The sequence below is a fragment of the Megalobrama amblycephala genome, linkage group LG10 (genome assembly GCF_018812025.1).
Source record: "Megalobrama amblycephala isolate DHTTF-2021 linkage group LG10, ASM1881202v1, whole genome shotgun sequence".
Lineage (NCBI taxonomy): Eukaryota > Metazoa > Chordata > Actinopteri > Cypriniformes > Xenocyprididae > Megalobrama > Megalobrama amblycephala.
The window spans coordinates 127,288-188,235 of NC_063053.1; the positions used below are offsets into that span (position 1 = coordinate 127,288).

Genomic DNA, 60,948 nt, shown 5'->3' on the forward strand with positions numbered 1-60,948 from the left:
CCAGATCTCACTGTGGCAGGAGTGTAAATGCGGCTGTGATTGTGTGTTCAGTGGATTGTTCTCAGCTGATGACGACGACTCTGTGTGTTTGTAGGAATTTCCGTCAGTCGCGTCTCAAAGGTCCATCAGCGTCCCTCGACGAGTGGCAGAAACGAAACCTTCCTGCCTACCGGCGCTTTGTTAACGTGCCGGACATTTTCCACAGAAGCCCAGTGCTGTGATTTATTTATTTGTTTGATTTTATTGTTATATATTTGTTGTGGTTTCATATCTTTGCTCTTTGTCATTGTTATGAAGGTGAGGATCATTGGTTCGTTGCTCACTGAAGTCTGATCTGCTTTTGTGTGTGTGTTTGTGGTTCACAGTGTGTGGTGTGTGTGTTTGTACTGGTGTTGGCCTGAATATCCTTTATATATATATTGGTGTGTGTGTGTGAATTTGCATGATCTGTGCTCTCGGTTGAGTTTAGTCCTCTACAATCAGCGCTTATTCACCTTGTCATTTACAGCTAATATTTTAGTTTCAATATCTAATTTACTTCAGCTGAATATTTGATTGGTTTCCTTTTTTCCCTTGTACAGTACCTTCAGTTATATGGTTGTACATAATTCATTGTTTTGTCGAGCTTTTTTGTAACCAATCCATTTTTTAGCATTAAATGCATATAAAGGACACAGAGATGAAAGATTTTATATTTTGTAAGCAGGAAAATGTCCTTCCTTAGAGAAACAATGATGTTCGACAGAGTTGTGATCTTTCGATTGTTTTTGTTCATTTGTTACATTTGCTTGCTTAAAACGGTTTTATAACCTTTATACATTTAAATTAAAAAAAAATAATACTGTATTTGTCTGTCTCTGATCATCCTGTTTCTTTCTCATATTGCTGCCCATTACAGACATGAAACTCGATCACATTCAACATTGTACATCACGCTGAAAGCACTACGGTTCAGAATCCTTTGACACGACGACCTGGTGTCCATTTTAAACATCTGGTAAAAGTGCAATTAATACTTTGAGTTACAAAAACACTGTAACTTTAAACGACTGACACAAATCTGTCACCACTGGTGACTATAAATATCTAAATGCTTCTGACAGTCATTTGAGCGTTTAAATTTAATGTGATTTATGGTAAAGTTTTTCATAACCAGCAATGACCTCTGGTTTGATATCAAACATTTACTGAATGTTCATTTTTAAAAATTCAAGTAGTCATGCACACTATTAAAGGCACAGGAAGTTATACAAATGAGTTATATTGCTCATTTTTTATAGTGTTCTTTGTTGTGTTTGTTGGTTTGTATTTAGTTTCATAAATAAAAATAACGGTATTCTAAAACAAGAAAAAATGGAAATATATTTCAATTGTTCCCATTTGTTTTCAGTCTCCCTTTATAAACGATGAAAATCTAGATGCCATTAATACAGCATTCATTGGTAAAAAGGCGTGTTTTTTTCCATTGACGGCTGTTCAAACGCAGCCATGCTTTCTATTAAAATACATATTTTTATAAATCATTTACATTACACAACTACTGCTAGACATGATACATTATAGTAGTTTTGTCTAGAGACTGTTGTGAAACAAAATCCAAATAGCTTCTGATATGGAAAACACCAACAATCATTCCAAACACCCAATTTACACACTGAAAAATTTAGAAATTCTTTTAAAATGTTTTTAAAAATTTCACACAAAACGTTGTTCACACACAAGTGATGGAATTATTTGCTCATTAAAGGCAGATTTCCACGTCTCCAACATCTGCTATTGTTGTGCTTTCTACTCTGTGAAAAAATCACTTCTCAAAGATCTTTGATTCCAGAAGTTTTATCACTTTATTGTACAACAAAAGAGACAGCTGCCCGCTCTCTGTTTTTGCACACATATTTATACCATGTGATATGAGCTGAGTCATGTGATCATCATATTTACCTCATTCTTATAGCCTTAAATAGAATTTTCCATACATGTAAACACATTCTTAAAGCTTCACATTTCTCATGTACACAGCAAACTAGCAAGCAAGTATATGTCACAGTCTTCTGTTCTTATATTTGTGGAGTGACACATGCTGTATTATGCTCAATTTATAATAGAATAAAATCTTCCACATTCCCCCCTCTGGAGCTTACTTAAAGGGTTAGTTCACCCAAAAATGAAAATAATGTCATTAATTACTCTCCCTCATGTCGTTCCACACCCGTAAGACCTTCATTCATCTTCAGAACACAAATTAAGATATTTTTGATGAAATCCGATGGCTCAGTGAGGCCTGAGCAATGACATTTCCTCTCTCAAGATCCATTAATGTACTAAAAACATATTTAAATCAGTTCATGTGAGTTCAGTGGTTCAATATTAATATTATAAAGCCATGAGAATGTTTTTGGTGGAGAGGTTTTAGATTACATGTGCTGTGCACCCTCTTTTCATTGGAAAATGAACACACACACACACACACACACACACACACAGTGATTGCTGGAACACATTTCAACTCAAACTCAAATAATTGCTATATTTATTTATCCAATATATTATTCATATGAGGATTATGCTATTAAACATAGATATGAATATTAATACAAACCAGCAGTCTGTGAAGAGTGTCTAGCTGAATCATATTGTGCTCAGAAATGATGCTCTATTTATTGTTGAATTAAGGCCCTCCCAACCAAATGAGTCCAATATCTAGTTATCTAATATCCGAGAAAAAATGCATCCATTGCAAAAGAGTTTACATTTTATGTAGGCTGATATTGAGACAGCCCTAGTTTACTTTCCTTCAGTTTGAACATTCTGGTGTGCAAATTCAGTCACCAACGTGAATAAACATTTGAACAGATGAGTTAATAAAGGCCCAAAGATTTAACAGCGGATGTGAAGGACCTTAATTTGGAAAAGGAGCAACTGTTTATTCGACTACACGAGCAGAATTGGTTTAAAGGTGAAGTATGTAAGTTATGCATAATTAGTAAACCAAAAATAATTGTTTAGTTTCAATCACTTCAGTCATTGAAGGATAGGAGTGTAGCTTCCTTAGAGAAATCTGGCAAGTACAGGTTTAAGTAAATGTAAATTCATTATGTTTATAAGGTAATTAATTATTTTTAACTGCTAAGTTTAACCATCATAGAGTGAAAGTTTATCATTTGGACGTGTTTTGTATTGCCAATTTACACATTCAAATGATTCAAATGAAAATCAGGACGAAAAGCACACAAAGACTATTTTTCATTCAAAGTGTAAAATATTTTGTTGCTCTTTGTCACTCCATTCGAGTTTGAATACTCTGTGCTGATCACAGGTTTTGTTCCTGTGTAAGACCGTTTCAGTAGCTGACCAGACTTGTTTGTGTCTATGTGACTTTCAGTACATCGCTCAACAAACAAACTATAGTCAAAGGGCAATATCCTGGGTTGCAGAGGAAGATCACTGTGTGATTCATCGGACAGCTCGATTTACATACTAGAGCTGTGTTTCTCAACTGCTGGGTCACAAGGCCATTCTGAGTGGGTCAGTGTGAAAGAAACAACATCAACAACAACAAAATGTCATTCTAAGTGTTTTTCTGGAGCCCGTTACAATATGAAGGTTCAACCAACTCTGAGTTACAACTTGAACTACATAGAGCTTTCATCAGAGCATTTTAACATGGAATAGAGGACCAACAATAATCGAGATGGTTTGTAATTTTTGGAACAATACGTGTGTGTATCAACTTAAGGAACTCGTGCGCAGTCGCCAGCACATGGATGCACAAAGAGGATATGTGCAAGCTAAAGCATTGTTAAAGGAACATTTTGGCATTGAGTTTAAAATAGCTGCTGCACATATAAAGTACTTGGATGGCCTTCAGTAAAATCAGAGGATGTTAGTTCACTGCAGAATTATGCTCTGATTTTGTGTGGACAGATTCTTCGTTTCATAGTATTTTTATTCCTCTTAACAGCTGTCTTGATGACAGTGTGCCTTTAAAAAAGCATGGTCAGTCCAACTCAAGGAATTTTGAGAAATTCAGGTTTTATAAATGTGATAAAAAACAACAAAAGTCTTAAAAAAGAGGTGAAGAATGCCTGTTCTGCACCACTAATAGCACCAAATGGCAATCTGTTCATTTAAGCTGTCCAACAACATTGTCTCAGCCAATGGCCTGAGTTTGGGGTGGGGCTGCTTGTTTATCCAAGCAATGACTGAAGTGATTGAAACTAAACAATTATTTTTGGTTTACTAATTATGCATAACTTACATACTTCACCTTTAAACCAATTCTGCTCGTGTAGTCGAATAAACAGTTGCTCCTTTTCCAAATTAAGGTCCTTCACATCCGCTGTTAAATCTTTGGGCCTTTATTAACTCATCTGTTCAAATGTTTATTCACGTTGGTGACTGAATTTGCACACCAGAATGTTCAAACTGAAGGAAAGTAAACTAGGGCTGTCTCAATATCAGCCTACATAAAATGTAAACTCTTTTGCAATGGATGCATTTTTTCTCGGATATTAGATAACTAGATATTGGACTCATTTGGTTGGGAGGGCCTTAATTCAACAATAAATAGAGCATCATTTCTGAGCACAATATGATTCAGCTAGACACTCTTCACAGACTGCTGGTTTGTATTAATATTCATATCTATGTTTAATAGCATAATCCTCATATGAATAATATATTGGATAAATAAATATAGCAATTATTTGTAAAAAAAATATTATTAGTTCTGTTTATTTTTTTACATTATACATTAAAAATGTATTTTGTTTAAAAGCAGAAAACTGCTGAATTGTGAAGGTCTTCGGTGAGGTTAATACATTAATAAATTCCAGGTGAGTTGTTCATGTCTTTCTTCAGTGGAAAAGAAATGAAGGTTTTTGATGAAAACATTCCAGGATTTTTCTCCTTATAGTGGATTTCAATGTCCTCCAAACGGTTGAAGGTCCAAATGTCATTTTCAGTGCAGCTTCAAAGGGCTTTAAACGATACCAGACGAGGAATAAGGGTCTTATCTAGAGAAACCATTGGACATTTTCGAAAAGCATATACGGTTGTATTTTTTAAATAAACAAATGATCACCTTGCATGTGCTTCTGCTTTCCGTATTCTTCAAAAAGCTCCTACGCCTTCCCTATTCAACTTACGGAAAAACAGAACTGGCGCTGCGTTCGTTCCGTGAGTAGAATAGGGAAGGTGTAGGACACACAGCGTAAGCGTTATGAAGAATACAGAAGTGTATTTTCACAGTTGTATTTTTTTCGAAAATGGCCGATGTCAGTCAGACATGTGTTATCCAATTGTGTTGCACGATGATGAATAATTTTCTACATTTGTCTAAACTACCTATTTATCTTGATGAATAATTACCAAGCTTTGATGACAATTAAAATATCAGCTACCCACAAAAAAATGTGCACTTATTTTCAAACAATATTCAAGATAATTTTTAATGAATGTAAATTATATAAAAAGTTATATAAGTAAAACAAGTATGCAGGTTAGTCACATTACACTGACTTTACTGTAAGTACGGCACGGGGTTCTTCTATACTATTTTTTCAATACAATAGCAATATATGTGTTTAAATGCGGATGATAAATTGAAAATGATTCCTTCATATGCTGAGATGAGGTGATGTTGTCATGTCTTATATCAGGATGGCCGTCCGTGTGATTGTGTTTCTGACACTTATTGGGCTGTGCGTCGCTGACTCCAAAGGTACGTTTAGAATAATACAAGTAAAAATGACAGGATTTGAAAATCTGTAGCCATTGTGTATCATTACATATCAATCAGATTAAGTGATTCAAATTATAGGCTGAAATGTGGTAATTGAAAGCTTGTGATTTATTTATTTCTGAAGACTCTGATCAAATTTGTTTAGGCACATCATAGTAAAAAAATGTTATTGTTTAATATTTTATATTAAACAGGGAATCTTGCTCTTGGAGGAACAGCTGTCCAGTCTTCCACATTCGATGGATTAACAGCTGCTCAAAATGCTGTCGATGGCAACAGGAATCCAAATTACATTAGTAGATCATGCAGTCATACTAAAGCGGACAGGGACCCCTGGTGGAGAGTTGACTTATTGAAAGTCCACAAGATAACCAGGGTTAGCATCACTAATCGTGGAGATTGTTGTCCACAGAGACTAAATGGTGCTCAGATCCGTATCGGTAACAGCCTGGAAAATAATGGCAACAATAATCAGCTGTAAGTATCGTCTCTCTCTTGATACTTACACAAATGGTTAGAAAATTAGTAGATAAGATGAAATTACTTTGAATAAATCCTTTTAATACACAACTGCCTTTGACAGAAGTAGATTTAACATGCTTCATGTCGTTTTGATACGCCCCTCTCTATTTCCGTGTTTCTTCACAGGGCTGCGAGTGTTGAGTCCATCCCACCTGGAGACACACAAACATTTGAGTTTAACACTATTAAGGGGCGATTTGTCAACATTTTTATACCTGGGCGCAGTGAATATCTCACTCTGTGTGAAGTTGAGGTGTTTGCAGGTAAGAGAAGAAGAATATATGATAGAATTTACTTGTGTATTTATTAATGTGTGTATAACTGTTATTATTTTATTAACAGAAAACTACACACCTTTACCAGCGTACACTTGTGTTCTACATCAAGGTGAGTGTTTTTAATTACTTTGAATGTTGTTCACACATATATCAAAATCAGAATCAGAATCAGAAAGAAATTTATTGCCAGGTATGTTTACAGACAAGACACATAATGAAAAGAATAAAAGAATAATATACAGATTTACAAGACAGACAAAGTGCAAAAAAAAGCAAAAAACAATATAATATAGACAATTTGTATGTACAGTTATGTGTGCAAATTTGAAATATAAATAAGTGTTTTAAGTAAATAATGTGTAATAGTGTTGTGTGTTCCGTGTTTGTCAAGTATTCATGAGATGGATTGCTTGAGGGAAGAAACTGTTCCTCTGTCTGGTCGTTCTGGTGCTCAGGGCTCTGGAGCGTCGACCAGATGGCAACAGTTCAAAGAGGGAGTGTGCTGGATATGAGGGGTCCAGAGTGATTTTCTTTGCCCTTTTTCTCACTCTGGATAAGTACAGTTCTTGGAGAGTGGGGAGGGTTGTACCAATGATTCGCTCAGCAGACCGGGTTACCCTCTGTAGTCTGCTGAGGTCAGATTTGGTAGCTGAGCTGAAACAGATGGTAATTGAAGTGAAAAGGATGGATTTGATGATGGCAGAGTAGAACTGTTTCAGCAGCTCCTGTGGCAGGTTGAACTTCCTCAGCTGGTGAAGGAAGTACAACCTCTGCTGGGCCTTTTTCACAATGGACTCAATGTGGTTGTCCCACTTCAGGTCCTGTCAGATGGTGGTGCCCAGGAACCTAAATGACTCCACTGCAGTCACAGTGCTGTTCATGATGGTGAGTGGGGGAAGAGCAGGGGGGTTTCTCCTGAAGTCCACGATCATCTCCACTGTCTTGAGCGTGTTGAGCTCCAGATTGTTAAGACTGCACCAGACAGCCTGCTGTTCAACTTCCAGTCTGTAAGCAGACTCGTCACCGTCCTGGATGAGGCCAATCAGTGTGGTGTCATCCGCAAACTTCAGGAGCTTGACAGAGGGGTCTTTAACGGTGCAGTCGTTTGTGTAGAGGGAGAAGAGCAGTGGGGAGAGAACACAGCCCTGAGGGGCGCCCGTGCTGATGGTGAGGGTGCTGGATGAGAATTTTCCCAGCCTCACTAGCTGCTGCCTGTCTGTCAGGAAGCTGGTGATCCACTGACAGACAGAGGTGGGCACGGAGAGCTGAGTTAGTTTGGGCAGGAGGGGTGATAGGATGATGGTGTTAAAAGCAGAGCTGAAGTCCACAAACAGGATCCTCACATAAGTCCCTGGTCTGTCCAGATTCTGGAGAACATAATGCAGTCCCATATTGACTGTATCATCCACAGACCTGTTTGCTCGGTAAGCAAACTGCAGCGGGTCCAGTAAGGGTCCAGTGATGTCCTTCAGATAAGCCAGAACCAGTCTTTCAAATGACTTCATGGCCACAGACTTTAGAGCCACAGGTCTGTAGTCATTAAGACCAGTAATTTTGAGTTTCTTTGGGACAGGGGTGATGGTGGAGCGTTTGAAGCATGAGGGGACTACGCACAGCTCCAGTGATCTGTTGAAGATCTGTGTGAAGATGGGGGCCAGCTGGTCAGAGCAGGTTTTCAGACAGGCTGGTGAAACACTGTCTGGGCCTGGTGCCTTTCTTCTCTTGTTCTTTTTGAAGACCTGGCGCACGTCATCTTCACTGAACTGAAGTGGAGGAGTGGGGGAGAGGGGGGTTGTTGGAGTTGTGAATGGTGATTTTTCAAACCTGCAATAAAACACGTTCAGATCGTCTGCCAGTTGTTGATTCTCCACAGAGCTGGGGGATGGTGTCTTGTAGCTGGTGATGACTTTTAGACCTGTAGTTCTGAATGAATCTTCTATAAAAGTTGGCGAAACCGAGGGATCGTTGGAGTTCCTTTACTGTAGATGGAGTGGGCCAGTTCTTGAAGGCTTCCACCTTCCCCTTGTCCATCCGGATGCCACTGTGGTCGATGTGATATCCAAGGAACTGCACTGAGGACTGATGGAAGGAACATTTCTCTGCTTTGAGGAAGAGCTGGTATTCTCTCAGGCGTTTCAGGACCTCCGCAACGTGGTGGCGATGTTCGGCCATGCTCCTGGAGTAGATCAGAATGTCGTCAATGTATACCAAAACGAACTTGTGGAGAAACTCCCAGAGCACCTCATGGATGAAATCCTGGAATACGGAGGGGCGTTGACCAGGCCATATGGCATAACCAGATATTCATAGTGGCCAGTGGGTGTGACGAAGGCGGTCTTCCGCTCATCCCCCTCGCGTATCCGGATGAGGTTGTACGCGCTGCGGAGGTCCAACTTGGTAAACACAGTCACACCACGGAGATGTTCCAGGGCCGCTGGGACGAGAGGAAGGGGACATTGGAACTTCAGTGTGATGGAGTTGAGTGCTCGATAGTCTATACAAGGCCTCAAGCCTCCGTCCTTTTTAGCCACGAAGAAGAAGCTGGAAGCAGTAGGGGAAGTAGATGGACGTATGTAGCCTTGAGCCAGAGCTTCCTCGATGTACTCCACCATGGCCTTCTCCTCTGGGATGGATAGGGGGTAAATCCTTCCCCTAGGCACTGACTCACCCGGAAGCAGATCTATAGCACAATCCCATGGCTGATGTGGAAGCAGCTTGGAAGCTCTCTTGGGGCAGAATACGTTGCTGAAGGGGGCGTAACATGAAGGAATATCCATTGACCTTTTCTCGATGGGACTTTCAATGGAAGTGGCACAGACAGGGAGATGATTGGAACTTGGAGATCGTGGAACTGGGAGTGCAGAGAACAGGATGGAAAACAGGTGTCACCCCACTTCAGGACTTCTCCAGTTCTCCAAGAGAGGATGGGGTTGTGCTGCTCCAACCACGGACGCCCTAATATCACATCAGCGGTGGATTCCTCCAGAACCAGCAGATGAACCGATGGTCCGACTCACATGTCTTCTGTTCACCGGTTTGCCAGTTATTGAGTGGACCTGTTAAGTTGATGGCGTATTCTGGGTCTTGATGCCGAGCTGACGGCAGAGGGCGCCGGAAATGAAGTTTCCTGCTGACCCAGAGTCGAGGAGAGCGGTAACTGAAATGGAGATATCAGCAGCAGTAAGTTGTACAATAGTGGTGAGTGGTATTGATATTTGGGGATGATGGCACTCACCATGGGACGAGGAGGACGTGTTGGGCATGTGGAGATTACATGCCCAGGAGAACCACAATAAAGACATAATCTCTGGGTCAGCCATCTCTGCCATTCAGCAGGTGTCAGACGAATAGATTCAACCTGTGTGGGTTCGCTGGCTGGTTCTGGAGTGCTGACGGACTCTGGTCGGCAGAGGGAGGTGTTGAGTTGTTGCTGACCCTGGTGCTCATCGAGACACGACTCCATACGGGTGGTGAAACAGATGGAGAGTTGGAGGAAACATTCTAGGCCGATGGTATCCTCGTATGGAGCGAGATGCAACCGCACATGAGGATCCAAACCCTGGCGATACATCGTCAGTAGCGCCTGTTCATTCCATCCGCTTCTGGCAGCCAGTGTTCTGAATTGAATGGCATAATCATTAACAGACATTTTCCCGTGCTTCAAATTATAAAGCTTCTCACAGATAGAAGAGTCCCATGAAGGTTTTCCAAAAACTTCTCTGAAGTGATTGACGAAGCCGGAGCATGACTGAAGCACAGGGTTATTTTGCGACCAAATGGAATTGGCCCATTGAAGCGCCTTGCCAGATAATTGTGAGATTAGAAACGCTACCTTGGTGTAGTCATTGGGGAACAGTTGGGGTTGCATCTCCAGGGTCAGAGAACATTGCAGGAGGAATCCGTTGCATTCCTCCGCCAAACCAGAGTTGGGCGCCGGTTTGGCCATGGGAATGGCGTACAAAGATGGTGAAGAAGAGGTGGCGGTGTCGACGGAAGTGAAGGTGGGTGCTGATGGTGGTGGAGTGGAGAATGTTTGACGCATAGCGTCTACCAACTCCTGGAACTGATCATACTTGTGTTCCGCTGTTTTGGTCCAGTCTTCTGTTATAGTAGGACCAGCCAGGAGACAGAAGATAGGTTAACAGGTAGTTTATTGAACACAAGCAGAGTATTTGGAGACAACAGGTGAGTATGCAGATGCAAAGTTCGTGACTGATGAATGGTATAGAGAATGATACTGTCCTTTGTTGTTGCAGAGTGACGATGGAGAATGATACTTGCTGAATGGAGTCGATGACTGCAGACAACACTTCACACTCAGACTGGATATTAAGGGAGGAACTCGGAGACAAGGGAAACAGGTAAGTAGCGAGGAGAGTCCTTGAGGTAAGCATTCAGGTAAGTTCTTAGATGCGAACGAGACCGGACAATGTGACTGTGTGTGTGAGTGTCTTAAGTAGTGCTAGTGATGAATGAGCTGATGAGGTGCAGGTGGCGGTGATTAGTACTCCGGGGAAGGTGCGCACTGTGATTGGTGGATGTTGGAGCCTTGCGTGTCTGTGACACAAGTATTCCAGAGAGCTGTGTAATAATCATTTGGATTTCATAGCTTAGCGTTATTTTGCCCATTATATTGGGATTATACCATAGCACATTAAAATACAAAAAAGTTATTATTATTTTATGTTAAACAGGGAATCTTGCTCTTGGAGCCAGAGCTGTTCAGTCTTCCACATACCAGAATGCAGTTGCTAAGAATGCTGTGGATGGCAACATGAATTCCATTTTCAATCGTGGGTCATGCAGTGCAACTAATGGGGACATGGACCCCTGGTGGAGAGTTGACTTATTGAAAGTCCACAAGATAACCAGGGTTAGCATCACTAATCGTGGAGATTGTTGTCCACAGAGACTAAATGGTGCTCAGATCCGTATCGGCAACAGCCTGGAAAATAATGGCAACAATAATCAGCTGTAAGTATCGTCTCTCTCTCTTGATACTTACACAAATGGTTAGAAAATTAGTAGATAAGATGAAATTACTTTGAATAAATCCTTTTAATACACAACTGCCTTTGACAGATGTAGATTTAACATGCTTCATACCGTTTTAATACGCCCCTCTCTATTTCCGTGTTTCTTCACAGGGCTGCGAGTGTTGAGTCCATCCCACCTGGGGACACACAAACATTTGAGTTTAACCCTATTAAGGGGCGATTTGTCAACATTTTTATACCTGGGCGCAATGAATATCTCACTCTGTGTGAAGTTGAGGTGTTTGCAGGTGGGTGATAAAAGGAGAGAGACATGATGTGTAGACATTTGTACTATTTATGCTATGTGTACGTTCCCTTAATTCGTTTTTTTCTGTTTTCATTTCCAGGTTAAGTGGAATGAGATGATGTTACACCACAGTCCACTGATCCTATAAGCAGAATGCCAAGAAATACTTTTTTCAATGTTACCTGTGCACCTTTTAATCTTAAGATAAAAGATAAGTTGCACATTCAGTTAAGGAATGAAATGTTTTTTTAAAATGCACCTGATTCTTAACCCCAGTTTGATCCAGGGGGTTGTGTACTTATCATCTTTGTTTAATTTTTGCTTTCTTCACAAATAAATTACTACAGCATGTTGTATTTGATGTTTCTGGATCAAACTTACAATGAGGAGGTGTAGTGTTACATAGCTACCTATCTAGGGTTGAGGAGCTGGTAACAAAGTAAAGAAGAATTACATCTTTCAAAAAAGAGAAAGAAAAAAAGAAACATGGAGAGAACAAGGATGTCCAACCTTCTGTCCCAGAATCAACAACACAACCACCAATTCAAAGAGTAAAAAAATGCACAAAAGTAACAAGAACCATAACAGAAATATCAAAAATAATAATAATGAAAACAGAGCGATAGCTTCAGGGAAGATCCGAGCCAAAATAACAAACAAAACAAAAGACTAATCCTGAAATCTCCCTAAATTACCTGGAGAAAGATAATCCAGAAAAATAATTTACATTCTTCACTCTCTCCGTTTCAGGGAAAAGCAGGATTACAAACAACAATTGCACCCTCCACTTATATTCCCCAAAACAAGAAAAATAAATAAAGATACAGAAGAAACAAGCTATTTACAACATAATTAAAATATCAAAGAGAGTCGAAACATGTTCAACACATTCACAAAATCCTGAGCTCACTTACTCAGAAACAACTCAATATAAATCAAATCATTATTCTGGGAAGGAAGCAGGAGGAAAGAATCATCTTCATGAAAGGAAGTCTCTCTTTCTCTTCACACTTCCTGTGCTGCTTAAATCTCTGCTCCTTCCATACTCCATCCAATCGCCTCTAACATCAACTGACTGAATACAGCTGGTCAGTCAGAGCATGATGGAGGAAGAAAAGAGAGTGCAGAGAACAACAACCTGAATACAGCACACAATATACAGATGTAAATGTACAACAGGACTAAAGGCACACCTTAAAGGGTTAGTTCTGTAAGGAACCCTCCATCAGCCCAAAAACGGAATCCGACGGCCTGGGCAAAGGTTACGCATGTATGCCTTTTCAGCGCCTCTGAATGTTCACTTAATTTCACTCGTTTAATCTGACTCCAATTTCAAATGATTATTACTCTTAGATTGTGTTTCTAATTAGAAATTAATCATTAGTTATGCATTAATTTAAATATTTGATGATTCTGGGTATCCCATATTTCAATTATTCTTTCATCAGGGATCCGATGTCGCACAGAGATACTCGCCCCGGGATTTTGCGGTAAACTCACGGACATAAACTCGCCAGTCTGATCTTCATCAAAGGGTGTAATAAGTTGGCTAATACCTTTAGCCACTTCCATACACCTTGCTAAATCACCGGTAAACAGAAATCAAAAGGTCTTCAGATGAAGTGCCTACTGCTCCTTCATTCATGCGCCTTCAGTTTGTTTTACCCTGGACACAGATTTACGGTAGCATTAGCCTCCCATAATTTACTGGTAATAATGATATCAGGAGAATCCAGAGTAAATCAAATATAATATTTTATTTGTCAGGTAAAAGTGTATCGTGCCAATTACACAAATAACCAATTAAAGCCAATTCAGAAATAATAATTGCATAACATCAGTTACTCAAATAAATACATATACACACAGTGATGTGTGAATGGCTTCAGACATTCACCCATCCCTGTAAGGCGGCCTCTGGCTACAGAAAATCCCCCCTGACTGCTTTGCAATTTACCTTATATACAGACCATAACAAAAGGGTTATAAATATTTATTGCACCAACACCTGTTTTGGGGGGAAGAGGAGTGGGTTTTCACAAAATGCACCACCCAAAGAGAGGACAGAATTTTCCTTAGTTTTCAATCTTCTTCATAATACCAGTGACTGCTGTGAAATTGAGACCATTGTGCTGAGACATTTAAAATGATACCAAACATAAAAAGGGAAAAACAATAGATACACAAGTTACATTATATGTCTTGAAGAACTTTCAGTGACTTGAGTCAGGGGGAAGGGAAGGTGTGTTTGTGTGTGTGTGGTGGGGGAGGCGTTGTCCTTTTGGGGTTAGGGCAAGGCGTTGTCCTTTGCTACTTCTTTGAGATCTTTTCCCAGGTTAGTTTTATTATTTTATTGCAGGATGCTTGATCTCTGTTTTTGTCTAGCAGGAAAATCAAGCCTTACAGTTCACCCAAAAATGAAAATAATGTCATTAATTACTCACCCTCGTGCCGTTCCACACCCGTAAGACCTTCGTTCATCTTCAGAACACAAATTAAGATATTTTTGATGAAATCCAATGGCTCAGTGAGGCCTCCATAGGGAGCAATGACATTTCCTCTCTCAAGATCCATTAATGTACTAAAAACATATTTAAATCAGTTCATGTGAGTACAGTGGTTCAATATTAATATTATAAAGCCACGAGAATATTTTTGGTGTGCCAAAAAAACAAAATAACGACTTATTTAGTGATGGCCGATTTAAAAACACTGCTTCAGGAAGCTTCGGAGCGTTATGAATCTTTTGTGTCGAATCATGATTCGGATCGAGTGTCAAACTGCTGAAATCACGTGACTTTGGCGCTCCGAACTGCTGATTCGACACGCTGATTCATAACGCTCTGAAGCTTCCTGAAGCAGTGTTTTAAATCGGCCATCACTATATAAGTCGTTATTTTGTTTTTTTGGCGCACCAAAAATATTCTCGTGGCTTTATAATATTAATATTGTACCACTCAAAATGGATCTTTACAAAGTGTTCATCATGCATACATCGATTCCTGTGAGTATAGTATTTATTTTGATGTTTACATTTGATTCTGAATGAGTTTGATAGTGCTCCGTGGCTAAAGCTAACATTACACACTGTTGGAGAGATTTATAAAGAATGAAGTTGTGTTTATGAATTATACAGACTGCAAGTGTTTAATAATGAAAATAGCGACGGCTCTTGTCTCCGTGAATACAGTAAGAAACGATGGTAACTTTAACCACATTTAACAGCACATTAGCAACATGCTAACGAAACATTTAGAAAGACAATTTACAAATATCACTAAAAATATGTTATCATGGATCATGTCAGTTATTATTGCTCCATCTGCCATTTTTCGCTGTTGTTCTTGCTTGCTTACCTAGTCTGATGATTCAGCTGTGCACAGATCCAGACTTTAATACTGGCTGCCCTTGTCTAATGCCTTGAACATGGGCTGGCATATGCAAATATTGGGGGCGTACATATTAATGATCCCGACTGTTACGTAACAGTCTGTGTTATGTTGAGATTCGCCTGTTCTTCGGAGGTCTTTTAAACAAATGAGATTTATATAAGAAGGAGGAAACAATGGAGTTTGAGACTCACTGTATGTCATTTCTATATACAGAACTCTAATTATTTAACTATGCCGAGGTAAATTAAATTTTCAATTCTAGGGCACCTTTAAACTTGTGCAAAACGTTTTTATTTCTGACACTGTTTTAGAGTGCTGATTTCACAACACTTCACCAAACTGTGTTCGGCCAGATGTCTCTGTGTCGTGTCTGCCAGTCATAACATCAGCGTTTGCAGAGAGATTCAACTGTTCTTCCTCTTATAAACCACATGCGAACATGCACAAGACTTTTCACCATAAATAAGGTAAGACAGTCTCTTATAGAAGTGATAAAAGGTACCCAGAGAAATTACACTTAAGCACAATGTTTTTTCACCCTTTTCTAAATCTTAAAATGCAGTCTGTGGAAATTTAGTGGCTGCATCCGAAAGCTGTAAAAATGATGCCTTCAGAGGATGCATCCCAGGTAGGAACACATAAAGGCATGTCCGAATACAAAGTTAGCTTTACTTCCTGTCTCCTGAGATACCTTCATCTGATCGATTTTTGAGGGCAGCATAGATGTATCCTTCACTGCCTTTGATATTCCACAATCCTGCGCTTTCCATAACGTGACAGTTGAGGTAAAAAATAAAGATAGCATCAGGCATCGAGGCGAAATCAGGCATCAGGGCAACAAGTCAGCTGCCTAACTTTTTGGATGCCAGTTTTTTCCCAAATGAACATGAATGTGTCTGTGAAGTTTCAGCTCAAAATACCTCACAGATCATTTATTATACCATGTTGTAAAAACCCATTTTTTAATGTCTTAGCAAAAAGTTTATTATCTGCATGTGCTTTAAAGCTATATCAGTTTAAACTTGTAATGTATTGCTTTCTGAGCACACATCTGAAGCACGCGCATAGAAAGCTGGCTGTCAGACTTGTGAGTATTAAAGGGCACCTACAGTATAACGCCTCTTTCACAAGATGTAATATCAGTCTCTGATGTCTCCAGAATGTGTGTGTGAAGTTTCAGCTCAAAATCCCCCACAGATCATTTATTATAACTTGTCAAATTTGCCCCTATTTGGGTGTGAGAAAAAAACACGCCGTTTTTGTGTGTCCCTTTAAATGCAAATTAGCTGCTGCTCCCTGCCCCTTTCCAGAAGAGGGCGGAGCTTTAACAGCTCAACAACAACAAAGCTGGAGAATCTCACGCAGCCAAAATGATGGTTTATGCGAATACAGCAGTGTCCGTCAACAGTCGTGGGCGAACGGATTTCTCTAAGACTGCTTATGATTTATGGGGATTAAAAGAAGAAGAGCAGGTGGATTTTTTTATCATTATAGGGTAGTTGTACACACACTGCCAACACACATTTATGTTCAAAACACATGTAAAAGTGAATTTTGTAAAAGAAAAATGGTAGATAAACGGAAATTAAAAGATTGCAAAGTCACATTCTCCTTTTTGTTTGTGGAGATTGCTAGTACTCCATTACTTGCTTTTTTTCAATGTCTGTCTGTTTCTGCTATAGTTTATTTCCAATCAGATTGCCCCTAAGTGACAGATGTAAAAATACAATGTCTAAGTGGGCTGTTCTTGGTCAGATTAACCTGCTATGTAGTCCAGCCTTTATGCCACGAGTCAAAATGTTAGGCTACATGACATTCTTGCATTTATATTTACATTCATCATGTTAATTTTATATATGAAAGATTTCTCTGCTTCATAAAATTGTACAGGACTCTGGATTATTAGATCTGAAGCTACATATTTGCAGAAACAGTAGCTCACATCTGCTTTTACTTCTGTATTTTACAGTGGACACCAAGTGGCGACCCAGCACAATTCCAAACTGTTTATCATACAAAACTAAACAAGAATCTCCTTAAACTCAAACGTTGAATGGACCCAATCAGAACAAACTTGATGACCCGTCTGCAATATAAGATGCACAAATGAAGGAACACTGTACACATCCAAGCAGAACATCTGAACCTGAACTACCTGAATCAAATTCCAGTAAACAGATTAATAAAACTAATGATATATATATATTTTTTGTTTTATGTTTTTTTTTTTGCTTTTTTGCTTCTCTTGCCTGACATCAACTATGAGGTTAAAATGGTCACTTTATGCTTCTCCATGTTTATAATATGCCTTCCATGCGGTGTTGAGTGTGTCTATTTGTGTCTATCTGTTTACAGACTGCATTAGTCGAGACACCTTGATCTGAAGCCAGAATTCTGTTTTGTGGTCTTGCTGACGGACAGGAAATGTCCACAGATACAGGTACTGTCTGGAACGGGCCATGATGGGATCAATTCATCTGCTTTTATTAACGATGCACTCAGCAAAAGCTATCAAATGAGTTCAGAAGACTTGAGATAGAGCACACAATCATTTGGACTACTTTAATGGTATTAAAATGCACAACTTTTGTTAATCATTTTAGAGCTTATTCCATTACAAAAACAACCAGGTACATTCGGTGAAATTCGGTGAAATGGTGAAATTATTTTCATTTTTGGTGAACTATTCCTTTAGCATTGTTAAATTTAATTAATGAATAGCTTAAGGAAGCAGCAAACACAAAGCTGTAAACATCTGCAATAATCTAAGCGTTGAATGCAAACACATTGCATTCAAGCTTTTCGATGGTGAAGATAAACAAATGATGAATCTATCATGCATGTGTGAGTCTGTATATACATGTCTTGAAAGGCATCTTCTCCTAAAATGGAAATCATGGTGTTGAGGAGTGGCTTGATAAGTTTCTATGAACGGTTTCAGATTTTTAGTTTCTCATTCAGAGTCTCCGGGTTGGACTCGTCCCTTCGGTGCCTGGGTTCTGTGTAAGTTCACCTCTTTACTCTCTTCCTTTATTATACTTTATTATACAGGGCTGTTTGCACTGAGGTAGTCTGAGTATAATCCATGCATTATGATGATGCTATGATTGAGTATTTTAGCTTGTAGAGATGCCTGAAATGTTTATAAGAAATACTTAACAGAAAAGTCGACTGGATTTTTCTTGTTTGTTTTTATAAACAAAAAGTTCAAATAGCATCTCGTGTATTGATTTTATTTGGGTTTTATTCAAGCCTCTCTTAGTGGGTTCAGATCTCTCATGACTGTCATGTCCACTAGCCAGTGTTTTCATAGACTTATAGGCCTGATCCTAAACATATATTAGGAAAGTAGCACAGAGCTGGCACACACAATCCTTGCTAAAACTGGAAACAGATTTGCTGCTTCTATTATTGGCTTGGATTGAATATGAATTTGAAATATTAGAAATGTTTTTGTATGTATTCAGATGTCTGTATTTGTGATACTTGCCTGTTGAATAGCACTTCAAAATGTTTGGTTATTTCAAGAAAAGATGGTTTCACTTTATTTTGATGGTCCCTTTTACACATTCTGTTGACTATAAGTAATGTTGCACCTACATGTCTACTAACTCTCATTTGAGTGTTAGTAGAGTATTAGTAGACTGGTTGGGTTAGGGTTAGGGTTAGATTAAGTTGACATGTAGTTGCAAAGTTACTTATTGTCAGTAGAATGTCTGTTGGGGAGCATCACAATAAAGAGTTAGCAGATATTAAGCAGACAGTCTACTAATCCTCTAATAAGAGTTAGTTGACATGCGGTTGCAAAGTTACTTATACTCAACAGAATGTTCAAAAGGGACCATCAAAATAAAGTAATACCGAAAAGATGAGATCAATCAAGACAAGGTTTATGTTTTCATATAAATATTGATGCTGTTTATAATGCTTTGCAGTATACCAAGTATGCACTTCTAAAATGTAATATTGAATTGAATAATTCCTGTAATTTCTAATAATTATTAAATATGATTGTCATGGTATTTAGCTGTCAGATGTTCAGGCTTCACATCGAGGTCCTTGTATAATTAATAGAGCAAAAGTACATATACATATATATATATATATATACACACAATATATATACACACATATATATATATATATATACACACATATATATATATATATATATATATATACACACACACACACAATTACTGAACAATTGTATATATTTTGTATATTCATATGTGTATAAATACAACACTTGCAATATAAACCGATCAGGCATAACATTATGACCACCTTCCTAATATTGAGTTGGTCCCCCTTTTGCTGCCAAAACAGCCCTGACCCGTCGAGGCATGGACTCCTCTAGACCCCTGGAGGTGTGCTGTGGTATCTGACACCAAGATGTTAGCAGCAGATCCTTTAAGTCCTGTAAGTTGTGAGGTGGATCCTCCATGGATCGGACTTGTTTGTTCAGCACATCCCACAGATGCTCGATTGGATTGAGATCTGGGGAATTTGGAGCCCAAATCAACACCTCAAACTCGTTGTTGTGCTCCTCAAATCATTCCTGAACCATTTCTGCTTTGTGGCAGGAGTATTATCCTGCTGAAAGAGGCCACAGCCACAAGGGAATACCGTTTCCAAGGGTGTACATGGTCTGAACAATGCTTAGGTTGGTGGTACGTGTCAAAGTAACATCCACATGGATGGCAGGACCCAAGGTTTCCCAGCAGAACATTGCCCAAAGCATCACACTGCCTTCGCCGGCTTTCCTTCTTCCCATAGTGCATCCTGGTGCCATGTGTTCCCCAGGTAAGAGACGCACACGCACCCGGCCATCCACGTGATGTAAAAGAAAACGTGATTCATCAGACCAGACCACCTTCTTCCATTGCTCCGTGGTCCAGTTCTCATCAACTTTGAGGACAAAATGTTCACTTGCTGCCTAATATATCCACCCACTAACAGGTGCCGTGATGAAGAGATAATCAGTGTTATTCACTTCACCTGTCAGTGCTCATAATGTTATTCCTGATCGGTGTATGAGCTGGAAGTCAGCAGTAATAGCATAGTAAAATCCTACTAATGTAACCAATTATAGACCAGTGGTTTCCAAAGTAATAAAAAAGGTAGTTTGTATTCAGCTAGTAGAGTTTTTAAGTTTGGATTTAGGGCATATCATTCTACCAAGGCAACATGTGTACTTTGTTGAACAAATTAAATTCAGTCTTGACAGAGGAGGTGTTGTTGGTGCTGTCTTCCTTGGTTTTAAGAAGGCTTTTGATGTTGTCAGTCATAATGTACTTTTATTTAAATTGTCAAAGTATAATTTTTCTATTAATAGAATAACATGTATGGAATCATAAATCATGTAAATTTAAGGAAACAATGTTCAAGAATTAATGACATATGCTCATCCTTTCTTGACTGCACTATTGGGACTCCAATCAATTCTCACTATGTCCAACTGCATTCAGCATTCGGTTAATGAGGTCTGATTGTGCTCTGACAACGGCAGTAAAGTCTAGCACTCATTGAAGTATATGCGCGAGACATCACTGCCGTTGTCAGAGCACAATCAGACCTCACTAAGCGAATGCTGAACGCAGTTGGACATAGTGGTGTATTAGAGGTAAAAAATGATATAAATACTGTTCATTTTCTCTCACAAACCGATAGTTTCGTGTCTTTTAGGACATCAATCTGTCGTCACGAGCCACAGGGTTTAATTTGGATTTGTCTGTGCATGTTTTTTGACTCTTATAAATTGTTACCATTGACATGCATTATAAGACTGACAGACAGCAACGGTTGGAGTTAAAAATAATCTTTTGTGTTCTACTGAATAAACAAAGTCATCTACATCTTGGATGCGCTGGGGGTAAGCAGATAAACATCAAATTTTCATTTTTGGGTGAACTATCCCTTTAAGCAGGCTAGGATTACCCCACTGCTTAAGAAACCCACTCTGAATCCAGCACTTTTAGAAAACTTCAGACCAGTATCCCTTCTTCCTTTCGTTGCAAAGACACTTGAGAGAGTTCTGTTCAACCAACTGTCTACTAATCTCACACAGAACAACCTCCTTGATGACCACCAGTCTGGTTTCAAGAGTGGCACTCAACTGAGACTGCCCTGCTCTCAGTCACTGAAGCCCTGAGACTGGCATGAGCAGCTACAAAATCATCAGTACTCATCTTGCTGGATCTGTCTGCTGCTTTTGACACCATTAACCACCAGATCCGCCTGTCAACCCTCATGTCGAAGGGCATCTCGGGAACTGCACTCCAATGGTTCAAGTCTTACCTCTCAGGTAGGTCCTTCAGGGTATCTTGGAGAGGTGAGGTAGGTGTCCAAGTCACATCATCTTGCTACTGGGGTACCTCAGGGCTCCATGCTTGGACCACTTCTCTTCTCCATCTACATGTCATCACTAGGATCTGTCATTCAGGATCATGGTTTCTCCTATCACTGTTACACTGATGACACACATCTCTACCTCTCATTCCAAACAGATGATCCAACGGTTGCTGGTCACATCGCAGCCTGCCTGACAGCCATTTCTGCCTGGATGAAGGACCACCACCTTCAACTCAACTTTGCAAAGACGGAACTGCTTGTGGTCGGTGCCAACCCAACACTTCATCATAACTTTTCAATTGAACTTGGGTCGTCAGCCATTACTGCTTCCAGGACAGCCAGGAACCTTGGAGTGGTGATGGATGATTGTTTAAGCTTCACAGATCATGTTGCGACAACGGCCCGGTCCTGCAGATTTGCCTTGTACAACATCAGGAAGATTAGACCCTTCCTATTGGAGCATTCCACACAAATTCTTGTCCAAGCTCTTGTTCTATCCAGACTGGACTACTGTAATGCTCTCTTGGCTGGCCTTCCAGCATGCACTGTCAAGCCTCTTCAACTGATCCAGAATGCTGCAGCAAGACTGGTCTTCAACGAGCCGAAGAGAGCGCATGTCACACCTCTCTTCATCAGTCTGCATTGGCTGCCAGTAGCTGCTCGCATCCAATTCAAGGCTCTGATGTTTGCCTACAGAACGACCGCTGGCTCTGCCCCGCTATATCTTAACTCGCTACTTCAGACTTATGTGCCCTCCAGAAACTTGTGTTCTGCAAGTGAATGGTGCCTTGTGGTGCCATCACAAAGGGGTACAAAATCGCTCTCACGGACCTTCTCCGGGTCTGTTTCTGGCTGGTGGAACGACCTGCCATGCTCTATCCGAGCAGCTGAGTCTCTAGCCATTTTCAAAAAAATGTTAAAGACATATCTTTTTTGTCAGCACTTGACCCAGCAATAGTAGCACTTACTTTGATTTCTATTCTCTCATCAGCACTTGACCCAGCAATAGTAGCACTTACTTTGATTTCTGTTCTTTTTCCATCTATCTGTGTATTTATTATATATAAAAAAAAAAAAAAAAAAATCCTTGCTACGAGCACTTTACTGACAAAACTGTGACTTCACACAGCACTTACATACTGTTGTTCTCGTGTTGATTTGATTGATTCTACTATTCTCATTTGTAAGTCGCTTTGGGTAAAAGCGTCTGCTAAATGACTAAATGCTATGAAACTTACTACTGCATTGAACAAAGTCTCAGATTGGTAAACTCAATCTTGTCTTACTCTTAATGCGAGTAAAACTGGGGGAATGTATTTTTCTATTAAAAGAACCGATGAGCATCAACCAGATATTATAATTAAAGGAGAAGCAATAAATATTGCTGAGCATTTAAATACTTGGGGATGATTCAAATTTAAATTATAAGAAACATAAGTTTTCCTTTTTACCTTTGGCTGCTGCTAAACGTTTTATGTGCTGGATGATTCTTCCTTATTTATCCTATTGTGCTACAAGCTGGTCTCAAACAAGTGTAACAACTTTAAAACCATTGTATACTTTTCATAAACAAGCTGTGAAAGTTTTAGACAGAAAAAAAAAAAAAAAAACAACAACAAGGAGTTATCATCATTGCACTTTTAAAAATTACAAATTATTGACGTTTGACAGTTTATTTTCAGATATGTGTTTGATGTATAAATTATTTCATGATCTTTGGCCACCACATCTTAAACTGTATGTGTGACTTGCTGTAAGGACAATTCTAGGGAAACCAGGGAATCTGTTAGAGGCGACTGTTGAGTTAAGTTTAAGAAAACTACCTTTGGACAATCAGCTTTTTCATTTAGAGCAGCAGAAATTAAAATAAACTAAAAGACAATGCTTGTGTCCTCATACAAAACACTCATGCATGTTAAAAAAAAAACTAATAATGTTCTCAATAGTGATCACATATTTTGTAAAAATGTTGATTAAATAACATTTAATCAAAAAATGAGTGATAAATTAATCAAATTGTTTCACATTATGTAGTAGTTTATCATTTATATACATTTATGTTCACTAATTTGCACATTTAATGTAAGAACCTGAAAGTAAATGATGTTTCCATCTGTCCTATAATGTTGCTGCTCTTCTGGAGATGTCTGCCTGTTCTTCATCTGCTGGGCTGGAGATTCTTCTCAAGTAAATATTTGCTTAACTGTAGGCAGCTGTTCTAAGGATGTAAGAGTAATTCAGAGAGTAAGGAAGTCCAGAAACATTATCCCATAAGAGGAGACCCCCCCCCCCCCCCATGCTGGCCCACATAATCAATTTAATCAAGTTTAAGATCATCCTTGATATGTTTGTCTGGGAGACATGACATGTGTATTTTTTACATGTTTTGTATTTGAAAATGTGATGAATCAGTTACAAGACATGGAGTCTTGGCCTTCTATGCTTCCTTATTTGCTACACTTGTGTGCACTGTAATTTCTACAAATGCTGCTGCATGCATGCTGTATTGGTGTGCATTCGATAAAATTTGATCTGACTTGTACTTACGGTTTTGCTGACCTGTGATGGCCATCGTTTACTTGAGTAAACAAAGTGTGCTGTTTGGGACAAGGCCCTTGTGTGGTAAGGACATAAGTTTAAGTGGTCATAGGCCCAGTAATGCACACAAAATCAGTACAACACATATCTCAACCTGACAGTCTTTACAAACATTCTGTGTTATTTTCGTTCAAAACAGGAAAGATCAGTGGGAAAGTGTCTTTCGACTTATATCCCTACTACCCTAATAGATCTGTTCATTCTTTCTTAAAGCTAACATCATATTATATTTACAATTCTGTATGGTGATGTGACTGTTGAAGAAACTTTTAACCTCATTGGTTGTTTTTTTCAGGGAACAAGGAACTCAAGCATGGAGAAGGAGTGGAGATTACTTGGATTCCTTATTCTGTCATTATGTTTTCTTGTCAGCAATGGCCAAAAACGTGGTAGGGGCAGGATTTACTAGATAATTCTAGATGATTATATTCAGTTTTGTCTGATTGTTGCTCAAATGAAAAGTCTGTTTTCTTTCTTTCAGTCTGTACACAGGAGACAGTGGCTGACATTGTATTCCTGGTGGACGGCTCTGCCAGTATTGGGCTGGAAAACTTCCAACAAATCCGTGACTTCCTCTATTTTCTCGTACAGAACTTTGAAGTTGCTCGTGACAGGATCAGGATTGGTCTGGTTCAGTACAGTGACACACCGCATACTGAGTTTTCACTCAACACTTATCAGAAAAAAGAGGAAATTCTCAACCACATCCAAAATTTGCATTATAAAACCGGCGGGACAAATACCGGCCTGGGTTTGGAGTTCATTCTGGAACAGCATTTTGTTGAAAAGGCCGGAAGTCGAGCACAACAGAATGTTCCTCAGATTGCCGTTGTTATCACAGATGGTGATTCTCAAGATGAGGTTGAGTCACATGCTCAGGAGCTGAGGGACAGGGGGATCAAAATATTCGCCATAGGGATCAAAGATGCAAACGAAGCGTTACTGAGACAGATCGCAAATGAGCCATATGATCAGCACGTCTACAGCGTATCAGACTTTGCAGCTCTGCAGGGAATCTCTCAGAGTGTAATTCAGGAGCTGTGTAACACTGTAGAGAAAAAACACAAAGAGGTCATCCTGATGTCAAAAGGTAACACATTACATTGAAAAACTTCCAATCAAAAACTCTTGAGTCACAGCTTTACTGGAAATCGCTGAGATAACAAACTCCTTGAGCTCTTTATTGATATTTATTCAAAGTATTTTTTTAAACTTTGAATGCGAGCTTCACAAAGCCTTGATTGAGAGTTTAAAACAGTTTGAGGGTTAGCTTGTCCTGAGCCCTAAAGTTACATTATCTCACAGAAGTGAGTACAACCCTCACATTTCTGTAGATATTTTATTATATCTTTTCATGTGAAAACACTGAAGAAATGACACTTTGCTACAATGTAAAGTAGTGAGTGTACAGCTTGTATAACAGTGTAAATTTGCTGTTCCCTCAAAATAACTCAACACACAGCCATTAATGTTTAAACCGCTGGCCACAAAAGTGAGTACACCCCTAAGTGAAAATGTCCAAATTGGGCCCAATTAGCCATTTTCTCTCCCCGGTGTCATGTGACTCGTTAGTGTTACAAGGTTTCAGGTGTGAATGGGGAGCAGGTGTGTTAAATTTGGTGTTATCACTCTCACTCTCTCATACTGGTCACTGGAAGTTCAACATGGCACCTCATGGCAAAGAACCCTCTGAGGATCTGAAAAAATAATTGTTGCTCTACATAAAGATGGTGTAGGCTATAAGAAGATTGCCAAGACCCTGAAACTGAGCTGCAGCACGGTGGCCAAGACCATACAGCGGTTTAACAGGACAGGTTCAAATTGGTCTGCATGGCTGTCGTCCCAGAAGGAAGCCTCTTCTAAAGATGATGCACAAGAAAGCCTGCAAACAGTTTGCTGAAGACAAGAAGACTAAGGACATGGATTGCTGGAACCATGTCCTGTGGTCTGATGAGACCAAGATAAACTTATTTGTTTCAGAAGGTGTCAAGCATGTGTGGCGGCAACCAGGTGAGGAGTACAAAGACAAGTGTGTCTTGCCTACAGTCAAGCATGGTGGTGTGAGTGTCATGGTCTGGGGCTGCATGAGTGCTGCCGGCACTGGGGAGCTACAGTTCATTGAGGGAACCATGAATGAGTAGAGCATGATCCCATCCCTTTGGAGACTGGGCCGCAGGGCAGTATTCCAACATGATAACGACCCCTAACACACCTCCAAGACGACCACTGCCTTGCTAAAGAAGCTGAGGGTACCTAAACATTATTGAGCATGTGTGGGGAATCCACAAACAGAAGGTGGAGGAGCAAAAGGTCTCTAACATCCACCAGGTCCGTCATGTCTTCATGGAGGAGTGGAAGAGGACTCTAGTGGAAACCTGTGAAGTTCTGGTGAACTCCATGCCCAAGAGGGTTAGGGCAGTGCTGGAAAATAATGGTGGCCACTAGGGGTGTGCACAAATAGTCAAATATTAATTTTTTTTACGAGCCCAAATATTCGAATACAATATTTTGGGAAAATGCCCATCCCTAGTGGCCACACAAAATATAGAAACTTTGGGCCCAATTTTTCAGAACAGTCAGAACAGCCTGAAGGACTGCTGATTTTGATGCACGTAGCTTGAACGCTGTCAAAGCCGTCATGGATCAGAAGATTTTCATTGACATTTTTTATGGGAAAATCGTAAGTGATTACTTAAAAAAAAAAGACTGAGCATCTTTAGGTAGAATAGGCTGGCATTTATAAATGTTGTGGAATCTCAAGTTAAAGCAACAAAGCAACATAATGACATTGGCACGTTTGCAGCAAATACTGACTACATCCTTAAAATTACATTTTTATTCTGTTTGAACAAACACATGAATTAAAATCAGATCAAAGTTCTAACTAAAACTCTTCCCTTTGCTCTAGGCTGCAACGAGACTGCACAGGCAGACATTGTGCTCCTTGTGGACTCGTCTGGTAGCATTGGAGACAGTGATTTTAAAGAAGTGAGGAAGTTCCTCCATGTTTTTGTGGAACAATTTAACCTTAGACCTGACAAGGTGAGAGTGGGACTTGCCCAGTTCAGTGACAGACCATACCAAGAGTTCCTACTTGGTGACTATTTAGATAAAAAAGACCTGCACCAAAAGTTGGATGAACTCATCTACCGTAGAGGAGGCACCAACACCGGTCAGGCCCTGACTTTCATCCGTGAGAATTACTTTAGCCTGGCCAGAAAGAATGTCCCTGGCATTGCTATAGTCATCACAGATGGGGAATCACGGGACGCTGTCGAGGAACCTGCCCAGAGACTTCGAAATATGGGAGTTGCCATCTTTGTCATCAGGGTGGGAATGGGCAACATGGAAAAGCTGCGCACCATGGCTAATGTCCCACATGAAGAGTTCTTATTCAGTATTGACAGTTATCAAGAACTGCAAGGTCTAAAAGTGAGTCTACACAACAAAGTGTGCTTTACTGTGGAGGTCCAGTCACAAGGTAACATTTTTACTTGGTATGCTTTCCCATTGTGTCTGTACTGTGGGACTATTGAATATAAAAATTCCTAAAATGAATGCAAACAAAACAAAAACTTTCTTTAAAGGGTCAGTTTCACCCAAAAATGAAAATTCTGTAATTTATTACTCACTCTTATGTCGTTCCATACCTGTAAGACCTTCGTTCATCTTCAGAACACAAATTAAGATATTTTTGATACAATCTGATGACTTAGTAATGCCCAGAAAGGTACTAAAGACATTTGAAACAGTTCATGTGACTACAGTGGTTCAACCTTAATATTGTAAAGTGACGAGAATACTTTTTGTGCACCAAAAAAGAAAGACTTTTCAACAATAAAAAGAAAAAAAAAAGACTTTTCAACAATCTAATCTATCTAATCTAGTGATGGCCGATTTCAAAACACTGTTTCATGAAGCTTTACGAATCTTTTGTTTCGAATCAGTGATTCAGATTGTTTATTAAACTGCCAAAGTCACATGAACACATTGAAATTTCAAAACACTCATTTTGAAATCGCTCATCACTAGATGTTGTTAAAAAGTCTTTTTTTTTTTTTTTTTTTTTTGGTGCATAAAAAGTATTCTCGTTGTTTCATAACATTAAGGTTGAACCACTGTAGTCACATGAACTGTTTTAAATATGTCATTAGTAGCTTTTTGGGCATTGAAAGTGTTAATTATCTTGCTGGCAATAGAGGCCTCACTGAGCCACTGGATTTTATCAAAAATATCTTTTTTTTTATTGTTCTGAAGATGAACGAAGGTCTTACGGGTGTGGAACAACATGAGGGTGAGTATAACCCATTTGGGTGAAATAACCCTTTAAATGTATAAGCTTTGAGTCACATCAACTGTTGTCTGAACCCTAATGTTGTACAATTGATTTATTGTTTGGACTGAAACAATTTACTTGTTTCCATTCTCTTCAGCTTTTGTGAAAAAATATGCTGATCTCTTCATACTGGTTGATAGTTCAGCATCTAATCAAGAGCAGAAAACAATAAAGAATTTCCTCGAAAAACTGGTCAAGCAGCTCAAAGTGGGGAAGAATGCTAATCGTGTCAGCCTGGCTCAGTTTAGCGAAAATGTCCAAGAGGAATTCCTGCTCAATACTGACAAGAACAAGAATGAGATGGTGTCATTTATTCGCAACCTGCAGCTGAGGCCTACAGGGAAGCGTAGAATTGGCCATGCCATTCAATATGCACACACAAATTTCTTAAACAGCACTGCTGGAAGCCGTGTCTCTGAAGGGTTTAAGCAGTTCCTGTTAGTTATCTCTGCTGGAGAATCTGCTGATGGTGTCGTCCAAGCATCCCGAACAATCAAAGAAGATGCAGTGACAGTTTTTGCCGTTGGCTTAAACAAATCTGATCCGTTTGAGATGAAGGACATCTCTAGTCCACAGCACAACTACAAGTTAGTAGGTAATGTTCTACAAGTGCATCAGAAACTTAAGTCTGCCATTGACACATGGGAAGATGCTGCCGTCACAGAGGGTGAGTGCTTGCATAATCTTCTACTCTTTCAATAAAATTCATAAAGTGTTATTGAACTTTTTTCCCCTTGGTTAAAGTTTTAATTATGACTGGATTTGAAAAACTATTACATATTACGTTATCCAAAAATGTCTGGTATTGTAAAGTTCTTATGTCTTTTTGACAGAGTGCAAGTTTGATGTGGTGGCAGATATTGCTTTTATTGTTGATCAGTCCAGCAGTATCAGATCCAAAAACTTCCAACTTGTGCACGACTTTCTCGAGAACACCATCGGAGGTCTCGACGTGGGCAAGGGAAAAATAAAGGTAGCTGTGATCCTCTATAGCGACTTCCCTCGAGCTGATGTGTACTTGGACACCTTCAATAATAAGGCTGACATCCTGCGCTACATCAGTAGCATGGCATATGGTCGTGGTAAAACAAACACTGGAGCTGCTCTCCGGTTTGCCAAAGAGCATGTGTTCACCAAAGCAAGAGGCAGCAGAAGAGATGAGCATGTTCAGCAGGTTGCTGTTGTTATCACAGATGGAAAGTCCACAGATGACGCGGCCAGCGCTGCGGCAGATTTGCGGCGATCAGGCGTCACTGTATTTGCGCTTGGCATCAAAGATGCAAAAGAGGATGACTTGAGAGAGATCGCATCCTACCCACCCAAGAAGTTTGTGTTAAATGTGGAACGCTTTGATCAACTAAATTCACTTGCGAAGATTTTAACCAAAACACTTTGCAATGAAATCACAGATGCCATCATACCTAAATTCTCACTCAACGCAGTATTAGAAGGTTTGCACTATTTTAATTTTTTTCTTTACTACTAGCACAATTTTCATCCTGTTAAAATGTGTTTCACAATTCCATTTTCATAATAGTTTACACTTTCATTTCTTTGTAGGTTGCAAGCAAACAGTCAAAGCTGACATATACTTCCTTGTGGATGAATCAGGAAGTATAGACTATGCAGACTTTGAAGATATGAAGAAATTCATTATTGAATGGCTTGATGTGTTTGAGATTGGAAATGACCATGTGCGTATTGGGGTGGTGAAATTTGCAGACAGTGCAACCACAGTTTTCCGATTACACGACTATAGCACAAAAGCTGGTGTTGAAAAGGCAGTGAAGGATCTTGTTATGTATGGAGGGGGCACCAGGACTGATCTGGGGTTAAGAGAAATGATACCGCTATTCAAAGAAGCTGTACAAACACGTGGGGAAAAGGTTCGTGAGCTGCTGATTGTAATCACAGATGGAGAATCAAGGAATACAGAAGAGCCGGTAGAAGTTCCTGCTAAAGAACTGAGAACAGAACAGAATGTCACCATTTATGCTGTTGGTGTGAAAAACGCATCTGTGCCCGAGCTGGAATTAATATCTGGAAGCCCACAAAGGACATTTTATGTCAAAAACTTTGATTTTCTCAAGGATATTAAGAAAGACATCCTTACAGACATATGTTCCTTTGAAGGTGAGAAATTCAGTTTATGACATACTGTATGTTTACATTACTTGATTTGCACAGTTTCTTATTGAATTCGGTAAATTAATATAACCAACGCAAGCAAATAAATTACTGCCAGTGTCCAATTGTTGTTTCAAGGTTCTTTTCACAGAAGGGGTGTTCACTTTATAAATCCCTTATTTTTTAGGTTGTGAAGGTCTTTTTGCAGATGTTGTCTTCCTGATTGATGGATCAGAAAGTGTTAGCGCTGATGACTTTAAAAACATTACGCGCATAATGGAGAATGTGATAGAAAAGTTGGCAATTGGACCAGAGAAGGAGCGTGTTGGAGTTGTTCAGTATGGAACAAACACAAAAGAGGAGTTTTCCTTAAATAAATTTGATGATAAAGCTCGATTATTAGAGGCAATTAGAAATATCACACAGATGAATGGAAAAACTTACACTGGAAAAGCACTCACAGAAGTATTGCAATCTTTTGACGAGTCTAAAGGAGGACGCTCCAGTGCCTTGAAGTTCTTGATAGTTCTTACAGATGGAGATAGTAGGGATGATGTAGCCCAACCAGCGAAAGTCCTCAGAGACAATTCCATCAACATCAATGCCATTGGTATGAGACATGCAAACAGATCTCAGATTCTAGCCATTGCTGGATCCCATGGAGGTGTGTTCTATGAAGACGCAGTTGCTTCCCTGAAAGAATTAAGCAGTGAGGTTCTTCTCAAGATCTGTAACACGGGTAAGTAAACAAAATCTGAGATTTTTACATGAGATCACATTATGCCTCTTTCAGTTGACGTTAAGTCCCTTGAAAAAAGTTTTGTGGTTTTTAGTCAATGTCTGTTATCTTTGAGGGCATCTAGGCATCTAAAGTGAAAACATTTACAACAAATTGTCTTACTTCCTCTTGAAATTGGACTGAAACTATTGACAACTCTCTTACCCTCCATTTCCAAAGTCCATCTGAATCTGACCAGCAATAGCAATACATTTTAAATGTGTATATCTTCTAAAAGATTGTCAGCTTTCATTTGTATTATAGTAAAAACCAAAGCCAGAGTGACTTTATCAAATGACTTCTCACATTCTAATCATTTGTCTTTCCAGAATGCAAGACACCTGAACTGATTGACATAATCTTCCTTGTGGATGCCTCTGGTAATCCCAATAAAGATGGTTTCCAGGAATTTATAAGCTTAATGACACATGTGGTGAACAAATCTGTGGTTGGAGAAAGACGGGTACGATTTGGCGTCATCACCTACTCTGACAGCCCTCAATCTGAGTTTACCCTGAAACAGTTCAAAAGTCAGGCTGATGTTCTGAGGGTTATCTCAAACCTCAAACCTTCAGGGGGAAGAAGAAACACGGCCCAGGCCCTTCAATATACACTCTCCTACTTTGGCGAAACACATGGTGGACGACGGGCGAAGAATGTACCCCAAGTGCTGTTTCTGATTACAGATGGCAAGGTTAATGACTTGAGTGGACTGGAAACATGGCCTGAATCCCTGGCAGATTCAGAAGTCAACTTTTTTGCTATTGGTACTGAAGATGCTGATGAGGTCCAGCTAAGGGAGATGGTGGGAGAGAAAGGAAGAGTGCACTATGCAAGCACCTACCAGGATCTGCGTGGACGACAAAAAACAATCACCCAAGAGCTCTGCAATCTTACCAAACCAAGTAAGTTTTATTATTATTAACTGGCTAAAATGGCAATGCTACTAACTAAACTACATTTATCAGTAGGTCAGTTGTTTTTAATAACAAACTTCCCTGATATTGATGTTCATTAACTTCAACTCCAGATACATATAATATGGATTTTATTCTCTTATGTTATATCAACTGTTAATGAATCTGTTCACTTTTACCCTAATTTAGCTCATTTGTTTAAAAAAATCTGAAAAAAATGTATAGAACAAAGAGTTTTTTGAACAAATGAACTCAAAGTTCCCTTTTAAGGGAACTCGCGTTGTGTCGAGAAATTGATGTTGTGATGTTGTCATGTCATGAAGCACATGTGAAATCCGTCCAATGGTGTGACAAGACATCAGAGGCAGGTGACATCACGACCAGGAAACTATGAAGCACACCCAAACAGTGCAACTCTAGCTTCTGTATCTTCAGTAGCGCTCTCTGTGACTCGTTTGTCTTATTTGGTGTTTTATTGTCTATCTACATGCATTTTATATATATATATATATATATATATATATATATATATATATATATATATATATATATATTATGGTGGACAAACAGCAGTTTAGACTGTGTGTGCATCCCTGCCCACGTTACATCATTGTGTAGTTTGTTTGGGAGCGGAGCATGCACTGCATTGTGAAATGCTTCCTTTACGGACACTCCGCTCTAACCTGGCGCTCTTTGAGGAGGGTGCTCAGGCTTGCATTCCCCTTGGTTCTGGTCCGGCTACTGCTGAGGCACAGAAGCAATCTAGATCATGGGGATCGCAGATAGATCTATCAGAGCCCTCATCTATCAGCCCTCACCTGCTAGATCCAGCACTTTCTCTCAGTGTTTGGAAGCATTCTTTGCGGTTCCTTCCACACTGATTGAAGCACCAGTGCTCAACGTGTCCAGTTCTGAGGAGCTGGATGTGGAGAGCATCGATGTGGCTGAGAGTGAGGACTCGCCATCCCACTCTCCTGCATATGAGGAGCTGATGGGGGTTATTACTCATGCTGTTGCCAAGTTAAATCTTGAGTTCCAGCAGAGAGGCAGGACGTTTGCAAAACCCCCACGTCGGGGCCTTCCATTTTTTCCAGATCTTCACACTTAGATATCGAGATCATGGAAGAAACCAGCCTCCTATCATGTGCATAGTGCTCAGACCACCCACTATGCATTGATAGTGGGCCTTAAAGAGCAAAGGTTATGGGGCGATGCCTAAAGTGGAAGAGTTATCTCTCTCCACAGTCAGCATCATCCCTAAAGGCCCCGACACTGCCCACCAAGCCAGTCAGAGTCACCTCGGCTTTGGTGGGCAAAGCTTATCAGGCATCTGGTTAGGCTGCAGCATTGGGTATGGGTGTGCTGCAAGCCTACCAGGTGGATTTGTTAGGAGATGTTGAAGAGGAAGGGGGAATTAGCCCAGATGTGGTCAATGAACTATGTTGGGCTGCTGACTTATCACTCCGGGCCACCAAGGAGACGGCCAGATCTGTTGGTCATGCTATGGCAGCCCTGGTGGCCATGGAGAGGCACTTGTGGTTGAACTTGAGTGCAATAAAAGATAAAGATAAGAACTTACTCATGGTTGCTAAGGTTAAATGCCAAAAAGAGTGTGCTGTCTCCAGCTCAGATGACCACTTTAATAGGCGTGGTTTGGGACTCTGTTGCGATGCAGGCACGTCTCGCTCCTGCTCACATAGAATCAATCCTTTCTACCGTAAACCGGATAAAGCTAGGCCAGTCACTCTCTTCTCTTGGATCTCAACGAAGGCGGTCGCATTTTTCTTCCCTCTCCTCCCCTTTACCTTCCCTGCTTTGCTCCTCTCGTCTCGTCTCATTTATTGTCTTATACTCTGAGAGACTCTCTCTGCACTGCTCTCCAAACATCTAAAAATCATGGATTTGATAAACTGGTCTCTCAATGCAATTGACACCATCTTCTCGACGAGAAGCTTGGGTTCAGGGGAACCTGACTGCCCTGCCGGAACGTTCGCAGCTGGCTACACAATGGACGCGTGGGAGAGGTGGCGGGTCGTGTGTCTGGCGACTCTTTCCATGGAGGACATTGAAGATATCTACCTATTCGGAACCATGATAACAGGTCTTCTGCTGATTGGATTAGGCATTGCCCTGGTTTATCGAGAAATTCAGAAAATGGTGATAGCTGTCCAAAGCCTCACAAGGCTGCCCGTCATGATTGAAGCAGTTGGCAGAGCGGTCAGTACTGAGACTGGGACTATTAACCGCAATATGGATAACATCACGGAGAAGCTCACGGCTTTGCAAAGGCAAATGGATCGATTCGGAGACCAGAATGGACTAAGAGAGTAGCCGTGTAATTGGAATGCGGCTACTCGCCCTAAGACCAAACAATCCCAATCTTATCTGCTTTCGACTCCCCTCAACCAGCACTGGCCTCAGCCAAGGCCACTGTTGGAACAACTCCCCCGGAAGAGCACTGCAGTGAGACGCTCTTGTGTTCCTCCCCCCATTCCCACAGACACCTGCTGATTGTTGACTCTGTCTGGGACCTGATCAAGGCTGTCTCCATGGCAACTTGCTGTGTATTGCTGTGACAATCCTGCGAACTGAGGCACCTAGATTTGATGCCAGGAGTAGCGACTCTCCAGGCCTACACATACAAGAACTTTTACATACATACACACACACACATACGCACATATATAAAGATATGCATTCACCCCCCAACCCCCCATCCCTCGCCTTCACCGCTTTGTACCGCCAGTCTGACAAGCGGGTCTGTGGCTGCAGGACCGGATGGCTGCTTTCCTGTGCTGGGTTACCTACACCCCCCCCCTCCCCTCCCCTGTTGCAAGTCATGTGTTTTTCATGTTGTACTGATTATGTGCTTATGTTGCTGAGGTGTTTTTTTTTTTCCTGTTCCCACACTGTACTCCCCACTAGGAGCATATATACGCACAATCTTCCTCTGACTGGGATTTATAAAGGGATTTGTGTGCAGGTTCTGGTGTACGCAAGTTGACTATTTCTGCGTACTCACTTCATGCATCTTGATTGATCAGATGTCCGTTTATACTTGGTCACATACATTTCTCACTGCAAAATGGATATAAATCCGATCTACTTTTCCTGTGTTGTGTGTCAATATAATCCAGTTTGAAGCTCTGTCTATCTGTCATATGATGCTTAGCGTTTGGGTTTAATGGTCGCATCTTGTATGTGTCACATGCCATCTTCTGAGCTATCTGTAGCAAGATCTGATGTGACCAAGTTTAAATAACCCCTAAATAATGAGTAGCTTTGGCTTGCCAATCTACAAGTTTTAATGGGCCTGTTTACACCTGGTCACTTTATGTGTTTTCTCTGGTCGGATAGTTATCCGACCAGGTCTAAATGCCCCCCCGAAACGCATTCGAGACGGATATAAATCCAATCGCTCAAACCACTTCAGGAGGTGGTCTGGGACACATTCAGTCAAAACTGAACAGGTCTAACTGTATCTGGTTGTTTAAACCACATATGTAAATTTAACTCCTCCCAAAAATACTAAAAAATAAATGTCTGAGAGTGTGTTATAGGCTAAATAACATGTTATAGCTGTGCTCTCTCCTATAGCGGTCTTTGATTTTTAAATTAGCTGATTAATAAAATGCAGCTCATATTTGTTGCTTTCGGTGACGTGAACTCCATGAAATATGCATATATTGCACGGGGAATTGAAGATCGGATTTATATCCGTTTTGCCGAGACACATTTATGTGGCCAAGTGTAAATGTAATCGTTTTTATAAATCGGATAGCTATTCGATCAGAGAAAATGCATGAAGTGACCAGGTGTAAACAGGCCCAATGTTGCTTCCCCAACACAATGATCTATATATGAACTATGCTTTTGTTTTTGACTCCATCACTGTTGTTTGTCTTTAATGTTTCTTGTTTCCCTTTTTTAGTTTGTGAGATGGAGGTATCAGACCTTGTTTTTTTAATTGATGGATCAGAGTCTATTAAGGAACCAAGTTGGTATATTCTTAAACAAACCATGATTGGAATCGTGAAAGAACTGCATATTGCTGAAGACAAGTGGCGAGTGGGTGTCGCCCAGTTCAGTGATAAACTCTTGCATCAATTTTACCTGAACACATACACTAGTTTTGCAGAAGTGGAGCAAGCTATAAACAACATTAAGCAACGAAAGCAGGGCACAAATACATGGGATGCCCTGAAATTAATTAGACACTACTTCACAAAAGAGAATGGATCCAGAATAGATGAAGGAGTCGCTCAGAATCTCCTGCTGATCACAGATGGACAAGCTAATGATGAAAAAGACTTGAATACATTAGCTTATCTCAGAAACAAGAAAATAACAATAACTGTTATTGGGGTTGGCAATGAAATAAAAAAATCTGAGCTGCGTGAAATAGCTGGATCATCTGAACGGGTCCTCATTGAGACTTTCGAAACCCTTGAACTGAAGACAACCATAAGGAAAGTGTTAAATTTCCTCTGTGGAGACCAAAGACGACCTCCTGAACATGGTAAGTAGTTAGTTTTTACAGTATAATTCATAACTATTAATATATTGAATATGAATATATTCTGAATACTCTACATATAAGCCAAATAGGACCATTAAAATGCTGCCTTATGTGGGAGCTCAATAGGTTTTGGATCAGAGCAATAGTTCAAGGGTTAGTTCACGCAAAATGTTTAATTCTGTCATTAATTACTCACCCTCATGTCGTTCCACACTTTTATGACCTTCGTTCATCTTTGGAACACAAATTAAGACATTTTTTTAAATGAAATCTGACAGCCTACGCAACTACTACTTTCATTTATTTTTGGCTATGGAAATCAGACAAGCAAAGTGAATGTCAAGCTTCAGGTTCACGCCTAAATGGTTAAATAAAACTCAGAAATTTATCAGAATGCCGGCTTGGTGTGTATTTGCTTAAACACCATTGATTATGTCTTAAGTGAACATAAACAGCTGGGAAATAAGTCACACATGTAACAGTATATTGGATCCATGCATTCGGTCTTAAAGTGACAGCAGCCTAATATTCCTGCTGCTGTTTGTCATTAATGTTAATAAAACTATAAAAGACAGAGAAAATCACTCACTGCTCTTTAGCAGATCAATCTATATTTACGCGCAAATGAAGCGAGTAAACTCAAAATGGTGAAGCGTCCAACTACACGCGAATAGCACGATTTATTCGTGCAAGTCGTGTCTGGTGTAAACTCACCATAAAGGAGGAAATGAAACATGTTGCACACATTGCTTAAATAAGGAGTTGTCTATTCATGATACTTTTCACATTTCTTAATTTTTTTTTTTTTTTTTTTTTGTACTTAAAATACATTGTTGGTGATCAGTATCGGCCAATACTGCTTCCAGTGATCGGTAATCTGTTATCCACTCCAAAAATCCTGATCGGAGCACAGAAAGCTCTCAGATTTCATTAAAAAGATCTTCATTTGTGTTCTGAAGATTAACTAAAGTCTTACGGGTTTGGAACGACATGACGATGAGTTAATGGTGATAGAATTTTCATTTTTGGTTAAACTAACCCACTCTTTAAACCCTTTAAAGGGGTCACATGATGAGAAATCAAATTTTGCTTGATTGTATCTCAGTGAAGCATAAAATAACCACAGCTGACCTCCGAAAGGTGAATACATTGAACATGTGACCATGCACATTCACATGTCAACAATGCCATATCTTTCTATCTTTGATTTCCACTATGGATGTAGATGTTACCTGAATAACTGATCTTAACGATTTTTTTAGTTTTTTCACATTTGTTTTTTTTTTTTTTTTTTTTTAGAAAGCAGTTATTTGTTGGTTAATTTATTTTTTACATCTGTAATTTTCACACACTTTTTAATCAATTTTTGGCCAATAAAAGCTGAATTACTTTGCCTTCTAGAGACAAAACATTTAAATACTTTAATATCCACATGATGAATCTGAAACCATTTTGTTTAAGACTATTGTAATTTTGGAAAAACCTTACTTGTTAAAAAGTCTTCTAACATGGTAATATACTGTGCCAACTGTACTGTACATATATAGTATGCATGCATACTGTAGGTATTAATGATAATGATATAAACTATTTTGTCTATTCCCTGTCTTGAAGATTATGACCCATTGTTTTGTTTGAACAGATTGCGATATTGACGTTGCCTTTGGGTTTGACGTGTCCAGACAATCAGTGCAACCTCTGTTGAGACCTCCGGTGGAACCGTTGGTTACTGCAGCCATCCACCGTATCGCCTTGATGGGTGATCTGTGCTGTGTCAAAGCGGACAACATTAAAACTAGATTTGGCTATAGGCTAGTGTCACGAGATGGCAGACTTCTGGGTGATTTTAGCTTTGAGAAGTACAATGAGGATGTGGTCAGTAAAGTGATGTTACTGCGACCTACGGAGCCCCTGGCCTTCAACGAGATTCTGTTAGATTCCTTCAAAGACAAGTTTATCAACTCCAACGCCAAGGCAAAGGTGGGAATGTTTCTGAGATGTACAATTGACCATCAAAAAGAGTGTCAGCTATATGTTACATTCTTCAAGTGAATGTTCCCTTAATTATACTAGAGCACCCGCTGATGTTATTTCCTAATGATTGGATGTTTTTGGGATGTTTTACTGACTAGAAATGTATCATTTATACAACCAAGGAAAAACTATGCACTTGTATTTGCTATATTTTACCAAAAATGGTGATTTGAATTACATCTGTAAAAGGACTATTGGGAAAAAAATATGAATTTTAAAAATGCGAACATGGTTGGGAAATCAGATTTAGCATCTTAATCACTTAGATCCATCTTGGGCACCTATATCACATTAAACATTCATTGCTCATTCAAGATAGCCTGAGACAATAGAACTCACACAGAATGATGCTGTTCAATCCTCTGACATTTAATTGTATGTTTGTGTCTAGGTTTTAATAATCTTTACAGACGGGTTAGATGATAGCGTTCAGCATTTAATGGCGAGTTCAGAAAGACTTAAACAAAGTGGTAAGTAGGAAAATATCCCACCACTCACTTTCTTTAGAGCTGATTTACAGCAGAACTGAATTCTATTTGCATCATTATTTTACTGTTTATCACAGTAAAGCTGCTTTAAAACAATTTGTTTTGTATAAAGCGCTATATAAATAAAGGTGAAAAAAGTAACATTAATCTTTAACAACACTATGAACGTGTAGTACAACCATAGATATCTATGGGTACAATATGCATCACATGACTAAACATGCATTATCGTTTTTGAATACCTCAGTTTACACAGTTCACACTACAACACAAAAACTGTGTTTTCAAATTTATCCGCTTGGAAGAGAGTCAGTTTTTACTGGACAAAAGTGCATCTCTGTGGATGCAAGAGCAAAAAGATGCGTTTTCCGATTTATCTGGATTAATGTTTATATAGCCATAAAAATCTAGGCCATTGCAAAGCAAAGTATTTCAAGATAGATCCACCCATCCCTACACCAGAGGGATTATTTTTTCAGCTTTATGCAAGACTTTAATTTTGTAAAAGGATCTAATTACTCCTCCCTCATATTGGTTTTGTTTGATTTGGTTTGGAAACAATTCATTTTATCTTATCTGCAATCTTGTATAGCCTCCTGTTTGCTTGAGCAATGTTTTTCCTGGCTTTTTTGAAGGACTTTTTCCCCATTTAACATGAGCGTGAAATAAAATCGAAGTCAAAGTGAATTGAAGTCAAGTATAGAGACTGAACTTGAACCATTTCAAAGCTATTTGTGCTCATTTCTGATGTGTAAACTAGGGGTCGATGCACTGCTGATTGTGTCTTTGGAGGGAAGAATGGATGTTCACCAGCTGGAGTTCGGCAGAGGTTTCGGCTACATGCAGCCACTGACCATCAACATGCTGAATTTAGGCAATGCTCTTATGAAACAGATTGTAAGTATCAAAGCAATTCTTAAAGGGCAATTAGCAGTTTTAATATCTTGCCAAGATTATTTATTACACCATCTGCACAAGTTGCATTCACAGCTTAACAGCAGCTGTTCTGAAAGACATTTTATATTGAAGCTAAATGTTTATTTTGTGTATTTTAAATGAAGGCTTTTCAAAGCTATTTTCTTTAGCTTGTTTAGATAAAACAGTGTTGGCATGTTGTTGCCTTTCCTTTTTATTTTCTCATTAAATAAATTATTTAATTTGATTTGTAAAAATCATAATAAATTGTTAAAAACATCTAATATTAAAATGCATTAATATTACCATGAGTTACATGGACCCAATTATATGCACAATTATTAAAATAAAAAAGCAGATTATAAATCACCACACAAAACACATTGTGTTTGAAACTGGACCAATATTTAAAGTAGTCTGGATTGTAGCTTGTGTAGATGTGTTTATAGTTTTCAGAGATGCCATGAAACCAGTCTGTGTTGAATTTGGCAAGTAAATTTGTGGTAAAATCCCCTAAAATTTGATTGGATGCATGGCCTGTGACTTCAACAACAGCAGACAAACACTTTGTTTTACACTTTCTCTCCCCTCAGGAAACCGTGGCGCTGAGGAAGTGCTGCGATGTGCCTTGCTCATGCACTGGTGTGCCTGGACCACGAGGACCCCCTGGAAGACTGAATCAAAAGGTCAGAGATCCTCATTATGTGGATTTAATCAATGGACGTTTTTCACTGAGATTGTTGCATTAAGGTTAAATGCATTGCTGCTTTAGAATTTGATGGAAATGAGTTATCCTTGAAGGCAGCATGATTTTAAACATCCTTCGCATAGGGATCGTGCCTATAATTCCTTAAAAAAATGTTACTTATGTAGGGAACTCACTCAGTTTTGTGTGTCAGCACCTCTTTTTTGTTTTTATTATTTAGGGCTATATTGGTCAGAAGGGTTATCCTGGATTTCCAGGAGATGAAGGTAGTATGGTAAGTGAAGCATTAGCCTGATTTCTGCTGTCATTCACATTGCATGTACTTAATAGTCCAATTCAGCAACTTATGTATAGTCGATATCATATAATAGTTTAAGCATTTTTATGTGTGTGTGTGTGTGTTTAGTATGCAATTTTGCCCTAAGACCTCGACTGTAGTGATGTGTCACTGATGATATAGAACAGAATATACATGTTCAAGAGAAGATGTTCACTGTATATGTCATGGATAAATAGTCTCTCTCCCGTCATGTTTCTGGCAGGGAGAGCGAGGACCACCAGGGCTGAATGGAACTCAGGGACACAACGGTTGCCGTGGAAACAGAGGAATCAATGTAATGTAACGTGATTATCATGTGAATCAATGTGAATTGGTACAGTATGTCTTACTTGTATTTAGAACATTAATTGTGTTGGTACTTTTTCAGTCATCAAAATTAACAAAAATAAGTTTACATGCATATGGAACACAAATCAAATTGTTAATGTAAAAATAAAATGATTGAATATTTTTCATACATTTAGTGTGTCTTAATAAAATCATTTTTAGGGATAAATGCATGGCTAGGATATGTTGATGTCAGTGTTTAATGTTCCTGTATATAAGGGCAGTTAAATCAGATGAGATTGTGTTTTACTGCCATGATGAATAAAGGAAATGTTTTAAAATCTCATTTCAATAGGGCGAGCGAGGCTACACTGGAAATAAAGTGAGTAACAAGTTGTCTGTTAGGTCTTTTATTGCTCCTACATAAACTACTAAAAAGGCTGAAAAGGACAACAAATATTTTCTAAAGTGCTTTCTGAGTGCTTGTTCTGCTGTTTATTCTTTGCAACTACAATTCAGACAGCACAAAACACTAAAGGTTTTTAATGAGTATCTTTTCAAGTAAAAAGACATTTTCATGAGAAGCAAAATTGCATGAGATATTAAGAGTTTTTATATAATCTTTCACTTGTTTTATACATTAACAAGTAAAAATGAGTGAAAATGTGATTGCACTTTTTTTAAAACTGGAAAACAAGTTCAGATTCTCATTAAAAATAATGATGTTTGCAGTGAAGTTAACAGTTTCCATGAAGCAGTTTTTGGTATGCTTTTTTCAAACTGCAGATGTATTGTTTAGAGTCATTTATAAATACAGACTCTAAGATTTATTTTTTTCAGTGGTTGATGATTACTTCCCTAAACATGACTGTAAGTGTGTGTGACCCTTTGACCTCTGTCTGACAGGGAGAAGATGGGGAGGACGGGCTGGATGCAGTGGATGGAGAACAGGTTATTTCTCTCCTCTGCATTCACATTAGCTTATATGAATATGATGAATGTTCCATTAATGAATTAATATTAATATTAAATACAAATATTGGCTGAATGTGTTGCATTCAAACTGTCAAATTGTATAAAAAAAAAATGAAATTACAGAATTAAGTTAGCAAAACACTAGGTTGTAAACACTAGAGCAATAAAATGTGCAATTTTACAGAGAAATAATTTGTGAAGATTTCTAGATACACATAAGCAACGTCATCTTTGGATATGAAGAATGCAAGAAATTTCACAAAACACAAATTTTAATTCAATATGCAAAAATATGCATCAAAATATGGTATGCAACTATTGACAAAAATTCTCATTGGGAGATTTTTCAAACTGTAATCCTAAATTTTAGGATTTAGGAAGTTATGCCTTCTATAAGTATAACATTCCCTCTTTCAGTGTAAGTCTATCAGTATTTTTGGCCTGTTATATCATCCACCAAGCAAAATCCGTAGGTTTGACTGCTTAGAAAAGAAGTAGCACGCCCTTCTTCAGCAAACCGCTTGATTTGATTAAGTTTCATAAGTGAAATATCCCTAACCATAAGTATGAGCAAATATTAACAGTATAAATAAATGTGTGAGGAATATTAAGTGCTTCCTTGAAAACACTGCAGTAAATTAAACCCAATATAAGTGACCAATGAAACTGTTAGCATCGCATTGTCACTGAATGAGTTATTGAGTCTCTATTTCTGTTGTGTGCAGGGCGATGCTGGTCTACCTGGGCTTCCAGGACCTAAAGGAGACCCGGGCAGTGCTGTAACTACACAACCATGCATCATGTTTTGTTTGATCACAGATGTCTGCTTATTATTGTTAATATAAGCAGGGATAAAATGTTAAAATAACTCACTAGCTCATGCTATTTTTGTCTTTCAGGGTGTGAAGGGTTTCAAAGGGAGTCCTGGAACTAAGGGACACAGCGGTCTGAGAGGAGATCCTGTAAGGTGTTCCTGTGTGTTTATGGTAGTTGGTTTTTAATGTCTAAACAACCTGACTTGATTTTTTCTGTATATTATTCTGTTTACATTACAGGGCACACCAGGAATAGACAACAATACTCCAGGTCCAAAAGGCGAGAGAGGAGATACTGGGCTCCCGGTGAGGGTCCTTTTTTCACTCCTTCTGGAAGACGTTAGCACGATTTGTTTGTGTGAGAGCGACAGATTGTTTCTGTTTCAGTAGTGATCTGCCTCAAGTCAGATGTTGTGTAATTACGTTCGTCCTGTGTGATTATATAAACACACTACTGTAAAATCCTCCTTTATAGGCTCCTTTTATAGGCTGCCAAAGTTAACACGTTCACTTTTGTGATTAATTATGTGTTTAGTGTTGTTAATTTTAACACCACTAACACATTTCTGCAAATTGAAATGGACACACTTGTACTGATCCTCTGAAATGTCTTACATTCTTGGCTGATGTCAACAATAATCCTCACTTTGACTGTTTTCAATGAAAAAAATCTAATTAAGAACTTTAATAAAAGAGGAGAATCAGGTGATCAAGTATCAGAAACATATCAGATTTAGAAACACATTTTTCAGGATGGTACTAGAATATCTGATGTCTAACCGATATCAGTAAAAGTGTGTTATGACTGTGTTTTCTTGTCAGGGTGACCAGGGGCCTCTTGGACCCCCAGGCAGACCTGGAGATAAGGGTGATCCTGTGAGTATTACCTGTACTGGTATACTAGTACTGTGGTAACTTCTAATCTATACCTACAGCTTCTGTACTATTCAAGTGTCACTCATTCCTTGTGTGATTGGTCGATAATCATGCTAATACATTTGCACACAACATCACATAGCATTTACACGTTACAGGAAGATTAAGACTGATTTTCCAAAGAGTAGGATCACATTTTTGTTAAGAATTGTATACTTTTATTCAACAGGGATGCATTAAATTGATGAAAAATGACAGTGAACACATTTATTATGTTACAAAAGATATCTATTTTAAATAAGTGCTGTTCTGTTCAAAATTTCTTGTAATGATCCCATAATGCTGTTTCATGCACTTTTCATTAAGCAGCACAACCATTTTCAGCTGTGATAATAATAAAAAAGGTTTTTACCACATCAGCAGATTAGAATGATTCCTGAAGGATCATGTGACACTGAAGACTAGAGTAATAATGCTGAAAATGGAGCTTTGGCATCACTAATATCAAAATAGAAATCTATTATTTTAGTTTGTAATATTTCACAATATTACTGTTTTTCACTGTATTTTTGACCAAGTGAATGCAGCCTTGGTGAGCAGAAAAGACTTCTTTCAAAAACATTAAAATATCTTACTGATCACAAACTTTCGAACTCTACCTGTGTTTTGTACCACGATGGTGGTGATTTGTACATCTGGTATTTGTTGTGAGATATTTAAGCTTTCTGCCTTGTTGTTCTTCATCAGAAGAGAAAATGAATTAAATAAGTGTAAATAAAAGTAAACCCTCAGATAATTTCTCAGTGTGTTTTGGCAGGGTGCTCCAGGAAGAAAAGGCCCACAAGGATTCCCGGTAATGTAGCATGAAAAACATGCCAAGAATTATGTTCTATTTCATTCTGTTTTAACCTTTTCTATTCTACTTGGTTATATTTGAATCTATTTCTTTTTTTAATTTTGTTTATTCTAATCTACCCTTAAAGAGTTAGTTTACCCATAAATGAAAATTCTGTCATTAATTACTCCATGTCGTTTCAAACCCGTAATACTGTCATTCATCTTCAGAACAAAACTGAAGATATTTTTGATGAAATCTGAGAGGTTTCTGATCCCCATGGGAAAGCAACATAATTTCCACATTTAGGGTCCAGAAAAGTAGTAAAGTTTTCGTTAAAACCGTCCACGTGACTGCAGTGGTTCAACCGCAATACTTTTTGTAGTACTCTCTTGGATTTCATCAAAAATATCTTAATTTGTGTTCCGAAGACAGAATTTTCATCTTTAATTTTAACATATTCTTGTATCCGGATTCATTGTTAGTATTATTAACTTTTATTATATAATCTATTCCATTGTGTGTGTTTTTTTAATTATTCTGTTCTTCTCAGTTCTGTACTAATGTACTATTCAATTATGTTTTTAAAAGTCTATTCTTTTCTGTTCTAACATCCTATTTTCTTATCTGTTCTATTCTGTCCTTTTCTAATATAATATGTGTGTATCTGTACAGGGTGAATCTTCAAATGAAAAAGGAGAAGCTGGACAGCCAGGGCCTCCTGGTTACCCTGGACAAGTGGTGAGAACTGGGACTGTTCACCCTCATTTAAAAAGAGTTCAGATGTTAATGTTTGAATTTATGTGTTGTGTTATGCCACTCTGATCTTTTTTTTCCCCAGGGACCACCAGGTGGAAATGGGTTTCCAGGAGAAAGTGGTCATTCAGGTGTACCTGGAATTCCGGTGCGTATTCGAATGTTTAAACCAGATGCATGTTCATGTATTACCCTTAGAGCATACATGATATAAAACATAGAGAGAAGACTACAGTGAATATTGAGAGAATCATCTGCTTTCATAGGGTCCCTTTGGCCCTCCTGGAGCTAAAGGTTCAAAGGGAGGTCGAGGACCTAGAGGGCCAAGGGTATGTAAGACTGATGCATCTATGTTTACTTCTTCCTTCTTTCTCTTTTCCTGACTCTAGGAAACATGCATTTCTTAAAGTGCCCCATTATGCTTTTTTGAATCTTACCTTTCATGCAGTGTGTAATATAGCTGTTTGTAGGCCTGTCGCAATAATCAATATATCGACTTATAAACACACAGCACTCAAGTTCTTCAACTTTTGAAAAACACGCCTCTAGAAAAATAGATTTAGCAGCAGCATCATCATCGGTGGTCACTCACTCACAGCGAGTATGACTGTCCTCTCTGTTGGGTCTACTTGTGGGTCTTCAGATGGCTGTAGAGGCCAATCAATTATCTGCATACTTTGGTGCAGTGTGGGCAGGGGAGAGTGATGATAGTTGATGGTGGTTGAGCCTTTTTGTCTTTCTCCTTGCGAAGCTGACGCTTTGTCTCTGAGGCACATGGGAGTTCTATTTCATGACATGCTGCACCTTCTTGAATGAATTTCTTCCAGGAGCTTCTGTCCCCAGTTGTTCCCAGTTGCTTGATGTGATATGGAATTTCTTCAGAATGGCCTTGATGTTGCCCTTATGTTTCTTTTGTCTGCCAGTTACTACCTTTAGTTGGGAGTACAGGATCTGTTTGGGGAGATGTGTATCGGACATGCGGATGACATGGCCTGTCCATAGAAGTTGGTACTGCATTATTGTAGTGGTGATGCTGGTCATGTTGGCTTCCTCCAAGATGCTGATGTTGGTGCATCTGTCCTCCCAGCTGATCCTCAGAATCTTTTGTAAGGATCTTTGATGGTATGGTTCAATGGCTCTCATGTTCCTGCTGAAGATGGTCCATGACTCGGCTCCATACAGCAGGGTAGGGAGGACAATGGCTCTGTAGACCAGGAGTTTAGGCTATTAGGTCTCAGTCTTAGAAGACTCTTTTCCTGAGTCTGGCGTAAGCTTTACTGGCATGACTCAAGCAATGGTTAACCTCAAAGTCTATGTCAGCTTTTGAGGAAAGAAGGCTGCTGAGGTAGGGGAAGAGGTCCATGTTTTCAAGAGATGTCCACTTTTATGGTTGGCTGGGTAGCTGGCTGGTTGGGTGGAGATTGATATAGAACCTGGGTCTTCTGGGATACGAACTGCCCAACCATAAATACCCAGCCAACCATAAAAGTGGACAACTCTTGAAAACGTGGACCACTTCCCCTACCTCGGCAGCCTTCTTTCATCAAAATCTGACAAAGACTCTGAGGGTAACCATCACCTGAGTTGTGCCAGTAGAGTCTACAGAGCTGTTGTCCTCCCCACCCTGCTGTATGGAGCCGAGTCATGGACCATCTTCAGCAGGCCCCTGAGAGCCATGGAACAATACCATCTAAGATCCTTACAAAAGATTCTGAGGATCAGCTGAGAGGACAGATGCACCAACATCAGCATCTTGGAGGAAGCCAACATGTCCGTCCTAACCCTATGTCCAATACACATCTCCCCAAACAGATACTGTACTCCAAACTGAAGGTAAGTAGTCAAGCAACTGGCGGGCAAAAGAAAAGTTATAAGAGCAATATCAAGGGTGTTCTGAAGAAATATGAAGGGAAGTTCTTGTTCTTCCAGACTTTGAGTAGGGCATGAATGTGGTACAGGAGCTCTGATCCACCTTCCTTTAAGATCTCAGTTGGGCTCCCATTCGGACCGGCAGCCTTATTCTTCTTAAGGCTTCTGATGGCATCTTGAACCTCTGTTAAAGTTGGAGGATCCCCCATGTCTTCTCTGATGGGACTTTGGGGATGTGTTAGGTAATGTCTTTCAGTTGAGCTGTCACTGTTGAGGAGTTCTTGGAGATGCTCCTTCTATCAGGCGTTAATGGACTCATTGTACTTCAGCAGCTCATGCCCGTCCTTTGTGCGCAAGAGGTTTAGGCCACGGTTGCTTGGACCAAAGACAGCCTTGGCAGCACTGAAAAATCCCCTGGTTTCACCAGAGTCTGCCAAACTCTTGATTTCCAGAGCCTTTTCTGTCCTCCTAGAGTTTTTTAACTCCCTTGCCTGTCTCTGGACATCCTTGGCTCTGGAGTGATAAAATCTTTTGGCCTTCCAGGTAACATCATTTTGCCAGGAACAAAAGGCTTTCCTTTTCTTGGAGATGTGTTGTTCTATCTCTGTTCTATCTCATCAAACCAGTCCTGGTGTTTTCTGGACTTGTACCCAAGAATGGTTTTTCAGATATCAAGGATGGTAGACTTTAACAGACTCCAGCGCCCTTCGATGACATCAGGGTAGTCTTGTTGGAGGCATTCCCCAAGAGATGCCTGAAGTCACTGCTGGAAGGCAGTTTCATCAAGGCTGTAAGGTTCAATCTTGATCAGATCTGCTTCTTTAGAGCTCTCCTCTTCCTCTTGAGTTTAACTGACATTGTGTAGTGGATGAAGGGATGATCTGTCCAGCAGTCATCTGCATCAACCATGGCCCTTGTGAGGTTCACGTCACGTAGGTCCCTGGCTCATACAGTGAGCAAGCATAACTCCATTAGATTTGATGTTCCCGATGCTTTTCTTTCCTATAGTGCCCTTCCAGAGCTGTTGATCCCGGCCAACCCTGGCATTGAAGTCTCTTTCGTTGGTATTCTTGACAGTGTCTCATCTAAGCAGGCATAGAAAGTCTTTTTTATTTCCTCTTCAGAGTTTAAAGTAGGGGCATAGGCGCTCACAACTGTTGCCATCTGGTTGTTGGATGGTCATGAGACACTCGCTAATCCCCACAGGAAGTTCATAGAGGTGGCTGATAAGCTGGTTCCTAATTCCAACACCATGGATCCTGGGCTTATCAGCAGCTTTTCCTTTCCAGAAGAAAGTGCAGCTCTCCTTCTCCTCTTTCAGTTTTCCTTCGTCTGCTGGCTGGGTTACAGAAAGGACGGCTAGGTCAATCCGTTATCTTCTCAGTTCTCTAGCGTTGATTGTGGTTTTCCTCTCCGGTCTATCACTGGTTGCACTATCCATAAGACTCACGCGGGTATTGATGCGGAGAAACCGACACCATTGTTCGTATCACTGTTTATCAAGTGCCGAGGAAGTCTCTGGAGCTGAAATTCAGATAAGGTAATAGGCGTTTGGTTTCCGACACACGCTGTAAGTGGTTGACCAATAACAACAGACTGGGCTGTCTGACCAATCAGAGCAGAGTAGGCTCTCGGAAAGGAAGAATTTAGAGAGACCGAATCATCGAACAAACAGTTTTAAGTCTTTTGAGAAATGAGGTGGTGTGCAATGAATATTATAAGAAAATGAAAGTGTTTTTTGACCTATTGTAGGAGACCTACAAAACAAAATTAGGAACCTTTAAAATAGCATAATGGGGCACTTTAAACTTTTACTTTAAACACAAATAGTCAGAAATGTAAGCTGGCCGGAATTGATGCGGTTCTTCTGAGTGATCACTTCAGATCTGAATACCAAAAGCATTACAAGGTTTGACTGGCTATAATTAGCCAAATTAATACCTGGTTAGTGTACAGTATATTATGTAATATTGCTAAGGCAAATTTGTGCTCAAGTGTGCCTGCTTGTGTCTAGGGTCTACCGGGTGACGCAGGGATCAAGGGAGCGCTGGGGCCAGAGGGATTCAAAGGGCCTCCGGTCAGTTGGTGCATTTGTGCGTTTTTGACTTTGATTGTTAATGTCCATCTACATTTTATGGAATAATTTGGTGTGACTTTATGTAATCAGGGACAAGATGGAAGAGATGGGTACGGACCTGCTGGGCCTAAAGGACACAAGGTACCTGTGTTATGTATATTCACTGGAAAATCTGTTTTAAGATCATTTCGTAAAAGTGTTATTAATTTTTCTATTTTACCATGTTTTCCGGAGTATAAATCACTTTATATCATCTGAAACATGCTGCGACTTAGAGTAAATTCCAAAGCAACTTATTTGAACTTATGCAATCATGTCAAGCATACATAACACAAAGCACACATTTGGACTCTCTCATTGGCCCAGTTTGTGAGCCCAAGTTTATTTGTATAGCGCATTTCCAACATGCCATTAATTTCAGTTTTACTTTAAATAAATTTGTTTAGGCTCAGCGTTAATTCAAAATGAATGCCACTATAATTTGTTTGTTTTATGCTTCTGTTTTTTTATTCCTGTTCTCTTCTGAATATTGTTAAATTTATTGGATTTGTTGTGGAGTTAGATGTTCAAAGTGTTTATGTTTGTAAAAATCATATTTTATTTACTGGCATTTTACATTATTCTGAACGTAATAATAAAATGTGACTTGCATAGTAATGTGACTTGTTTTCCAGAAAATACAGTAACTTGTTTTCTCTCTCAACTTCCTTTTTGTGCTTTTATAAATTTTCATTTAACAGAATAAATTTGCTTTTAGGGAAACAATGGATACTTTGGCCTCCCTGGTTTGCAGGTGCGTTAAATCTTGTCACTAGGCATTTTATGTAATCGTGTAAATGATAATAATAATAATTTTAAATTACTATAACATAACATTATTAATAATAGGGTGAGGATGGTACCAAAGGATCCAGTGGAAGTAAAGGACACAAAGGTTATCGAGGAACGCAGGTACAACTTCATTTTCTTTTTGCTCATTTATTAACATTTTGAAAAGTTAATGTCCAACAAAGCAGTCATGTTATTTGAGCTTGTCTTTTTCAAAGTTTATGCAGTTATGCTGTGTTATGTATTGATGTGATCAGGGGAACAGTGGTCGTCCGGGTATGCCAGGTGCTCCAGGAGAAAACGGGATGGACGGACACAGGGTCAATCATTTGCAAACACTTTCTAATATATTCAATAAAAATGTATTTAATTCACAAAATGATGTAAATCGGGTGTACTGATTTTTTTACTTTAACTCAATTTTATTTTTAGGGTGAGAAAGGACTTCCTGGAATCAGTCTGATGCCTGTAGGTTCCTATAACTATAAATGAACTTTAAACAGTATTAGGTTTATTACAAGTACTAGGTTCAAAAAACTTCATTGTTTTCTTTCTGACCTCCTTTTCTGCTTCTCAACATTAAGGAATGTGACCTGGTCAAATACATACGCAAGACTTGTGGTAAGTTCAGAGCACCTAATATTCGACGAATACCAAGCAGAATGACTGCTAGTGATTTTTAGACATTAAGATTATTTCATTAAATTATTTTATTTGTCTCTCCATGACCTCTTAGACTTGCCATTTAACTTGAAATCATCAATTCTATCTTTCATTTTGTGTCTCCACAGCTTGCTGCGCTGGTATGCTTTGCCTTATATTTTAACTACATTTCAATGCCTCATTTACCAAATAACTTTCCAAATCTTTTATAACTGCAAACTTTTTACAAATAGTGACTTTTTTATTTTATTTTATTTTTTTCCCCAACAATGCTTTCAGAAAAGCGTTTCCAGTGTCCAGTTTACCCCACAGACCTGGTGATAGCCTTGGACATGTCTATAGGTGTATCTTCTGATGTGTTCGAGCGGATGCGTTCTGCTGCTCTCTCCTTACTGGAAGACATTTCCATTGCTGAGACAAATTGTCCATGGGGAGCTCGGGTGTCTGTGATCTCCTACAACAATGAGACCACGAACCTGATCCGTTTCGCGGACCACCATAAGAAGAAGACCCTTCTGGAAGATCTAAGAACAATCGCTGTAAAGGAAACCACAAAAAACAGGGACATAGGACAAGCCATGCTCTTCGTGGCACGGAACATCTTCAAACGAGTCAGAAAGGGCAGACTTATGAGGAAGGTGGCTGTGTTCATCACAAACGGGCCAACGAATGATGAATCAACACTCGCCACAGCAATGCTGGAGTTCAAGGCGGCAGACATTGGCCTCGGAGTGATTGCTTTACGTCCTGCTGACGATGTGAGCCGAGCAATGCAGGTAGATATGAAAACCATCAGATTTGAATATGCCAATATAGACCAATCAGGTATAACATTATGAGCACTGACAGGTGAAGTGTATAACACTGATCATCTCTCCATCACGGCACCTGTTAGTGGGTGGATATATTAGGAAGCAAGTGAACATTTTGTCCTCAAAGTTGATGTGTTAGAAGCAGGAGAAATGGGCAAGCGTAAGGATTTGAGCGAGTTTGACAAGGACCAAATTTTGAAGCTAGACGACTGGGTCAGAGCATCTCCAAAACTGCAGCTCTTGTGGGGTGTTCCCGGTCTGCAGTGGTCAGTATCTATCAAAAGTGCTCCAAGGAAGGAACAGTGGTGAACCGGCGACAGGGTCATGGGCGGCCGAGACTCATTAAAGGCTGACCCGTGTGGTCCGATCCTACAGACGAGCTACTGTAGCTCAAACTGCTCCAGAAGTTAATGCTGGTTCTGATAGAAAGGTGTCAGAATACACAGAGCATCAGTTTGTTGTGTATGGAGCTGCATATGCCCATGCTGACCCCTGTCCACCGCAGAAAGAGCCAACAGTGGACATGTGAGCATCAGAACTGGACCACGGAGCAATGGAAGAAGGTGGCCTGGTCTGAAGAATCATGTTTTCTGATGAATCACGTCTGGAGAACACATGGCACCAGGATGCACTATGGGAAGAAGGTGAGCCGGCGGAGGCAGTGTGATGCTTTGGGCAATGTTCTGCTGAGAAACCTTGGGTCCTGCCATCCATGTGGATGTTACTGTGACACGTACCACCCACCTAAGCATTGTTGAGACCATGTACAGCCTTTCATGGAAACGGTATTCCCTGGTGGCTGTGGCCTCTTTCAGCAGGATAATGCTCCTGCCACAAAGCAAAAATGGTTCAGGAATGGTTTGAGGAGCACAACAACGAGTTTGAGGTGTTGATTTGGCCTCCAAATTCCCCAGATCTCAATCCAGTCGAGCATCTGTGGGATGTGCTGAACAAACAAGTCCGATCCATGGAGGCTCCACCTCACAACTTACAGGACTTAAAGGATCTGCTGCTAACATCTTGGTGTCAGATACCACAGCACACCTTCAGGGGTCTAGAGGAGTCCATGCCTCGACGGGTCAGGGCTGTTTCAGCACCAACACAATATTAGGAAGATGCTCATAATGTTATGCCTGATTGGTGTATTTAGTGACTGTGAAGACAAACAATAAGTAAAGCTGAAAACATTAACAAATTAGCTCAAATATCTTATAAACAAACATATCCAGAATTTTAAATTCCGTGTTTGTTTGAAATCCATAGAAAAATATGGAACTTTCTGCTGTTTTCTGTGCCATCAGATTTCCACAGAATTGGAATGCCCATAATTCACAAAGTTCTATACATCCACATGCAAGTTTGTTTATTGAGTTTTGAGATAATTTGCTAACACTCTCAGCTATGAATAAGAATCAGCTCAGCTCCATTTAACACATTTTTACCATGTTTAAATCCCAAAGCAGCACAGATTCCAGCTAATTGTTAACAGCCCACACATAACGTGTTCCCACAGAAATCTACATTTCTACAGAATTTAGAGGCCCATGATTCACAAGCAGATGTCTCAGATTTCATTATGGAAGTTCACATTAAATAATTTTTCCACAGAATTCTTCAGACTTTCCCACCTTGGCGTAGTCACTGGGAAAGAAAAGCATGAACCATATCTGTGTACAGCAGTTATTAATTCACCTCAAATGTCTGTCTCAGGTTGACGACACGAGAAGCTACATTATTGTTGATGGCAGAGAAGTGAATCGCATTAAAAAGTGCCTCATTTGTTTTGGTAAGCTCCAGTGCAGACACATACACTACCGTTCAGTGTCACATGATCCTTCAGAAATCATTCTAATATGATTTTCTTTTTGGTTTTTTAGTATTCTTTGATAAATAGAAAGTTCAAAACAGCAGCATTTGTTTGAAATAGGAATATTTTGTACAGTTTTAAATGTCTTTACTGTCACTTTTGATCAATTGATTAAATGAATGAAAGTGACAGTGGCTCTGTTTGCGCTCCTTGTGTGAAGTCTCCTTCAAAATGTAAGAAGCATAATTATGCTACCTTCTAAATTATATAATTTTAATCAAATTAAGGCAGCAACAAGTATCCATTACAGAGAAGTCAGTTCCATAATGCGCTGCAGCAACGTTCAATCCATGATGATTTTAAAAAAAACAAGACTATTTTGTCCAATATTTCTGTGCATTATTTATTTGTATGCTTACTAGAGTGTCGTGCCATTATCTTCCCAATGAGGAGCTGGTTTTGTGTGATGCTCAGAGTTGCTGCCTATGTAGAGTGTTCCAAATCAGTCATTTATGAAGTTCTGCTTCAGTTAGGCTGCAGTCTTACAAGGCATCTGCTTATATAGGCAGGTTTTGTAACATGGATGTCTTTGATTACTGTGTTTATTCTCCTCCAGATCGCTGTAACCCAGACCCAGAGTGTGGTATAATTCTGCAGCCGCAACCTCTACAGATGGACTTGGACCTGTCTTTGCTGCTGGATGGGTCTAATAACCTGAACACTCAACAGTATTCAGATGCGAAGGAGCTTCTTCTGTCTCTGTTGGACCGGATCGGCGTGAGCAACGAGCCGAGCAGAGCGGACGGGAAAACCAGATTGGCCGTCTATCAGCAGAGCTCCGTTTACGGCTCCTCTTACATCAACGAGGAGTTCAGCTTCACCAAGTTTAAAGATCGCAGTATCATGAAGCGGCATATTACTAGTACAGTGAAGCAAGTGGGCGGGACATCCCATCCTGAGTTTGCTTTGGAGTGGCTGATTACTAACATTATCCTTAAAGCAGAAAGACCACGAAGCAAACGAATGGTTGTGACTGTTTTTGGTGAAAACTCTGAGCACAGCAAAGCTCAGCTGGATTATTTGTCTAGATTATGTAAGTGTCAGAATGTTGTTATGTTTGTCCTCATGGCAGGACACAGATTCGACTGGACCCGGATGCAGGAGCTCACCAACTCTCCTCTGGAGCAACACCTGGTATTCCTGGATGACAGAGAGTACGCCACACGCTTTGTTTACGCCTTCCTGCAGATGTTCCACAGTAAGGAATATTCATGGACATGTTAGCATGAGACCGGTGTGATAGAACTGCTTACTAACCTGAGCTGTGTTTCCCTAAAGCATTGTAAGCCTAAGATGTTCGTAGAACAATTGCCACCAATGCTTACGATGCTTTTGGGAAACACAGCCCTGGTCTGGTGTGAAGACTTTTTTAGCACTTTCTGTGAACAATATCCCAAAAACTCTGTATATTATCTGCTTTCTTCTTTCTCTAGAATTGAACAGATGATAACATCCTCTTTCATCCATTGCAACACAAATATTTTCATCTTAAAAGATACTGTTATTTATTACATTATTAATATTTTGAATGTTTTTAATCTTTATATTTTCTGTTTTCATTTTTAGTTAAAGTTTTAGTCTATATAGTTTTATTAATTTTATTTCAGTTTTAGTTGTAGTTATTTTTTATTTCAAGTATTAATTATTTTTTTTACGGTGTTAGTTTTAGATTTACTTTAGTTAAACAACTGCTGTTGTTTTGTAGGAGGAATCTTGCCCCAGTCTCTGATAGAGACCCGTGATTGTCGTGGTTTTGCGCTGAGGCCTGTTAAATTTGGACAACAAACCACAGAGAGGTACATCTTTGAACATAAAATCACAATGCATCTGTATTTACTGTTGTTTCTTACTAACCTGATGAATCACAATGGCAAGGTGTGAAAGCATTTCTGTGAATAAATCAAGAAAACATAAGAATTAACTCCAGGAATATTCTCTTCCATGCAATAAACCTTTGCTACTCTGAGTCATATTTTGTTTTTGTTTTTGTTTGAAATACAAAGAAATGTTGGAATGTTGGACACTAATTAGCTGTACAAGACAGTCTGTGCTTTTTAATGAAATGAATCCTTCTGAATGTGTTTCAGAGATATTCTGCCCACTGATTCACCCACTGAAGAGCCCATCACAACAGAAGAACCTCTGGAGGAATATGATTATGATGAGCAAAAGACAGAACCAATCACTGATCGCCAACAACTTGAGTACACTGAACGCTTTACAGAAGAGTACATAGAGGACCACACCGAGCCTCCAAAGACTAAAGGTAATTATAATAATGTTTTATTTATATAGCGCCTTTCAAGAACCCAAATGCACTTTTGACAATATTGACAAATAACACAAATAATACAGGGTACAACATGAACAGGCAGTAAGACATAAAAATAAGCATGGCTCTAAAAATTAAAGTATCAGTTAACAAAACATATTGCAAATAAATAAGTTTTGAGTTCAGTTTTAAAGGTCTGGAGAGAGGCAGTTTGTTTCAAAGCTAAGGAGCTGAGATGCTGAACACCCGACCACCAATAGTAGATAGACTAAACCCTGGTACTCCAAGCAAATGCTCCTAACTCGATCTGAGGGGCAGGAACATTCTGAAAGATATGAAGGTGCTAAGCAATGGCGAGCCTTAAAACTGTTAAATGCCTTAAAAACTAACTAAAGTACTTTAAACTGATAGACAATAGGGAGCCAGCGCAGTTGCTGAAGGATGTGCATGATGTGAGTGGATGTTTTGTTAAATGTAAGAGCACGAGCAGCTGAGTTTTGAATTGGTTGCAAGCGATCAAGGGCTTTAGTGGATAGGCCACAAAACAGAGTAAAAATAGTCCCGATGCAAAGTTATAAAAGCTTGGACAACCGTTTCGGCGTCTTTGAGATTTAGCAAAAGTTGTATAAAAGACAATGTTGTGAAGATGGAAAAAAAAGCAAGTTGGCTAATATGGGTTTAAAGCATAATTTAGAATCATATTGTACCGCAAGATTGTGTGAAGATGAACTGTATCTCCGTCAATATGAATGGAGAGGTCATGTTTGGAAAAGACAAGGGATTTAGGATCTACTAACAGGATTTCTGTTTTGTCAGTATTCAGCTTTAAGAAGTTTTGAGCCATCCATATTTTGAGAACTTGTAGGCAGAAAGTGATGGAAAAACAGAATTGGGCTGAGCAGTAAGATAGATTTGTTTATCATCAGTCTAACTATGGAAATTAAAGGGTTAGTTCACCCAAAAGAAAATTCTGTCATTAAGTACTCACCTTCATATTTTTGATGAAATCTGAGAGGTATATGACTTGTCCATTGACAGCAATATAATCAACACTTTCAAGGTCCAGAAAGGAACTAAAGACATCGTTAAAACAGTCATGTGACTGCAGTGGTTCAACCTTAATGTTATGAAGAGACGAGAATACTTTTTGTGTGCAAAAACAAAACAAAAATAACCACTTTATTCAACAATCTCTTCTCTTCTGTGTCATTCTCATATGTCGTTTACGTCCAGCGCTTCCAGGTTCTTCATCAGAACGCCGACTCATTATTGGCAGATCATGTGATCAGCAAAATGCATAATTTTGTTTTGTTTTTGCGCACAAAAAGTATTCTCGTCTCTTCATAACATTAAGGTTGATCCACTGCAGTCACATGACTGTTTTAACGATGTCTTTAGTTCCTTTCTGGACCTTGAAAGTGTTGATTATATTGCTGTCTATGGACAAGTCATATACCTCTCAGATTTCATCAAAAATATCTTGATTTGTGTCAAGATGCTGAATCCAGATCTTCCTGCCTCATATAGCTGCTCTACCTTTGAAGTTGTGTATATCTCTGGCACAGTAGTGTGCATGTATCCTCACGCACATTAAAAATGCACAAGCTGTTTCTCTGACATAGTTCAGTATTCAGTGCCATAGGGAATCAGTGGAGTGTACTGTTTGTTTCCAGCAGCACGGTGTTTCCTTGAGAGAGATTCTGGCCGTGTGTGTGCATCGTATGTGTCCAGATGGTACTACAGCCAGAAGACTAAGAAATGCATGCACTTTTGGTACGGTGGTTGTGACGGAAATGAAAACCGATTCTTGACAGAGGAAGAGTGCTATAGGGAGTGTGGGTCCTCGGGTAAATTCACCACAACTTGATTACTAATAGTTTGTAAAGTTTTTAAATGTACATTATTATTTACTTGTTTTATTATTGTTATTATTACATTTGAATGTGTAAATATACATGTGTATATATACTATACTGTATATGAATATATAAATATTTAATGTGTTAACTAATATATTAAGGCTTTAATGCATATTGCATCACATGTAGGGTTTTAAGCATTTATAATAATTTCTTTATCATTTTTAATTGATAAATTAAATGATTTCTTTTATGTACCTGTACAGTACATAAACTTTGTTAAATTTCTTCCACAGAATCGGAAAATCTTCCACAGGATGATCCCAGTATCTTCGAGGGTAAAAGAGACATTCACTTGACAGATATGCCATAGACTACCACTGTTTTTATATCATTATAATGGCTATAAACCAACCCAAACCATAAAATAAAACATGTGGCATTTTTAGAATAAAAAACATTGTTTGCTTTATGAATTGTTTATGAGGGTCATCCTTGATTCACTAAATAAATTATGCAAATAAAGTAACAAAATTGGTGCTGAACTCAATATGCATGCAGCAGTGACGAAAGAATAACTCAAATACTCACGGCACAACTGTAGCAACCAGTTCAGTTAGACTGTGGGCTGTCTGTGAATAAGATTCGCTAAAATACCACGTTAAAACTAAATTTTGTTTTCTTTTTGCCCAGACATTTGCCAGCTTGAGTATAATGCAGGAACTTGCTCAAAATTTGCAGTGAAATGGCACTTCAACGCCAGCAGTGGTGAATGCGCCCCGTTCTGGTATGGAGGCTGTGAAGGGAACAGCAACCGGTTCAACACGCAGGAGGACTGTGAGAATCACTGTCTCCGGGTCAAAAAAGTATCTCCTAACATATCTAAACTGTGATATCCAATGAATTTCCAATGAATGCCGAATCCATTTATCTACGTTTGGCAGCTTCTGTATTCATTACCACATTCATGACAGTTAATAAAGGCCTAAAGATTTAACAGCTGATGTGAAGGACCTTAATTTGGAAAAGGAACAACTGTTTATTTGATTACAAGAGCAGAATTGGTTTAAAGGTGAAGTATGTAAGTTATGCATAATTATCAAACCAAAAATAATTGTTTAGTTTCAATCACCTCAGCCATTGTTTGGATAAACAAGCAGCAACAAACTGTTTTAGACTCAACATTTACATTGCATTCAAGGTTTATCAGTTCTTCCTTGGCCTGGGAATTGAACCCATCACCTTGGTGTTGCTCGTGATATGCTCTACTTTTAGGCTGAAGCTCAAAACCCAAGTACTGATATTATTTATTTTTCATCCTAAAAAGTGTTTATAGAAAGCCACTGGAGATAAAACCTGAAAACTGTCAAAATTGTTTAGATTTTTTAGGTGTTATTGGTCTATTTTTACATCACTAAACACTGGGAATTGAGGAAAAAAAACAGTAAGTAGGGTTAGGGTTACTATGCATGCTGGGAAAACTAAAATATTCCTGCCAAAACTGAAACACTTGATAGCCTGATCTGCTATTGCATGTAGTCTTAACCATATTTAGTCATTATTGTATTGTTTCAGTGAGTCTCTGTGGGTTTAGATGTATGACAGAAGTGGGCGCTGTTCCATGTTAAAGCTGAAGTGTGTTTTTTAGATGTTCAAATAAATTCTCCTATCCCAGTTTAATATGCAGAGACAACTAAAAGTATCCCATTCACAGCTAATAGGTTTGTACAATCAATGGCAGACAGTGGGAGTGATCAGAAAACTTGTTTGAAAACTGTCATTAAGTTTGCCTTTCCATATTCAGCTTTATAAGGTTTGACAGTAACAGCATAAAATACATGTTCAATTCCATATAGTAGATTTAATGACAATTAACAGGTTTGGGATATTGTGGTAAAAGCACATGTAACCGACGTAGGCTAGTAAGAGCTGTGCGTGTAAACCTCACTCCCCTAAACTAAATAGCGACTGACGCTAGAGACTGCGGTCTTTAGCCTCCTTGTTAGAGCGTCCACCTCCCATGCGGACAGGCCCGGGTTCGTGTCCCACTTGGAGCGGGCAGGGGATACACACACACACAGTGATTTCAGTCCGTTAAATCCCATAATGTTATTGAGTACCATTGATGGTCCTGTTGGTTTAAGTGCAATCCTGGAGGCCCCAGGTTCAAATCCCGGACGAGCCCCCAATTTTTATGTTCCCAATTAGATTTCTATGGGAAAAAGGGAAGTAACATTTTAAAGTTAATAGTGGCAAAAAGAATGTCCCAGCACTTAGTACACAAAATAAGATTTAAATACATTTATTTACAATAAATCAGAAATGACATAAGATGATATATACAGTGCAAAAAGAACTATAAACAAAACTCTTGAACATAAAAAAGAAGGCATGTTCTTCAAACAAAACAAGCCAAAGATCATTACCTAGAAGAAGGAAATTTAATTAACCTGCAAAAATAAATGCAAAAAAAAAAACAACAGAACTCTTACCATACCTCCTAACTTGCAAAAACAAGAGAAAATGATAACAAAAGAAAAGGCACCCGTCTCCCTACTGCTCCAACACTCAATAGCGGGCAATTGTCTCAAAGCTGCACACTACAGCCACAACACAGTTAGGTTGGATTTTAAGTTTAAGCTCAACTCATTAAACTGAACACTACACAGCCACAACACCACATTTAAGCTTAAAACACACAAGAGCAACACTCTGGCACTGGCAACCGCTCAACACACTCATGCTCTTGGGAGAAGGAATCTCTAGATCTTCTCTTTTGCTCTGCTTAAATACTAGCTCATCTTGGTATTGACGAGGCATCCAGATTAGGACAGGGAGGAGCACAGT

At 39.3% G+C, this 60,948-nt stretch overlaps 3 protein-coding genes across 9 annotated transcripts in view; all 3 read left to right on the forward strand.

Moving 5' to 3' along the window:
* LOC125276402 overlaps positions 1 to 1,887 on the forward strand; it is a 7,674-nt gene extending 5,787 nt beyond the window's left edge. For 2 of the 3 annotated variants that reach the window (XM_048203826.1, XM_048203828.1), the window contains exon 5: positions 95 to 846. In XM_048203826.1, the coding sequence (XP_048059783.1) occupies positions 95 to 221 (127 nt within the window). In that variant the 3' untranslated portion in view covers positions 222 to 846. Of the gene's footprint in view, positions 1 to 94; positions 847 to 898 lie in introns of those variants that run through there. The other variant, XR_007186658.1, reaches the window with a different exon arrangement.
* A 2,695-nt stretch (positions 1,888 to 4,582) lies between these two features.
* Positions 4,583 to 12,182, forward strand: LOC125276404. 2 transcript variants are annotated; one of them, XM_048203831.1, is made up of 9 exons: positions 4,583 to 4,624; positions 4,781 to 4,835; positions 5,661 to 5,722; positions 5,938 to 6,220; positions 6,392 to 6,528; positions 6,608 to 6,652; positions 11,238 to 11,517; positions 11,691 to 11,827; positions 11,927 to 12,182. In XM_048203831.1, the coding sequence occupies exons 3-9, from the start codon at positions 5,662 to 5,664 to the stop codon at positions 11,929 to 11,931; spliced, it is 948 nt and encodes a 315-aa protein (XP_048059788.1). In that variant the 5' UTR covers positions 4,583 to 4,624; positions 4,781 to 4,835; position 5,661; the 3' UTR covers positions 11,932 to 12,182. The 2 variants fall into 2 exon arrangements, with proteins under 2 accessions (XP_048059788.1, XP_048059789.1); XM_048203832.1 differs by having other exon boundaries at positions 4,587 to 4,624; positions 4,778 to 4,835.
* Positions 12,183 to 18,014: 5,832 nt separating this feature from the next.
* LOC125276406 (collagen alpha-3(VI) chain-like) lies at positions 18,015 to 59,098 on the forward strand. 4 transcript variants are annotated; one of them, XM_048203836.1, is made up of 42 exons: positions 18,017 to 18,221; positions 24,466 to 24,559; positions 24,652 to 25,260; positions 27,079 to 27,651; positions 28,604 to 29,173; positions 29,340 to 29,957; positions 30,067 to 30,639; positions 30,821 to 31,372; positions 31,741 to 32,316; positions 36,260 to 36,847; positions 38,490 to 38,827; positions 39,273 to 39,351; positions 40,130 to 40,266; positions 40,878 to 40,970; positions 41,211 to 41,264; positions 41,533 to 41,604; positions 41,953 to 41,979; positions 42,504 to 42,548; positions 43,298 to 43,351; positions 43,472 to 43,534; positions 43,628 to 43,693; positions 44,210 to 44,263; positions 45,081 to 45,116; positions 45,774 to 45,839; positions 45,940 to 46,002; positions 46,121 to 46,183; positions 49,738 to 49,800; positions 49,891 to 49,941; positions 50,558 to 50,593; positions 50,689 to 50,751; positions 50,886 to 50,948; positions 51,061 to 51,096; positions 51,213 to 51,249; positions 51,420 to 51,431; positions 51,571 to 52,067; positions 53,814 to 53,889; positions 54,527 to 55,168; positions 55,676 to 55,766; positions 56,058 to 56,236; positions 57,916 to 58,089; positions 58,398 to 58,439; positions 58,795 to 59,098. In XM_048203836.1, the coding sequence occupies exons 2-42, from the start codon at positions 24,484 to 24,486 to the stop codon at positions 58,992 to 58,994; spliced, it is 8,307 nt and encodes a 2,768-aa protein (XP_048059793.1). In that variant the 5' UTR covers positions 18,017 to 18,221; positions 24,466 to 24,483; the 3' UTR covers positions 58,995 to 59,098. The 4 variants fall into 4 exon arrangements, with proteins under 4 accessions (XP_048059796.1, XP_048059795.1, XP_048059793.1 ...); XM_048203837.1 differs by having other exon boundaries at positions 57,919 to 58,089; XM_048203839.1 differs by lacking the exon at positions 57,916 to 58,089 and having other exon boundaries at positions 18,015 to 18,221.
* The last annotated feature ends 1,850 nt before the right edge of the window (positions 59,099 to 60,948 follow it).

Coding starts and splice junctions, on each gene's coding strand:
- LOC125276406 (XM_048203836.1), top strand. CDS start 24,484: ATGGAGAAGGAGTGGAGATTACTTGGATTCCTTATTCTGTCATTATGT. Junction 43,694..44,209: donor GAGGAGATACTGGGCTCCCG/GTGAGGGTCCTT, acceptor TTTTCTTGTCAG/GGTGACCAGGGGCCTCTTGG. Junction 49,801..49,890: donor AGGGATTCAAAGGGCCTCCG/GTCAGTTGGTGC, acceptor TTATGTAATCAG/GGACAAGATGGAAGAGATGG.
- LOC125276404 (XM_048203831.1), top strand. CDS start 5,662: ATGGCCGTCCGTGTGATTGTGTTTCTGACACTTATTGGGCTGTGCGTC. Junction 6,529..6,607: donor TGAAGTTGAGGTGTTTGCAG/GTAAGAGAAGAA, acceptor TTTTATTAACAG/AAAACTACACACCTTTACCA. Junction 11,518..11,690: donor AATGGCAACAATAATCAGCT/GTAAGTATCGTC, acceptor GTTTCTTCACAG/GGCTGCGAGTGTTGAGTCCA.